Raw genomic sequence first — 72089 nt, 5'->3', positions numbered from 1 at the left:
AAAGTAAAACCTGGATAAAAATGATGGTTTAAATGTTAGTCTGTAATTTTTTAAAGAAAGTTTAAAGTTTGGTGCAACAGTAGCCGATAATTAGATAAACCTTGATTAAAGCAACATATCCTTAATATTTAATTTGTATTAAAATGATCTGATTTAGAAGAAAATCAATTTATAAAGTTAAATAATTTATTGAAAAAAAATGCTAATAATTACTGTAGATTGAAATTATAGATTTATTGTGCTGGATATTTTCAATACATTATTTTAAATAAATGACACCCGCACATTTTGACTAATTTTGATGAACTTTATGACTTTAGATGTTTATGATCACTACAGAAGTATTTAAAAAAAAAAATTTTAGAGAAAAAATAGAGACATTTACATTCGCTGTAGAAATGTCCATTATTATTATGACCGTCCCAGACCTGGGAATTTAAATTAAAAATTCTGAACAGAGCCCTGAATTCGCAGTCAGTAGATTTCACAATATTCAATATTCATCTCACACATAACGGCATATGAAAATCATTTCATTTGAACAGATACTGTCAGACAAAAAGGTACAAAAGCTGTGACTGGAGCGAGACCCTTTCACTTATTAATCTCTAAAGGATGCATATTAGTATCTTAAAAGTATATATTAGTTCCTAAATTATGATAGTACCTTTTGAAAGTGTGTCACCTCAGTGACAGCTTTTGTACCTTTTTTTCTGAGTGTGCAGATACTGTATTACTCTGAAATGGGGAAAAAAATGTAACCATAAAAATGTGTTTCTAACTTACCAATCATACGGCACCAGCACAGACAGAACAAAACGCATGTGAAAAACACGTGAAACATTTTCTCCAGTAGTTCAGTGTCTGATGAAACTATCCACTGGAAACACTCAGTCTATATGTGAGAATCCTCCCACGACACAGTTTGGCCCTCCTAGTTTCACTCGCTGCGTTTGCATATCATATAATGTTCTTCAAGCTCTTATTAAGACTTTAACTGTTCTCAATGTTTGAAAATATTCTTTATTTTTGTCATTTAACATACATTTTTGAAAAGTAGTTGTAACTGTGTTAAATGGCTAAAAGCATAACTCTAATGATTTTAAGATGGTTGTGTATATTTAATCATATCTCATCTCATATTACCAGTCAAACTGAAACCTGCTGCGGGGTCGGGGGTTTTATTCGTTATTTGGTGTAAACTGGGTGGACAGACAACTTGTAGGTGAGAATTCACAGCGGCTCGATGGTGTTTTAAGCCCCCAGTGGCTCCTTAGAGGCAGCTAACCCTACCCTCAACCTTAAACCTACCCATCCCCTCGCTGCCTGGAAGGCGCCATTGGGGGCTTAAAACACCAAACACCTTCACAGCGTGTGTTTTTGTGTGTGTGTGTGTGTGTGTGTGTGTGTGTGTGTGTGTGTGTGTGTGTGTGTGTGTGTGTGTGTGTGTGTGCGTGTGTGTGTGTGTGTGTGCGTGTTAGTTTGTAGGTGAAGAGTTTCTTCCTGTCCTGCTTCTATATGAACAGCTTTAAACTTGAATCTACAGAAACAGAAAAACAATAGGAACACAATGATCATATTTAACACTGCCATTCACAAGTTTAGTCTGTAAAAGTAATTTATTCTTTTGTTTGAAAAATGTATCATTTTATATCAATTTGGTAAAGAAAAAACACAGTCTTTCACATTCTAGAGATTGATGCTTAAAAATCAGGATGTGTGTCGAATGATAATTAAGTTGTTCAAGATCATGAGACGTATGTATGTTTATCTGAGAATGAAAGTGTGAATAAATGATGTTCTTCAGCTGTTTGTTTGCATGTGTTACATTTACAGACTGAAGCTGGATCATCAGACTGGATCTCTTACCATCACAAACACCAGAAACACAGACTCTGGACTCTATAAACTACAGATCAACAGCAGAATCATAAAGAGCTTCAGTGTTTCTGTTGTTAGTAAGTGTAATTTAGTCATTCACTGCATTTTTCTTTAAGGAATGTTAAAATACACTTTAGTATTTTGATAGCAATCCAATAATCAATCAGATTAATGTTGCCTTTGCCGAAACTGTCTTTGAAACAAAATTTCACTCAGAAATTGCTAGTAAATGCCACAAATAATAACTAATAATCAGCATATAACTTAGATAAATATAAATTAGAAAAGACTGAATTAGTATTTCCTTGTAAAAATGTACTCGGAATTGGACTTCAAAGTGTAAAGCTCAAGCCCTAACTATAGTGTTGGACGCACATCCTGATTGGTCACACATATCATCAGTATAATAGTGTTTCGTGATGAGCTCACAGTGATGATGCTGTTCCTCAAAAACACACCAGATGGAGCCATTTATCAGTTTAATCGATATCATACAACTGGTGATCAATGTAGAAGCCAACTAGCTGTTAATCTCAGTCCAAACTCAACCCAGTGTGTTGAGCGTTTAGAACTTGATAGTACAATCCTTTTGATATCACTTTTGTAATCACTTCATTAGGGTCATCAGGTGGGAACCCTCATTCCTTGGTGTTTTCGCTGATAGGTCCACGACACCTCTAAAGGGCTCAAAAGCAACACTGGCGTCCCAGGTGCACTACCTTCGATTTTTACCTCTTGGTCATTTTGTATGATCCTCGTGATCCTTCCGATTTATCCACAGCCGGTTTCTGCTTTGCTGATCATGACTGCTTTGCTCTGACAGTGACCCAACAGCTTGTCGGAAGGCCTGTCCTCTGACTGAACCCCTTCAGTACCCTGTGGCTACAAAACCTCTGCAACCAACCTCTACTGGGAGCAACTGGGTTTTGCAGCCCCGTTGTCCTGCTTCGGCTGCTAGGTCTGAGTACTTATGCCTCGTTCATTCGCTTCACTAACTGTAGCCTCCCATGGCACAGTTAATTCCCCAATGAACAGGGACTTTTGCGAGGTTGACCACAGGATCAGGTCCGGCCTGAGGTTAGTTGTGATTAACTGAGCTTCCAGTCTAGGTCAACTTTCATTTTCCAGTCCCGGACAGCGTCCAGCAGGGTCAAAAGACATTTTTGTTGCTGGTTTCCATAGACTGTAAAAAAAGATGGACGACGCCCCTTCATTCTCTTTCATTGGTGAAAAGTGAAGCCGCCAAAGTCTTAATCTAAGCTGACATCTTGCACTGATTTGGGACCTGATTCTGCTCAGTAGTGAACGTGAAGTTTAGCCGTGATATCAAGGTCCCACTCTCACTCCTACAGAAAAAGTTTATTGCAGAGCAACTCATTGTGTCAATGTCAAATAAACAGTTATGGAGATGTAGAAATTAAAGTTGAAGCTCCAATCTCCTCCCGAAAATCCCCCAAAAACTCTGTTGGACTACTTCATTTAGAGAAGCTGTCAATCACAGCTGTCAATCATGACGTCACATTCCCGTTTTTATAGCATCAAATAAATAACTAAGACCAAACTTATTTAAAAAAAATTAACACTTAAACTTACATCAGCATGATAAATACTACTTAAAATGACAGAAAATATATTTGGAAAAAATGTATTTGATGTGTAATTAATTTGATTGTTTAGTTTCCATTGCGTCCATTAGACTTCATGGGGAGGGCAGGGTTTATGACCTATACTGGGACCAGCCACCTGGGGGCGTTCGAGACACTTTGGCTTCACTTTTCAGGACTTGTGCGGCACGCTTGTTGGCTTCACTGGAAGTTGTCCTGCTCTTATGAAGGCAGTGGATTTTGAGAATCCATGCTTTGGAGGAGGAAGGGCATTGGTGGTGGTTCTCCTTCCTTCCAGAATAATCACCTGTTGTCCCAGGACCTGATTGTGCCTCCAGGTGTAAGGCTGGGAAAGATCTGTCTCAGCTCGTCTCAGCTGACGAGGATCTGCCTTAGCATTGCTGGGGTTTTACAGAGAGGACATAATGGATCTTCTCCAGTCCACTGGTTTATGTTCTTGGGTGTGGGAAGAACATCGTAGGTGTCTCTGATGATGAAGCTCAGTCTGTTCCCTTCCCTTCCCTTCCCTTCCCTTCCCTTCCCTTCCCTTCCCTTCCCTCCATCCCAAAGATCCTTCCAGGTGAGCTTACGTTTCTCCAGGTTTTCCCAGTTATTCCACTGTCCCTGTTTGGGCTGTGAGACTGCCTTTGTGCATCTCTGCCTCCTCTTGCTGCCGGACCTCGGCTACTACCAGCTTTCTTCTCTGGGCTGATGTTGCCTTGTACTGTATGGGTCGGCTTGTCCCGAGTCCAAAAACACCTCCACCTGTCCTACAAAATACCCCCAACAGATTTTGCTTGCTGTATGGCCTCAGTCGATGTCCACTTTCTCCCAGTTGCCAGTCTGAGAGCAGCAGCTTGTATTATAACTGTCACTTTAAAAGCTTTTTAACATACTTATATTAGATGGTGGAGCTGATTCCTGGTTATGATTCTAGATCATGCTGTATGCATATGGCTTGTAGTATGCATAATATATATTATTTATCATCCATTGTGTGTACTTCTCACCATTTTCACTTACTGGATGATAAACAGGTGAAAAAAATCCCCCAGACTTGCATTAAAGGAGGGACCTGAGCTATATAGAGACAGAAGATCACAGAGACTCGAGGTCGGCTCTTTTGACCGATAAACAAACACAGAAAGAACCCTAGTATTATTGTTCCAGATGTGAAGTCTTATTTTAAACTCTAGATGGCGATCTATACAGAGGCTGTTAGATTTAACTACACCACTATGTATAGGAAAAGGCCTATTTCTACATTTAAAACTATTTATTTATAGTATTATAGCAGATGTTTCATCAGTGACTCACCTGCAATTAAAAACACATAATTTGTAACGTATATTAAACAAACATATTCAACAACATATTTAACAAACCCAAAAACATGAGGAAAATTCATCAGATCTTAAAATTCGAAATGACTGATAGAACATAAATTTGATGGCATTTGAACTCTACAACATTAAAATGATAATCAAAATAAAATCACAACGCATATAATAACAAATAGGCAAAAAAAAAAAAAAAAAAACTTAATGACCAGTGAATTTATTTAATGCATTTGAGTATAATTACTGAAGGTTAAAGGTCGCCAACTTTACCTGAATCCCACTTTATCAAACACATTCAGCCAAAGTGGGCCAGCAATATTAAAACACCTTACAATTTTTAACATTTTTAAACATTTTATTCTTTGCAGTTTCTTTCTATTTACAGTGTGTACAGTGATGTTCATAGTGTGTACAGTTTGCATTTAGTGTTTAAGTTAGGAATTAAAATATTTTTCTATATTTCACCTTGAGTGAGTTTTGCTTTGACGTGTGGCCACACCCACCAGTGTCATATTACATCTATTTCATTTAAGTTTTGACCTTATTTGTTTATCTGTGGACAGGAGAACTGTAATGCTACTAAAAAACATTTCTTAGCAGTGATAGTTTTAACTATTAAACATAAATTGTAAATCATACATTGCATTTATTCTTAAAATAATGACCAAAACATTGGCAGTAAAAAACAGGATGACCTTTATACGAAACAAAGGTATCAAGAATAGTTCTTCTTAGAAGGAAGTGTCACAGCTGAAAAAAAACTATGAAACTGGCACTGCTGAACTGCACGATCACTGCATGAGTATATAAGATCATGATGCATATGCACACAAGGTATATATTTTCATATTTCAATATCTCTGTTTAATTTGAGACTTTTTGTCAAACATCAGCATTGATGGGTTCAGTATCACCGGTGTGTTGTAAAGTGGTTTCTCTGTTGAGCAGAAGTCAAATGGTTTCATGTAAGCAGGAATGGAAAAAAAACACCTTCAACCGCATGTTATTCACAGACACGCACTTCACACCTCAGAGAGAGAGACGATCACAAACTGACACTGAAACTTTGTTGCAAGGAGATTCAGAACCAAATTGTCACATGCCTGTCCTGTCTTGTGCTGCACATGGGTGTTTTGTTATTTTGGGCCATGTGCTCATGTCATTGTCTGATCCCTCCCACTTGTTATCTGATTATTGTTTGAGTTCTTCCACCTGTTCCCTCCTGATTAGTTTCCCTTTATAAGTCCCCTCTTGTTTGCAGTCTGTGTTGGTTCGTTGTCTACGTTTCCCTTGTGTGTGTTCCTGATTTATGCCTGCCTCGTTTTCCATCACAGGGAGTTTTTGGTTGTAGTTTTATTTTGTTTATTATTTAATAAATTCCTTACCTGCGCTTGGATCCTCGCTTCACTTTTTGACCTACCGTGACACAAATATGTATTGTGCACAAGTTTATTAACTAAATCATGAATACAGCTAATCTAAACATTAACACATACACACAATCACACAATCACACATACACGGGTAAAATGAGTATTTGGCCACATGGTCTGAATTAAGAGTCAAACATGAAAATGCTCCTTTGGGACAGAACATTTACATCATTTGTTAAAAGATTTTGTGTTACAATGCAAAGTCTCCTGAAGTTTTAGGAGATCATTTCATCAATCTCTGAATATCTCACTTCAAACCTGTCAGAATGATCCGGCTGTTTGTCTGCTGGGATTTTCTGATTATTCTCAAAGGAAAACTAGAGGGAAAGACTCAATCCTGCTGAAAATGAATCATCTTCTCACGCTGACAGACACATACTCCACAATACTCTCCTCTTCTGCTCTCTGTAAAACACATCACACAAGATATAATAAGATATTTTAAATGATAATAATAATAAAAGATCAAATATCGTAGAACAATTGCCACCAATGTTCTCTATAAAACTGTATAAAACACAGCCCAGGCCTATCATAACCATAACACAAGATGAATGAGAAAATTGACAATTTTGTAATGCCTAAATAGTAGGGGTGTGACGAGACGCTTACTCCACGAGACGAGACGAGACACGAGATTGGGTTCACGAGAACGAGACAAGACGAGATTTTTACACAATTTTTAAGAAATCCTCAATGATGAAATATATGAATGGAAAATAGTGTTTTATTCAACTGAAAATCACAAAATGCAAAACAATTTAGGTGCATTTTGAAATCAACTTGTAATGAATGTTATTTTACTTCTATTTTAATGAATTCTATGCAGTAAAGGACATGCAAACACTGCTAAATGTTTTGCTATAAACTCTACCGTCTGGCATCCCCTGTACGATTTCATATGAGAAATCTAACTCCTTTCCACAAATCGAACATAAAAAAAAATAAAACAGTATGAATAAAATAAATATAAATAACTGAAATAACACTTTAAATGCAAACAGTAAGTGTGTATCCATAATCAAAGTAGGCTACTGCTCTCTCAAAACTACAAGTTCAAACAGAAACACATTTTTTCTTCAAGCATGAAAAAGAGATAAATTAACTACACAGATCAGTAGATAAGCATGTCTACGATTTCTGGCAGCAGTTGAGACCTTTTTGAGGGCTGCACGATATGAGGAAAAGCTGCGATGTGCGATAACATTGTTTAATATTGCGATGTCGATATGACTTGTGATATATGAATGTTAGCTATACTGTTCCCATGTCTTAGTGCTTTAATAGGTTCTTTGCGTGATAGGTCAAATGTTTATTACCTGCCTGGTTCAGATTACACTATTTTAGCGCGATTTTGGCACGATCCGTTTCGTGGAGATTCGTAAAGGACAACGGGCGTCGGGACGCAAGATTCGATCGTTTCGTTTCGTAGGCTATAGTGTGTGATAGTGGGCGACAACCTACGCGTCTGCGATGCTTCAGGACATCATGACAGAAAGACTAGCATGTTTAATTTTGCTAAATTTTTTTAATTTTGCGGTCCTCCACGACGGGTTGAGTGTGTGCGAGAGTGAGTGAGAGTGCGAGCAAGTGAGTGTGCGTGTGCGCGCGGGAGTGAGCGTGCGTGTGTGTGTGTGTGTGTGCGCGCGCGAGTGAGTGAGTGAGCGAGGGACAGTGATTGTGTGTGTGCGCGCGGAGTGTGTGTGTGATTGGCCCGGCACACAAATGATTTAAAAGTGGCAGGGGCATATTCAATACTAATTTCACCCTCATGCTCCATCACGCTGACATCACAACAACTCACGAGACAAAAGGCTTGTTTGAGATGAGCAAAATCTGCGCAGAATCGATCACCGGTGATCACCGCGAGATGCATGCCGGTTAGAAATGTGTCCGAGTGCGGTCCGCCTTGCTCTGATGTCATGCTGACGTATGTCAAAAATCTCTCGCGAGCGCAAGGCGCACGTGTCGGATTCTGCAGTCGAGCGCAGTTGCTCTTCACCGACTGCGCTTATAATAAAGCATGATGGGAAACGACTTGCTGACGACACAGCTTAATGCTCATTGGTTTAAACAACTGTGATGTATTGTTGTCTTTTAAAATGTTTGATTTTAAAACTCTAATATCATGTTTTATGTGTATAGCCTATGTTATGTGTGAATATTCCCAAACTATCTGACAGTGCGATCTCTTTGGGTTATGCAATTTAATTTTTTATAAAAAAAATAAAAAAATAAAAACACATATGTCTGTATTAAAGAAAAAAATATTGAAAAACATGTATTTGGAATGGAATTAAATAACAAGTACTTTGGGTGTCTTGTTCATTTTATTTATTTTCATATAGAAGCAACAGAACTTAAATTCCATCCAGTTTATTGGCAACACGAGCGTGAATCCCGTGAATCCCGCGATATCCATCTTTGATCTCACAGGTGTCAGATCCACTGCGTGAAGAGAGAACTGTCCGGCTTGCCTGCTCTTTTTTCACTCCTCCTCTCACTGCAGCCGCCTACTCTCGTCTACATTTCAGGCGAGGCAAGGCGCATCTCAAACAAGCCTATTGTTTCACCTCGACGAGAAATCTCGTCGCGTTTTAATCTCGCGAGATCTCGTAACACGAGATCTCGTCACACCCCTACTAAATAGCAAACACAAGTGTGACCAATATTATATTAATATTAGCCTGAGGTGAAGAGTTTCATGAATGAATTTGTGTCTGAATACAGAAGAGTTTGAGTTTCTTCCTCCCTTTAAAAGTTAATGTGTTTTTTTTATTGTTCTTTCTTTTGCACAATTATAAGTTGTATTTTTTTTTTTTCTGCAACACTTTTAGAACATTTTATTTATTTATTATATTAAAATATCCTCCAATCTCTTAGTGTTTCTCAGTTGCTTTGAAATGTGTATATATATATATATATATATATATATATATCCCTCAGAGAGTCTTCGTTTAGCAGTCACACTCAGTGCCTTCCCGGTCAGAAGTGACCGGACACCTAAAAATGAAACTTCCTCCATCCCAGTAAAAACCAATGCAATTTATTTTTGTTCTATAATATTTATTCTTTTTAATTTAGTATTTTGAGACAATTTGATTGAACTTATTAATATTTATGCATTATTTATATTCCATTTTTTGCCATTGAAAATAATGATATATATATATATATATATATTTAATTTTATACAGTATTTTCAGTTAAAATAGAGACTAGGCTTTCAGAAAAAATAAATAAAATAAATAAAAAAATAAATCAATTTATTAAACATAAAATGAAATAAATCATGTTATTGCATGGGTTTACCACTAGATGCCTGTATAGCTCTAAATGGAGATGCTTGTGAATTCTAGTTGTTTTTGGACCAAATTACTTACTTTTAAGATGTGGATTGAATGTATTTTTTTTAGAAATTCTCAAATAATACTTTTTGCCAAGGTTTATAACATTTTATTAATTATTATTTTAATAATTTTAATAATTATTATATTAATTATATATATATATATATTAATTATAATTATTAATTATGTTATGTTTTTCACTTTTGATGTTTTAGAGTTTCACCCCTTCATTGCTGAGCACTTTTTTTCTGCATCGTGGCCAATTTGTAGAGAATTTTTGTGTTTTTGTCAATTTCCCATTCATTTTCTATGGGGGTCATTTTTGACCAAAGACCACGAGTGTGACTATTTTTTTTATGACCACTTAGCATGCTCGGATCATGAACTCAAATTTTTTTTGTGCTCACATACCTAATGCCAGAAAAGTCACCAAGTTTCGTAACATTCCGATGAAGCTGTGATTTTTATAAATTCTAAACAGATTTTTTGTAATCTGAATTTATTGGTGTGTATGTGTATAAAAGTGTGTTTGTATGTGTGTGTGTGTGTGGGTGGGTGTGAATTTTTTGCACTCTTGATGTTGTAGAGTGTCACCCCTTTACTGCGGTGTACTTTTTTTTAGAATCGTGGCCGATTTGTAGATTGTACAGACAAAAATTCAGAGAATTTTTGTGTTTTTGTAAATTTCCCATTCATTTCCTATGGGTCGGTCATTTTTGACCGAAGACCACGAGTGTGACTATTTTTTTTACGTCCACTTAGCATGCTCGGATCATGACCTCAATTTTTTTTTTGTATTCACATACCTAATGCCATAAAAGTCACCAAGTATCATAACCTTCCGATGAAGCTGTGATTTTTAAAAATTCAAAACAGAACATTTTTCAGTCAGAAGTGACCGAGGACTCTCTGAGGGATATATATATTAATTTCTTACATCAAAGCCACAAGACACTAAATCAACTATAGATGACTTTTATTCAAATATTTTACATAATAGGGTTAACAGTAAAATAGCTTCTTTTGGAAATACATAAAAATATCTGATGCGTGATGATGATTATAGAAACACAATCACACACTGATCTCCATCTGACTCACTGCTGAAATGATACAAACACACACAACAGAAACTAATGATAAATGATCTTACCGATGTTTGTGTGTTTCTTTCATAGAACGATGGATGAAGTAACATAACAACAGAAGTTTTCTCATCTTCACGAATCTGAACTGTTTGAACAACAGGAAGAGAATAAAAATACAAATCTAGATCTGTTTTTTTTTTTTTTTTTTTTTTTACAACGTATGTGTGATTATTAGGCTGTGAAAGCTATTGCACACAATTAATTGAATATATTTAATACTGAATTTTTTAAATGGCAATATGGAATTTGACATTATTACTTTTCACACACAAAACATCACTATTACCAGAGTAAAAGTGCATACAGAATCAGTGTTTGTGTGTGAGACGAGTAAAGAGCTGCTCAGATCAATGCAACAACCAATAACCAACATTATTTAAGAACTAAATTACATCATCTTCATAAATACATATTTAAAGTGGACTATTAATTGAAAAAAATGCATTTGGAGTAGATTTTATTATTTATTATTATTTGTTAACACTTGTTAAAAGCAGTTATTCTTGCCTTCTCGATCAGTTTTTCTGTGTTTCCTGCAGATCCAAAATCCAGCAACAATCATCAGAGATCCAGCAGAGATCAACACTATCAGAGACACTGAGACTGGAGGAACTGAAGGAGAGAGACATTAGTGTGAGTGAATGTGTCCGATCTAGAACAGAAGCCAGAGATCAGGTCAGTAAACACACACATATATCATCAGTGCTGTGGTACCTGCACATGTGTGACAGAGTGTGTTGATGTCCAGATGTGTGGTCTGGTTGCTGATGGGATTGTTCAGCACACAGCTGTAGGTGTTTTTATCCTGATATTCCACCTCCAGAGGTAGAGAGAGACTGATGCTGAGATCACACACACTGATGCTGGACAATACACTGATTCCTGCGTACCAGGAGAGAGTCGCATCACACACATTCAACACTGATGAACACACCAATGAACATGATGATGATGATGATGAACATTGTGAAGAGTTTCTGCTGATGACAGGAACAGGCAGACGAGCTGAGAAAGATGAGATTAATAAACAGAAATATGGATAAATCAACAGTGTTATTTTTGATTCATTGTGTTGATGAGCAGTGATTGTCTAATCTTAAACTATAACATAATTAAACATTTCAATATGTAAATATCTAATAAAACAACAAGCACAGGAGGAATTACATCTCGACTCACCATAGACAGAAACACTGAATGTTTTTGATGTCAGTTCAGCTGTAGTTATCAGTAGTTGATAAACTCCAGCATGTTCAGTTGTGGTGTTTGTGATGGTCAGAGATCCAGTTTGATCGTCCAGCTTCAGTCTGTCTCTGAATCTCCCATCAGTAACATTATTAATGTTAATATATGTATGATATAAGATCCCATATTTTCTACTGTTTTCAGCTATAATGTACTTTTCAGCTCCATATTTCCACAGTATGTGTTCGTCTTCATGTATTTCAGTAACATTAGAGTTCAGCGTGACAGAATCTCCCTCCATCACTGACACTGACTGTATTTCATTTGTTTCGGCAGCAAACACTCCTGATGAACATGAACAGGTTTTCAGATTAATGCTCATGTTGGTTTAGAAAGTCTGAGATCAGTTTGAAACCTTTAACATCAGCAGAGAACTAAATGAAAAGTCACATAAATGAACAGGCAGACTCGAGAGAATCAATAATTTGATATTTAATGTGTTTTAAAATGTGTTTCAAAATTGTCATTATATATATATATATATATATATATATATATATATATATATATATATATATATATATGATAAATTAAATACAGATTGATTAAATTAAAGTACAAGTTTAAATATTCTGGATATAATATTCAACACATATTTTATTACTGAGTTTCCATGACTTTTGTAGTTGTTTATGATTACTGCAGAAGTATTTCTTCAGTATTTAAAATTAAGTCATTTCTTGGTAGGATTTACATTTGTAATCATTGAAACTAAAATACCGAAAACATCAGAGATTTGATCGCAGTGGATGAAAATAATCTAATTTAAACCGCCGCAGGAGTTTATTACTCTGAGATGTAAATAAACAACACAAATATGTTCATAACTTACCGATCAGACGGCAGAAGCACAAACAGAACAAAACAAACATGTGAAACATTTTCTGATGTAATAACACTAGCACAACTGATCTAAACAAACACAACAGAAGTAATGTGAGCAAGACCTCCCTCGACAGAGTCTGACCCTCCTAATAGACACACACACACACACACACACACACACACACACACACACACACACACACACACTCACTCTCTCTCTGTCTCTGTCTCTCTCTCTCAAACACACACACACACACACACACACACACACACACACACACACACACACACACACACACACACACATATTTACACACCAATTTACATTTATTGTAGTTACTCAACTTTAATTGAATAATTGTTTTAATATATTTTAAATTATGCATTCAGATTGCACACAATTACTTGCCTGACTGTGTTAAATGTAAAAATAGAAGAATATCGTCTGAATATTGGATGAATTACTTTTCATGGTAAAATAAAGACTAAGTCTAGGGATTTTAAAATTGTTTTTTATTTATTCATTTCTCAATTTTATTATATAGGTAGAGTTAAAAGCGTGTCTGATCTCACAGTTTTACTGACGTTCATCTTCTGAGTCAAACTGAAACTGCTGCGGTCGGGTTTCTTCAGAAATGTGCTTTGATCTGTTAGTGGACAAACATCTTAGGTGAGAAAATGGCCGTTTAGAGCTGGTGTGTTTAGTTTGAAGGTGAAGAGCTTCTTCCTGTCATGCTTTTAAATCACACAAACATGTTGAACATGCTGAGAAACTGAGGGAGAAACGCAATAAATACACAATGATCATATAACACTGCCATTCAATAGTTTAGCTTGTTAAAGTTATTCTTTTTTTGTTTTAAAAAAATGTATACTTTTATGTCACATTAGTAAAAAAAAAAAAACACTGCATAAAAACACATTTTTACATTCTCAGACTGGATCTCTGATCATCACAAACACCAGAAACACAGACTCTATAAACTACAGATCAACAGCAGAATCATAAAGAGCTTCAGTGTTTCTGTCGTTAGTAAGTGTAATTTAGTCATTCACTGCATTTTTCTTTAAGGAATGTTAAAATACACTTTAGTATTTTGATAATCAGATTCATGTTGATTAATGCTGTCTTTGCCGAAACTGTCTTTGAAACTAATTTCACTCAGAAATTGCTAGTAAATGCCACAAATAATAACTAATAATCAGCATATAACTTAGATAAATATAAATTAGAAATGACATAATTAGTATTTCCTTGTAAAAATTTACTCAAAATCGTACTTCAAAGTGTAAAGTTCAAGCCCTAACTCATGTAAATATATTGTTGGACACACATCCTGATTGGTCACACATATCATCAGTATAATAGTGTTTCCTGATGAGCTCACAGTGATGATGCTGTTCTTCAAAAACATCAGCATTGATGGGTTCAGTATCACCGGTGTGTTGTAAAGTGGTTTCTCTGTTGAGCAGATATCAAATGGTTTCATGTAAGCAGGAATGGAAAAAAAAACACCTTCAACCGCATGTTATTCACAGACACGCACTTCACACCTCAGAGAGAGAGACGATCACAAACTGACACTGAAACTTTGTTGCAAGCAGAGATTCAGAACCAAATATGTATTGTGCACAAGTTTATTAACTAAATCACGAACACAGCTAATCTAAACATAAACACATACACACAATCACACATACACGGGTGAAATGCAAAGTGACAGAATGAAACCGTAAACAAGGAATGAAGCTCTGAAGAAATTACAGCCTGACTCTGTTGGGTGAGTGAAGATATAGCAGGCTGTGCTCAAGGCCTGCCGTTGCCCATCGGCCCTGGTGAGGGTCCCCACAGACATCAGCCCGAAGAAGCCGCAGTAGAAGCCAGAAGAGAGGGGGGTCACTGTGAATTTGGCTCTAATAAAGCCTGAGAAAAGTCCCACCTCTCTGGGTTTGCTTGACCAATGGCCAATGATTGGTTGCTGAGGAAGAAACTATTAAAGATTTTTGTAATACTAATATGTTGCGCAGCCATCGACATATCATATACACGACCATTTCGATCTTCAAAGTACCAATTTATAGAGGCCAAACATGGTATAGGTGAGGTTAAATCATAAAATACATAGTATCAAAAAATAATAGTATCAAAAGACATTACACAAGACAGTAATTATCATTTGTACAATGTCCTGGGGTGCATGCTCATTTACAGATCAGTTCATCCATCCAATGATCACAATCTGGGTCTTGTACTCGGAAAAAGACTGAAGTTTGATCATCTTCTCATTGCGATTGGTGCATAATCTACACATTCCTCTTCTTCAACTTTCTGTAAAAAAATGCATAGGACAATATATAATATTAAATGCTATATATATTTTTTTCTAAGTAACAAGACTTTTAAACATCTGATGGCGCTGTTGTGTTTCGTGATTTATGTGATAGATCATTATAATATGGAAGCCCATTTCCGCCACATAAGAAAAAAAATGCTCTGGTAGATCATTGTTAAGACATAAGTCAAAATGGTGACATAGAAAGTGTTTCGTCCTTAGGGACGTTTAGAGTGTTTTTGGGTGTGTTTCGTGTTCGTTTCTCTTTTCGGTTCATTGTGTGTCTCTATAATTTCACTTTAACAGGCAACGTGCTGATTGGCTGTTTTTCCTGTCAATCATCCGTGACGAGTGGAGTGGCTGTGCCCTGTGAGGGTGGGATAATCCAATTTTGCGTCATCGGAGGATATTTTGGCCAGAGGCTAAAGACTACAGCCAGTAGTAGGGGCTGTCCCGCATGTTTTCAACCCGCCCATAGGAGGTGGGATCTCACTCACAGAATGTACACATAGTATCAGCCGTCTTTCTTTGGAAGCTAAGCTAACATGCTCTTGTTCTGTGGAGAAAGCTGAGTAGTGGTAGCGCTGAGTAGTAGATCGTCCAAAATGTTCAGGATTCGGCTCCAGCCGCCATTCATTGTTCACATGCACACCTTTTGTTTCAATCTAACTGAATTCATTCCGAATGGTGAATCTGAATGTAGTGTTTACATGAACGCTAAACAAGTGATCGGTTGATGTGCATTTTAACATTGCTAAGAAAATTCCCGCTCCTCCGTGAGAGATACAAGACCGGTGTGTCTCAGTAATCACGCCACCGGCCTCGCGTCGTTCTCCCGCGGCCCTCCAGTCTCGTCCTGCTCGCCACAGTAAACATATTGAATGGCGACTGTAGAACGCAAAAGCCGAATCCCGAACATTTTGGGGCGATCTCGAAATCCCGGGCAAACTCGGCACGGAGACTCACTAGTAGCCTAGCCTTGTTGTTTTCAACTGCGCTCTCTTACCGGTAGGCGCGGCTTGGGAGTGGCCTCCTGCAGCGAAGCAAGTGCATTCTGGGAGTTGTTGTCTTTCATCCACATAAGCCAAAAATACATTTTCTGGCTTTTCTCAGTCTAGAAAGCTCCAAATTTAAAAATAATTTCACATTTCTTCTACATAAATGACCTATTTTAAATACACATTCATCTTTCCAGAGGTGAAGTATCCCTTTAAGGAACATGTGTCACTGGTCTGTTGTCTGCGTTGTGTTTTGGTTGATATGAGAAGGACAAGACAGCATTCGCAGTTTCACCGATCTTTTATTCCTGATATACAAACACATGTAATCAGCCTCTTAGTGAAATTCGCTCTCTTTAGCTCTCTTCAGTGCGTCACCAATGCAAAGAGGAATAAATCACAGAACAATAAACATACCTGATATACAAACACATGTAATCAGCCTCTTAGTGAAATTCGCTCTCTTTAGCTCTCTTCAGTGCGTCACCAATGCAAAGAGGAAGAGGAGGGGACAGAACAGGAAGATATACTGACTCATGACGTCATCACAATTAATTAAAGGGAAAGGTACTCATTTCACTTAGGCAGACATATCAGGTACATGTAAACGAACAATTTTGTGAGAATTCTAAGAAACTATACATACATTTAACAGTACACTTTCTGTACCTGTTACACTCACCCCTCAGAATTTACACAAAATTTCCAGAGTATAACAAAAAAACACTGGTCACCAGAATTACATGGTCCACACTTAAACAGTGAAGACACAGCGTAAAAAGCTACCCAAATGAAAGGGATACAAATATGAAGAAAGTTGGCCAAACTTCTACACATTTTGTAGGCATACACAAAGTGCCCATTACACTTTGAAAAATCTCAGACCAAGTACTTAAACAGAACCAATCGGCATTAGAAAATACAAGACTTGACTCTTAGCATTACCAGAGACAGCGGCAAGAAGAAGAAAGAAGAAAAAAAAACAAACAGATCTAAACATGAATAACAGGAGATACAGACTCCATACCAAGTAAGGTTTCGAGTTGAACCATTGACTCAATCAGCCTACGAACAGGCCTAATTACTCTACCAAGCCTGGTAGTGTAACGATCACCAGTATTAAAATCAGCTACAGGATCTTGCCTAAAGGATTCACTGGCAGAGACAGGAGTTTGGGGAGAGTGGATAGAACCAGCCACAGCCACAGTATTATCATCAGTCACTGACACATCAACTTGTGCATTTGGCTCCTCTTGATTTGACAACTGAGAATGCACCCATGAAGAAGTGCGGACATCACCACAAGTAGCAACAATGGAGATGTTCGACATAGAGTCTGCATGTGAGAGTTCCTCAGCCTCATTCTGCCCATCATCTGCGTGCCCAGCAGACTCAATCTCGGCAACATATAAGGACTCACCACTGCGTGGCTGCTCGGTTTGACCACCACAGCGTGCTGCATCAGATGTCTGTGAAGGTACACTACCGGCAAGTACTTCAGCAACCTCACGATCAGTACCAACCCTTTCTGGTTCAAGCAGAGGGAGGAAGTTCACTTGAAGAAGAAGATTCCGATGCACTATTCTCTCATTACCAGCTCTGTCACGGATCTTATAGACATGTATGGAAGGTTTTGAGGCAACAACAGTGTACATGACTGGCTCCCATTTGTCAGCGAGTTTTCGTTTTCCTCTACAGCCTTTGTTAGCCACAAGCACTTGATCACCAACGGCTAGAGGTAGGCCTTTTGCTCTTTTGTTGTACTGGCTCGACTGGTGTTTTTGTTCCACAACAGCATTCTTCTGTGCTAACGCCATGGCAGACTGGAGGTCACGGATAAGAGATTGGACATACTTGTCATAATCGCAGATTGACTTATCCTGCAGGACACTTTGGAACATGAGGTCAACTGGCAACCTTGGTACTCTACCAAACATTAGATAAAAAGGGGCTAAACCCGTTGTTTCGTGTGCTGTGCAGTTGTACACAAATGTCATGGTCTGTACCAACTGCGGCCACTTCTGCTTAGGCCTAGGTGGAAGAGACCTCAGCATATTACCTAATGTCCTGTTAAAACGTTCAGTACCCCCATTCCCCATTGGGTGGTATGGAGTGGTTCTCGACTTGTCAACTCCAGCCAGTTCAAGTAGCTCAGCAATCAACTCACTCTCAAAGGTAGCTCCCTGATCAGAATGGATGCGTTGGGGAAATCCATAGACGCAGAAGAAGCTGTCCCAGAGTTTCTTCGCAACTCTTTTTGCTGTCTGGTCTTGACACGGGAATGCATGCGCCAGCTTTGTGAAGTGATCCGTGACCACTAAAACATCCACAGATTTGTTGTTCCGATCTTCAGCAGACCAGAAGTCGATGCAAACGAGCTCCAGTGGGGCTATGGTCTTAATACTCTCCAAAGTGGCTCTCGCTGCAGGCTCTGGAGTTTTGCTGAGAACACACCTGGGACATTTTTTCACATAATCTCGCACATCACGCTCCATGTCAAGCCAGAAAAACCTCTGACGGGTCAAAGACAGAGTGCGGGGCTGCCCTTGATGACCAGCCAGGTCGTGTACACCAGAAAGTGCCTCAGACTTCAAGGAGTCAGGTAAAACGAGTTGGAACTTTTTGTGCTTGGTGAGCGGGTCTTTAATAGCTCTGTACAGGATTCCATTAAGCAAACAAAGTTTGTCCCACTGCTTCAGAATTCTCAGCACACACTGGTTGTCATTGGCACGTTCACGTCTTGATGGTCTGCGTTTCCTGCCGACGTAATAAGACACTCTAGCAATGACAGGGTCTTTGTGCTGGTGATCTTGTATGTCTATCAGTGAAAGAGAATGAAACACTTCCTCGTCTCCACTTATCAAAGAGTTCAGATGTTCAGCAAATGATGTTGCTCTACATTCAGTTCCTGTTTCCCATTCATCACAGGAGAACAAAATGGAAGACACGTCATCAGCGGACATTGATGTATCCAGACCAGCATCAAGTGATCCTGTCCCTAATGTTTGCGGTTGGCAGGTAAGACGGAACACCTCTTGCACATTTCCATCCTCTACACAGTGTACTTGTCGCAACAGTTCAGAATAAGGCTCGGACAAAAGCCGCTGACTCACTGGCCTGACAAATGGATTCCTACTGAGCGCATCCGCCACAACGTTGAGTTTTCCAGGAACGTATTTGATCTCAAAAGAATATGGAGCAAGTTTCCAGACCCAGCGCTGCTCACATGCATCCAACTTCGGCTTGGTCATAATGTATGTCAGCGGATTATTATCCGTCCACGCAGTAAACTCATGGCCCTTAAGCCAGTGACTGAACTTGTCGCACACCGCCCACTTCAGAGCTAAGAATTCCAGTCTATGTGCAGGATATTTTGTTTGACTGCGGCTCAAAGCCTTGCTAGCAAACGCTATTGGTCTTGCCTTGTCCTCACCAGCAGGGATCTGAGAGAGTACTGCACCTATGCCATCCAGTGAGGCGTCAGTACAGAGAAGAAAAGGAAGCTCAAAATCAGGATGAGCCAGCACCACACTGTCAACAAGAGCCCTTTTTAGCTCTTCAAATGCCACATCACAGTCAGGGGTCCAGTCCTGAGGTGTCAACTCCCGAAAAGTTCCTGCTTTCTTGTGACTACCAGCAGCTTTCCCTGAGCGTTTCTGGCCAGCTGTTAAGTTGAATAAGGGTCTGGCAATGCGTGAGCAACTTGGAATGAAGGATTGGTAGTACAGGACCATGCCGAGAAACGATCTGATCTTTTTTTGTGAAGGTGTGATTTTGTTTTCCTTCATTAAGTCCTCCTTCTGAAAAGCAGAGATGACTTTAACTTTCTCCTCATCAACTGAAACACCAGTACCATCTATCACATGGCCCAGGAACTTTACGGATTTTCTCAGAAAGTGACACTTTTTAGGTGCTAGCTTCAGGTTGCTGGTTCTCAATCGAGAAAACACGATCTCCAGCCGCTTCAATGCCTCCTCTTCAGAAGGAGCAAAGACCAACAAGTCATCCAGATAACAGAGCAGACTGGAAAAGTTAAGGTCTCCAAAAATGCTGAGCATCATGCGCATGAAGGAAGCTGGGCTATTGCAAAGACCTTGAGGGAGACGATTATACTCATACAAGCCCATTGGTGTTGTGAAGGCAGTGTATCTTCGATCAGATTCATGGAGTGGTATGTTGTAAAATCCTGAAGTTAAGTCCATGGTGCTGAAAAGGGCATTACCACCCAAGGCTGCGAGACAGTCAGCTTGATGGGGCAGAGGATGGGCGTCCTTGAAGGTTTTAGCATTCAGCCAACGAAAATCAGTGCAGACCCTCAGATTACCGTCTTTTTTCCAGACCATCACCAAGGGTGACGCATATTCACTGACAGACTTGCTGATTATGTTTTTCTCCTCCATCTCTGACAACACTTCTCTCAATTTTTGATAGTGGGCAGGTGGGATGCGGCGATAGGGCAGACGGAATGGGCGCTCATCATAAAGATGGATCCTGTGCACAAAATCCTTTGTTTCTCCACAATCCAGCTTATCCTTCGAGAAAACATCCTGGTATGCCACAAGAAGATCCGTCAATTTCCTCTTCCAGACCTCAGAAACCTCACATCCATCAATGTCAATATCTTTCAGACCACAGTCTCCCAGCAATCGTGCAAGATCAGAGGATGAAGCAGTTTTAACGGGTAATGACTCAGAAATGTGACAATGGGTTCTACTTAAGCCCTGAATGACTGTGAGATCCTCCACAGCTAGACAAGAGGAAACATCGGCCAGTTTAGTGTTGCGGCGAAGCGTCACTGATGTTGGATTAGGGTTAAGGATCTTCATTGGCACCCATCGATCGCCCCACATCGGTGTTATTACTCGTCCGACAAGAATGTTTTTAGGAGCTGAACGTGCAGTGGTCGGCTCAACAATTACAGCACTTCCTGGGGAAACAGGCACATTAGCTGGCAATTTGCCCCAAACAAGATACTCGCATTTGGGAAGCAGAGTGATTGCCTGACAGAGTTTCACAGTTCCAAGTTTATCAGGCTGTTGAGGTCCAGACCATCGGGAAATACAACTCAGAAGCTCAAGGAATTGCTCACACTCAGGATTATTGTTATTGCAAGAAAGAAGCTCCCAGTACTTGTCATGCGATTTCATCTTCTGCACAACACATTTGATCACATTACTTCCAATTATGAACTCATCTCTTTGTCCTGGCACCACAAGAGTAGGAACAACAAACTTGAATCCATAGACTTCAATCTCCAAGTCGTATGTACACTTTGGCTGAATCGTTAGGCCGCCACAGCCGACCAGGACCACATTACTTGCAATCACTTGAGGTGGTGGAAGAAGACCATCAACTTGCAGCTTGGACTCACCCTCTTCACTAAGCGTGCAGGCCATACTACCAGAATCCAGTAACCCCTTTAATGTGTAACGTCCACTAACCGTCACAGGAGCATAAAACAACTCACTTGCCCCATCAACTCTTTGAGACCCCACATATAACACGGTTTTGTCTTCTGGCAATAGTTTGCAGCTGTTAACAAAAACATTTTGCACATCTTCTGTGAGGGAGGTTTTATGAAAACTGCCCATGCAACCCCTCTCGTCGCATGGGCTCTTTAGTTTAACTGAGCAGTATCTGAGGGAGCCGCAGGGCATGCAGCCTTAGGACAGTCATTCTTAAAGTGGCCGGGCCTGAGACAGTGGCGACATAGCCTTTGACGTCTACAATGCTCATACGTCGTGTGTTCCTTGGATCTACAAACCCTACATGCAGCACTTAAGTTGGCTTTGAAATCTGGAGTTTTAATTGGGTGAGCCTGACTGGAAGTTAAAGAGGCAGTGCACAATGACAGGACTCTATCCATCATGCCAACGATGTGCTGAAGGCTGGTATCTGGAGAGAACGGAACAGCATATGGATTAAGATGGCTTACAGGGGTAAGTGACTGGGCTGGCATGGAAACAGGCTGCTGAGGAGAACTGGGCATGGAAACTGGCTGCTGAGGAGAACTCAACATGGAAACTGGCTGCTGAGGAAAACTGGGCATGGAAACTGGCTGCTGAGGAGAACTGGGCATGGAAACTGGCTGCTGAGGAGAACTGGGCATGGAAGTGGGGCCTGCCATAACAGTGCACTGGTTGCTTGCTGACAAGGACATTGTGTGCTGCATCCTTGAAGAGACTCTCTTTAGTTCCCTCTGATGACTATCCAAGCGCTCCTGGACCTCAGCGGCGCTCCATTTCTCAGCTGGCTTAAACTGAAAAGACATAGCAAGACTTGGGTCTGGGCAATGTGAAATAAACATCATGACTGCTTCAACAGCGGGATCCTCGACACTCTTATTACGTCTACGCAAGCACTCATTAGCAACATCTATGGACTTGTTAAGCCGTATCCAGTAATCCATGGGGCTTTCATCCGCTCTAGGGACAGTGTTATAGAAGTCAGCCATAGGCATGTTAGAGTAAGACAACTCACTGAAGTTTCGTTTGAGTATGTCAAACACTGCATTTGGTAGCTCACTGGCACTCAGTTCAGGTCGGCTTCGCAGGGACACTTTAACTATATCTCTCGCTTTGCCAGCCAGTCTGCTCAGGATGAGATCAGAGACATCAGTTTGCGTTCTGCATTTTGTTCTGTTCAAATAGCTGTACATCATATCTTCCCACTCGTGCACAGTAAATGAATCACTCTTATCTCCCCTAAAGAATGGCGGAGGTGGTGCATCTTGCTGTACCATCACCTTGAGGCTAGATTTATCAATATCCTCATTGGAGTGCTGAGACTGGCACGGTGGATTTGGCTGTACTGGGCTGGCATGGTGCACAAGGTTAAGGCTGGCTGAAATACTCTCTCCTATTTTCTGAGCCAGATCTGAAATGATGCCCCCTAATGACTCAGGAGTAACGACAGGTTCAATATCAGGGCGTATGATTGGGGTGGAGCTAGCTGCTGGACCTACAGAAACACCAATCGCTGAATCAGCTGTGCGCACATGGTCAAGTCCCAAATTAGCTAATGCTCTCCCTCTCCCATAACAACGTGTAAATTCAGAAACCCCCTCATTTCGATACATTTCAGGTCCACTGCCTCTGCCCAAAGGAAAAGTGACATTAGATTGTTTCACAGGACTGAAATCGTCTTTGCTACTATCCTCAAACATGCTTCAATTTGTAAAGTGAAACAGATAAAACATGTAAAAATGAAAGCAAATTATGTTACAAACAGTGTAACCTTAAATGATGAAAAGTTCAAGCATACTTCAAATAATTCAAGGAAATATATGAAATCAAACAACTCAAAATAAAACACTTCAATATCAAAATTCTGATTGAAAACAAAATTTCTCTTCTCAAAAACAATTATTTAATTTTCCTTGTTCAAAATGCATCAAGTGTCATTGATTATATACTGTACAGATAAAGGATACGATGCTTGAAGGACAATGAAGCGTCCCGCGGTGCTTATCAGTCTCTGTTGTTCAGTTCAGAATGCACCAACGACCAACGGAAGTGCTCCGGAGAGAGAGAAAAAAAGTTTATCAGAAAGTCAATAACTCTTTACCGTCCCTTTAAGACACAACAGTCCGGACCGCGATATCACACGCAGTTCATCACACACGCGCCCTCCTTGTGCGCGAGCGATGGCGATGGGGAAGATCGTCGAGGAAGAAGAGCGGCGAAGCGTGCGAGCCGTCACGCAACCACGGCGATCGGCGAAGCGCTGATCTGATGATCCGAAATGATCACGGCACCAAGTGTCACTGGTCTGTTGTCTGCGTTGTGTTTTGGTTGATATGAGAAGGACAAGACAGCATTCGCAGTTTCACCGATCTTTTATTCCTGATATACAAACACATGTAATCAGCCTCTTAGTGAAATTCGCTCTCTTAAGCTCTCTTCAGTGCGTCACCAATGCAAAGAGGAATAAATCACAGAACAATAAACATACCTGATATACAAACACATGTAATCAGCCTCTTAGTGAAATTCGCTCTCTTTAGCTCTCTTCAGTGCGTCACCAATGCAAAGAGGAAGAGGAGGGGACAGAACAGGAAGATATACTGACTCATGACGTCATCACAATTAATTAAAGGGAAAGGTACTCATTTCACTTAGGCAGACATATCAGGTACATGTAAACGAACAATTTTGTGAGAATTCTAAGAAACTATACATACATTTAACAGTACACTTTCTGTACCTGTTACACATGCTACTGCCAGAACAAGAGAGACATTTTGTATTGAATTTGATTTGTGATGTGTTTTGTTTCTCTTGGTTTGATTTAGTTGTGTTAAGTGCTTTGACCATCATGTTAATCTTTCCTATTTTGACTGCCCTAAAAACTAATCATTTGTGTGCTCTAAGCGATGTCACGCGTTTTTAAGCCAAAACATTTTTTTGTCACATCCAGCAAACATCTCCTCACTATCCGCTAGCTGCCTGTCCCCTGAACACACTGTAAAAAAATACGGTCTCTGTAGACAGCCCAGGCTCCACAAACGGCAAGAAAAACAAACTGGCCCAGCCTGGACCACGAAACATAACCAGCCAATAACCGACAAGAATGATTTGGGGGTGGGGGTTGGGGGGTTGGGGGGTTAGTGCGCGTGCACATGAAGGGGGGTGTGGGGAGTGGAGGAGAGAGAAGCATGAAGAGGGAAGTTAGCTAGAGGAGAGATGTCCTGGACAACGACTAACATTAAAAATTTATATTCTTGAGAATTTTGATATGGCCGACACACGACCAAAGAGACGACGTTCCGATGAACAAATAACAAAGAATAGGGAAAAGGAGAAGGAACGCGTGAAGTCCCAAATTTACATCGGAAAAGCGTTCAAAAGGTGGCGCCGCCGGCAGAAGGGCTTCCAATCCGGCATTCAGGTGGCTCTGTTTTTCTGGACAGGTGGGTAAATCCAGTTTGGTTTTTCTAAATGGTTCATGACTGTTTCAGGAAGCACAGAAGGGAGGGGGAGGGGACGGGATGAGGAGGATGGAGGGTCGAGCAAGCCTCCATTTTGTTTGACAATACTTTGAACGTCAACAAGAAGTGACGTCACCCAACATCACTTAGAGCACCTCTAAACAGCTCTTCAAAGCTGGGTTAAGCTGGATGGAGGAGAGGGGTTAGGTAAGCGTGTCACATGACATGCATGGCAAACATTTAGCTTGAATTTTGTCTATACACACAAGGTTAGGGATTTGTGCTACTCTATTTTTGTTTGGTTAGAGTAAAGTTACAACGTCGTGGTCGTTGAAGACTTTTTCTTTGATATTTTCTTTCTAGTTTATAGTTAGATTGAAATGGTTTAGTAAGTTCCTTTTTGATTGTCTTTTATTTGGCACAAATTTGCTGGTGTGTTTAGTTTTCTTTTCGTGGTTGGTTTATTTATCTTTGTGTAAATATAGATTTTATTTATTCATATGTAAAATAGTTATCCCTTTACGTTTATTAAATTAAGTTCATTCGACTTTTTGTCTTGTGTCTCTCGTTATTCTCAACCCATTCACAGTGATTATTGGTGACAGGGGACCGAACTGGTTTAATGTTCCCCTTCTTAAGAGCCAAAGGAGGGTCGTAACAAAATTATGGCATACTAGGTCTATTAGTATGTCATACTGTTATTTCGACAAAAAGTCACAATTTCAAAACTTTGTATGTGATATTTTCAACTTTTAAGTCATAATTTAATTTTTATTATCAGCATTTTGACTGTCATAATTATTATTTTTTATTATTATTATAAATGAACAGACCATCATTGTTTATCTTTTGTGGTGGAAATGGGCTTCCAAATTATACAGAAGAAACAAACGCACACTTATCTACATCTGAAATGATAAAAATACTCAATAACAATGTATTGTCTCACCGATTCCTGTGCATTTCTTTTGTTGAATGTTGTCTCAGCATAAATGATCTCTTCTGAACAAGACGTCTCAGTTGTTTGAACAATAATAGATCCATTAAAACCTGCAAAATTCAATCTTACAAAGATGGTTCTTCACAATATTTGTTATTATTAGGGCTTTCAAACGTAAAGAAATAAACTTAACACTGCCGATTTTAAAAATAGCATTAACTTTCACCACACACAAAGTTCTTAAACAAATAATGTGTTTGTCATATTTAGAGAGACATTTACACATAGATCAAACCAATTGGGTTGTTTATTTGTATTAACAAAAGTCATCATTCATTTAGATTTTAATTTGAGCACCAGCTGTATTTTTTTTTTTTTTTTTCTGTTTATGAATTTTCAATGTGTATGCTGTGTGCGAGTGAGACGAGTAAAGAGTGATGTTGGGGACCATTATAAAGACACAAATTCCAAAATCACTGTATTCTACAGAAAATAACTACACATATTAGTTTGGTTTCATATAAAGGTTAACTACAAAAATGAGAATCATTTTCATTAAATGATAAAATAGGGCTATCAGTTGACTTGTTTAAAGCATATTTTCAAAGTATTATTTTTTTTATAATACTTGTTTAAAAGCTGTAGGTAACACTTGCCTTTGTCAATTTTTCTACATTTCCTGCAGATCCAGAAGATCCCGAATCCAGCAACAATCATCAGAGATCCAGCAGAGATCAACACTATCAGAGACACTAAGACTGGAGGAACTGAAGGAGAGGAAAAGAGAGTCATTAGTGTGAGTGAATCTGTAAATACACACATCTATCATCAGTGCTGTGGTACCTGCACATGTGTGACAGAGTGTGTTGATGTCCAGATGTGTGGTCTGGTTGCTGATGGGATTGTTCAGCACACAGCTGTAGGTGTTTTTATCCTGATATTCCACCTCCAGAGGTAGAGAGAGACTGATGCTGAGATCACACACACTGATGCTGGACAATACACTGATTCCTGCGTACCAGGAGAGAGTCGCATCACACACATTCAACACTGAACACACCAATGAACAATTTGATGATGATGAAGAACATTGTGAAGAGTTACTGATGATGACAGGAACAGGCAGACGAGCTGGAAAACATCGGAGAATGAGCAGAAATATGAACACAACAATCAACAATTAAGTGAATAGTAATACATTTTGTGTTGAGTGAGTGTTTAGTGTGTTCATGGTCACTAAATGTGTCTGTAATCTCAAACTATAAAATGATTAAATGTTTGAATATGTAAATAGAATATATGAACGTTTGGACAAATTATCTTAACTCACCATAGACAGAAACACTGAATGTTTTTAATGCATTTCCAGCTCTAATTATCAGAAGTTTATAAACTCCAGTATGTTCAGTTCTGGTGTTTGTGATGGTCAGAGATCCAGTTTGATCGTCCAGCTTCAGTCTGTCTCTGAATCTCTCATCAGTACTGTTATATGTAGAGACGATTTGCTTCTTTTTTTTAATTTTAGCTAAAATATAGTTTTCATCTCCAAATGTCCACCATATATCTTCATCTTCACGTATTTCAGTAAGATCAGTGTTTAGAGTGACAGAATCTCCCTCCATCACTGACACTGAATCACCAAACAGACCTGATGAACAAACAAATGGCAACACTTTATTTCAATAATCCACTTAGAAGTGATCTAGAAGTGAACTAACTGTCATTAGAGTATTAGTAGACTGTCTACTCCATATCTGCTAACACTTTTTGACAGAATATCAACAGATATTCTACTGACTATAAGTAATTTGGCAACTAACCATAACCTAACAGTCTACTGAGAGTTAGTTGACATGTAGTTGCAAAGTTACTTATAGTTAGTAGAATTTCTGGAGTGGACTATCAAAATAAAGTGGAACCAAACAAATGTACAGATTAAGGTTTCTGATGGTTTACAAAGCCTGAAATATCAACTGTCTTTACATGTGCTATACTGTAAACTTCTAACCGCTACCGTTAAAAAGAGATTGTCTGAATCAAGCAGTGAGAGAAAACATCGCAGCAGCGCTTACAGGTTGCTAGGAAATATATTTACAGTATCAATTAATGGACTAATACGGCAGCATCATTTGTGAAAAAAGGAGAGATAATAGCTTAATGCTACTAATCTTATGCAAGAATTATTTTTTTATTTTTATTTTTATTAATACTTTTAAAAATGTACATTTTTAACAAGCAAATTATTCAACAAGCCGTAATACTTTAGATTGTCGTACTAAATATTACAGGCTATTTAATATAGTAAAAAAACATAAATGCATTAATTCCAGATATGAACTCAAAGCGGACAGGTTTACAAAAACAACAACAACTTTTCCCATCATAAATGAGTTTACTTTTAAGATTAACTTTGACCCTGTTCTTTAATGTAAAGGAACGCAATTCAGGCTCAAAATTATGGTTTAAATGTAAATCTGATTATTTTACAGTTTAAAGTTTGGCACAAGAGATTTATTAGTTAAACCTTAATTTAATATGGTGCAACGCATCCTCAAACTTTAAATTTTTATAAAATGATCTGCTGTTGAGGAATATCAATGTATAAAGTTACATATTTATTAAAAACAAATACATGATAATTATTGCAGATTGAACATGCAAGTTAATTGTGCAAATATATGACCCTGCACCACTAAACCAGTCATAAGTCGCACGGGTATATTTGTGGCAATGGCCAACAGTAGGTTGTGTGGATCAAAATTATTATTTTATTTTTTTATGCCAAAAATCATTAGGATATTAAGTAAAGATCATGTTCCATGAAGATATTTAGTAAATTTCCTACCGTAAATATATAAAAAATATTCTTGTGAGTGAATGCAGCACAATCGCAAACATAAATGGACAACTTTAAAGGCAATTTCTCAATGTTACGATTTTTTGCACCCTCACATTAAAGATGTTCAAATAGTTGTATCACTGCCAAATATTGTCCTATCCTAACAAACCATACATCAGTGCAAAGATTATTTATTCAGCTTTCAGTTGATGTATGAATCTCAATTTTTAAAAAGTGACCCATGTGACTGGTTTTGTGGTCCAGGGTCACATATACACTTCTGATGTGAAACCATTAAAAATGTATTCGAAGATTAAGAAAACAGATTTACAGAAAATATCTGAAATGTACATTTTCTCTAGAGATTTCCATTAATTTCCATGCCTTTCAACATTGTATTTCAGTTTAAAATTCTGAACAGAGACTGAATTCAAAGTTAGTAGATTTCCTAATATTCGTGATTTGTCTGGTACATAACAGCAGATGAAAATAATTTCATTTGAACAGTAGAGCAGCTTTATTACTCTAATATGAGAAAAAATTGTTTTTATAACTTACCGATTAGACTCAAGCAGCACAAACAGAACAAAACAAACATGTGAAACATTTCCTTCAGTTGTTCAGTGTGTGATCTAATAAAACTTCCTGCTAAACACAGCAGAAGTGTTGATGTGATGTGTGAATCCTCCCACAACACAGTTTGGCCCTCCTAGTTTCACAACCCTGCATTTGCATGATCTCAACTTAAACTGTTCTTATAGTCAATATATTCCTTATTTTTGTCATTTAACTTGCTTTTTGTAAGGTACAAAAGCTTTCAAATGGTACCTTATTTAGGGGGTGCAAATTAGTATTGTAAATGTATGTACATAAAGTGTACATGTAATTAATTAAAATCACATTATTTAGTTGTGTACCTCAGTAACCCCTCAACCCCGTTACACAAATCATTCCCCCCCATAAAAATAATGACCGTATCCTTGTGTGACATCAATAACAGGAATTAACATAATTTAAGTCTTCTGAACAACATTGTGTGCAGACAGGCAAGTTACCACCTTCTTTTGTAACTATAACTTATTTAGAATTGTGATATTGTGGTTGTCAAGCTCAACGACTCAAACCCTGTTACATCAAATAAAGATATAAATCTATTATTTGTGAAAATTATCTTTATTTCAACAATATACATGATTTCTTAATATCATGCATGCCATGTGCTCTCCTGTTATTCACTACATGTAGAGCAGTGGCCATTTTTGAGCAAAAAGTCACAACCCCGTCACACTCAACCCCATTACTTCTATGCCACGAAGCGTGCGTATGTAAAAAAAAAAAAAAAAAATACACACACACATAAAAAGCACACGTTATGTTTTATTTTGAGGTCCTATTCAGTCATTTTATAATGTTCTAATGTTTTTCCTGCAGTCGGCTCAATAAAACTCAGTTGCAATTGCAATTTATATCCGTTGTCTTTCTTGGTTACATAATGAAATACAGTGCTTATAGAAAATCTTACAGTGAATTTGAGTAAAAAAAAAAAAAAAAAAAAAAAATATATGTTAAGCTGTATTTGTCTCTTCAACCCTGTTACCCTCAACCCTGTCACAAATTTCCCTTTCACGAAGTTTTTAAAATGCAGTGCAGCTGCACAGCAGATACCTAGCTGAGCACCTAGAGCGGTCATTGGCTGTGCTGCGGCAACTGCACGAACCTATGACAAGGCGGCTCATGCATGCAAACCAATCAGTCTGTACTGCTGTGTCTCAGTCAGAAACCTGGGGCACGTTCAAGTTCAAAACGTTGCGCAACGTTTTGCTACGGTTTCCGGGTTGAACGTCATGTTTCCTGGAAACGGCGTGCACCGGTGTGCAACGGGGTTTGAGATACGTTTTCTCTTGTTTGGTGGGTGTGTCAGAACTGCAGTCCAATCAGCAGCAACATGTATATAAAGCACGCGGTATTAAAGTGAACTCGCACAATGGGTTCAAGGAAAGTAATTTACAAATGTGTTCGATGCAGCTCGGTATACGCAACAACTGAGGATATTAGAAGACATGTTTGTCGTAAGTTTTATAGTAAAAATATGGGATATCAACATAATGATGTAGTTGTTTATATTTTTAGCTTCATTGCAAGTGAATGACATTTGGTATAGAAATAAACAATGGTAATTAAGTGCTTTTCCTAAAAATGAGAAAGAAAATACAGGGTATTAAAACAGTATGAACTACAAATAAAGTCAGTATGTGAGGCTAAATAGATGTGTTTTAGTCTGAATTAGGTAAGATGTGTGCTTCCATTTCAGTTTCCACAAATCCCTTCACTCGATTGGGATGTTCTCTTTTGTTCTGGGCGGCAAGTGCAGTAACTGTAACATCGGGCATATTTTGTAGTATTAAACACATATTTATACCAACTTCATAAGGCTCCGAAAATTCTAAACAAAGAACACAAAGAATGCCTTCTCAGCTGCCATAGTTGCAACTCTTGCGTCATCAGAACAGTGTGTTCAACGCATCACCGTTTCTGTTTAAAAAACGTTGTGCAACGTTTTGTCGGGGCTGAACGCAGCCCTGAAGTTCGACCATTGCAAGTCAGATGAACAGCTGCATCTCACTTTGTTGCTTGGTACACAGCTCGGAACTTGCCCCCCTTATTATGTGGAGTACAGACAATTCTCTCCTTTTTACAAGAGCTCTTTAAACGCGGGGCGTTCCCCGTCCACGCTCAAAGTAGCCTATATATAGCGGCAATAGCAGCATTTCACGCTCATGTGGCTGGGCAATCACTGGGAAGAAGGGACCTGGTCGTGTGCTTCCTCAAAGGGGCCAGAAGGCTAAACCCACCTCGACTCCCCTCCGTGCCTGTCTGGGACCTCTCCATGGTCCTGGAGGCCATGAAAGGAGCCTCATTTGAGCCACTTCAGTAGGTGATTTGCAAGCGCTTTCAGTAAGTGCTTCCTGCCTTGAATTCGGGCCTAACGAAAATTGCTAGACAGCCTAACTCTAGTGATTTTAAAATGATGTGTATTGTGTCTAAATTTTAGTGAATGGAAAAACCCAAAGTACATAGATCAAATTGTCTGCCACTTCACAGTGCTAGTTTTACTGAAGTTCATTTTCTGAGTCAGACTGAAACTGCTGCGGTCGGTTTTCTACAGAAATGTGGTTTTGTCTGTTGGTGGACAAACATCTTGCAGGTGAGAGTGTGTTTTCAGTGCATGAGTGTTTAGCTTGTAGGTGAAGAGCTTCTTCCTGTCCCGATACTGTCAGATTTGTTAAAACTCTTTAATCAAAACAAACAAGATGAGCAACTGTTTGACACAGAGGGAGAGAAACGGTAACACAATTATCATATTTAAACTGTTCAAAAGTTTAGAATGTGTTTCTTTTTCTTTTCTTTTCTTTTTTTTTTTTCAAATTGGTTGGTTGGGAGGAGAAAGTTGATACATTATGATTCCAGTCATTTTTCTTACCCACAATCTTTATGTAAAAAAAAAAAAAAAAAAAAAAAAAGAAACCTTTAACATTTTTAAGTGCTTCAATGTTTCTGTCATTAGGGAGTATAATTTAGTAATTCACCACATTTTCCTTTGAAGATGTTAAAATACAGTTTAATATTTAGTTAAATCGACCCAATAAATTACACCGTGAGCTCTGACTCAGTATTAAAACATAACTGACATCATCTCTATCACCTTCACATGCACATCAAGTGACAGTTTTCACATATGTCACATGACTCTTGGTCTTATAAAGTAACCTGTTGTATTGTGCTGTAATGCTGTTTTAGCTGCTGTTATTCAAAACCCACCAGATGGCGCCACTCGATATGGAGAATGAAGTTGAGATGACGTGACAGTAAATACAGTCAATAATAATTGTATCCATTTATCATTACAGCTTCAGTTCTGTCTTCAGTTCCTATAGCAGGAATTATGATGTTGTTCTGCTGACTGCTGGTGTGATTTACTATAAAAGTAGTAACTCTATGTGAAACGTGAGACGTTTTTATTGAATGCGTAATCTATTAAAGGCAATTAACAAATTATATAATAACATTAAATAAAAAGTGTCTTTAATATGTTTTATTTTAATATAATAGCATTAAATAAAAAGTGAATTTAATATGTTTTATTTTGTTAAATTGTAGGACTTTTGGTTAATCAGACCAATAAGTGACTTTTAACTACAGCTCTTCCTTTGTATTGTACAAATGTGTCATAAAATGTCTAGAAATTTATGAAATTGATCCGAGATCAGGTAAAAATCATGTGGACAACCACTGGTTCATGGGTTCACAGATATCATCGCCCCCTAGCGGCAAACCATCGACATTTCCGAACAGTTATGACGTAACGGATCCTCTTTTACTGAAATATGTGACTTTGGCTTTCTGATTGTTTCGAAACAAATTATAAAAAAAAAATTCGAAAGTGCCCATCATTATTTCATATTTGTTCTTAAGCTCATCCTCTGTGAGACCAGCAGCTGTATTTATAGCGCACTGTATCGGGTAAAAGTAGAGAGATGTTATTTTCTGCTTTAGAGAATTTTCTATTTATTTAAACAGGTGTAGACCAAGTGATGGAGAACAGTGATTTTATAAATTACTTCTTACTTTATTTATTACTTTTATAAAGTTTCCATGTGTTAATGTTAAGCAAAATATAAAACATTTAGTTAAGCTTCTGGATGCTGTGTTATTTGTGCACCATTAAATTAAACTAATACACAGCAACACAACTGCAGACTAAACAATAGTACTTATTATATTGCATGTGTAAAAGAAAAAAAAAAGAAAGAAAGAAAGAAAGAAAGAAAGAAAGAAAGAAAGAAAGAAAGAAAGAAAGAAAGAAAGATTAGATGAGTCAGAAGAAAAATATCCTGGCAGAGATGCTGTATTTGATCACTGTTTTGATCAATTTTCATACACGCCCTCCTCTGATTTCTGCAAGAAAAAATATACAATCAATCAATATACAGTCATTTTAATTGATTGTAGCCTATGACCTAACCTGTGGGTCCTAAATGACCTAACCTAGCTTGTTATGACCTAACCTGGGTATCGCCCATCATTTGCATAAGTTTGATCTCTTGTTGATCAGTCACTGTCCCGTATCGGCAGAAGTCATCAACCTATCCAAGTGAATGATGTTCGATCGCTTTGTCACTGATAATCACACACTTGTAACTAGTAGGCTTATTCAGAGCTTTGCATCTATGAGAATCTTATTTACTAATAAATCTGCAACACTTATGTGTGGTGAAAGGATACTTTGCGATTTTGTGCTAAATAAATAAAAAAGTGAAACCAGACTTAATTTGACCCAATTGCACCGTGTGTGCCATTCACCATGTAGAAAATAATACTTGTGTGAATACGTGACTGATTTCAGCCCAGTTACTAATGTTGGGGGCGGGACTTCAGATTCTAGAGAGCATTTGATAGGACAGTAAATCTGATGTGAAGCTGAAGTGCAGTGATGTCTTCAAAAATCATTGATTAATATTGGCAGAAGTGAGAGATGGTAAGTTTTGAACTTATATCATCTAAATGTTAATCTTGTCATTGTTTTGGAGCACACTAGCTTTAAAGAGTTAGATCACCCCACAAATGACAATTCTGTCGTTTAACTGAACACCTTCAAATTGTTCTAAACCTGTATGAGCTACTGTCTTCTGTTGAATACAAAAGAAGATATTTTAAAATATGTTGATAACCAGACAGTTGATGGACCCCATTATAGACTACCATTAGAATTTTTTTTATAATAATAAATAATAATAATAATAATAATAATAACAATATATATACAGGTATAGAATAATCCATGCAATGGCACCTGTAAGACTTTTTTGTTGGATGAACTAATCATTGAATCTAATCATATTTTATTGTTATTGTGGAAAAATACAATACATCTGTTTACTGAATGTCTGATGCATATTGATTACAAAAATTCAAACAGACAACACGTTCTTGCAACAAAGGCATGAATGGTCTTACCCTTTTTCGTCTTTTTGGTTTATACCATGCAGAATCATTAGTGTCTTTCTCCTGGGTCCGAACTGCATAAACAATAACATAATGCATACAAGTTAAAAACAACATTCAATCTATTGAAATTGGCCTTATAAAAGATAAATATTTCAACATATACATTAATTGTTTGATCTTGTTACCTAATTTTTTCCTGCAGATACAGAAGATCCCAATGACTGCAGCTACAATCATCAGAGATCCAGCAGCAGCAGCAGAGATCAACACTATCAGAGACACTGACTCTGGAGGAACTGAAGGAGAGAGAGTCATTATAGTGTGAGTGAATTTGTACATAATCACATATATCATCAGTGCTGTGGTACCTGCACATGTGTGACAGAGTGTGTTGATGTCCAGATGTGTGGTCTGGTTGCTGATGGGATTGTTCAGCACACAGCTGTAGGTGTTTTTATCCTGATATTCCACCTCCAGAGGTAGAGAGAGACTGATGCTGAGATCACACACACTGATGCTGGACAATACACTGATTCCTGCGTACCAGGAGAGAGTCGCATCACACACATTCAACACTGATGAACACACCAATGAACAATTTGATGATGAAGAACAGTGTGAAGAGTTACTGATGATGACAGGAACAGGCAGACGAGCTGGAAAACATGAGAGAATAGAAAGAAATATTAACAATCAATCAGTCTATTTTAGTTATTGTGAATTTTGTGTTGAGTTGGTGTTTAGTGTGTTAACGGTCACTTAATGTGTCTTTTATTTCTCACTATAAAATTAGCATGTGAACGTTTGGACAAATTATCTCTGCTCACCATAGACAGAAACGATGATGATTGTTTTTGATGATTTTTCCACTCTAATTATATCTAGTTGATAAACTCCAGTATGTTCAGTTGTGGTGTTTGTGATGGTCAGAGATCCAGTTTGATCATCCAGCTTCAGTCTGTCTCTGAATATCTCAGTGCCATTTTTTGTGTAGAAGATTTGCTTCTTTTTTTTAATTTTAGCTAAAATATAGTTTTCAGCTCCAAATGTCCACAGTATATCATCATCTTCACGTATTTCAGTAACATCAGTGTTTAGAGTGAAAGAATCTCCCTCCATCACTGACACTGAATCACCAAACACACCTGGAGAACAAACAGATTTACACAGATTAATGTTTCTGATGGTTTACAAAGCCTGAAATATCAACCGTTTGATATGTGCTACTGTAAACTTCTAACCGCTACCGTTAAAGAGAGATTGTCTGAATCAAGCAGTGAGAGAAAACATTGCAGTAGTGCTTATGAATTGCTTATAAATTAATATAAACATGTTAAAAAATATAAATATTTACAGTATCAATTAATGGACTAATAGAGCAGCATCATTTATGGAAAAAAATGAGAGATAATTAGCCTGGTTCTATCAGACTCTCATACATTGATTACATAAATCATACTGAAGGAAAATTTAAATTGAGCGGAAGTACATAGGAGAGCGGAGCCAGTCTAGAGATAATGGCTTAATGCTACTATTCTTATGCAAGACTTATTATTATTATTAGGGGTTCAAGCATGAAATGCTGAAACCCTATTGTAATTGTAAGGATTCGTAAAACGCATCGTGCAGGACAAACCGTAAGGCCTAGAGACTTGAAACCTGGCCAGATGGTAGGCCTCAATTTGGGACAACCTAACAGAGTATGACCCCGATTGGCCCATAGGTGGCGCTACAGCAACCAAAAGTTCAAAATCGCTCATAACTCTTAGACCGCTTGTCCCAGGATCAAGTGTCTTATATCGTTGGAATCCTTGGGTCGAGGCGGATAAAATGGCTATCTCCGATTTGCTCGCCCTTCAGGCGCCAATTTCGAGTAAATTGCTTTTTTTTTGAAAAACCTATTTTTGCGAACTTCTCCTTGGTTTTTCGCCCGATCGGAACCAAACCACTGCAAGAATATTCTCTGGAGTCTGACAATCAATAATCATCCAAAAAATTCAAAATTTCAATTAACGGTTGATTAGGGGAACCAAAATCTTTGATGGCACCAGGGCCACTTTTACTAAAACGGTTATGAATTGTGAACGGAAAGAGATTTTTTTGCTAAACTTGGGACACATCTTCCTGAGCTCAATCTGAGATCACTTGAAAAAAATCTCAACAATTGGCCACTAGGTGGCACTATAAAACGGTTATAACTTGTGAACGGAAAGAGATATTTTCGCAAAACTTGGGACACATGTTCATGAGCTCATTCTGAGGTCACGTGAAAAAAAATCATGACAATTGGCCACTTGATGGCGCTGTAAAATGGTTATAACTTGTGAACGGAATGAGATATTTTCACTAAACTTGGGACACATGTTCATAAGCTCAATCTGAGTTGACATGAAAAAAATCATGACAATTGGCCACTTGGTGGTGCTATAACAGTGAAAAAAAGCATGCAGTGTCTTTGTCCAAGGTGCCATGATAGTCTATGAGAACATTGGTGTATCTCAAAAAACTCGTTTACGTATACGTCATTGGCACAAAGCCTTGAAGGAGCCTTAGAAGTTTCAAGGAAGCCCGTGTTTTTTTCACAGGAGTGACCTCCTAAGAATCCTTGCCGAGTCCAACAATACCAAACATGCCAGGTTTCGCCTTATGGTTTTTGTAAGTGTCATTTAGAGCTTTAAAAAATTGTGGTTATCTTCAAAGCCGTTAGTCTGATCTAGACAACAACAAAAAAACAAAGGAAATTTGAAAACATAGTTAAATAGCTAAACAATAACGCCAAAATGTTAAAATTATGATAGGAACTGACAAAAAAATTAATTAAATCCAATCAATTTCACCCATGGATCATTTTGATGCTCTCACATGTTTGAAACGAAAAATGATGGATTGTGATGAAATTTGTTTTGAATTGGGACTGGCGAATCCCCGTCCATACTGTCAATGACCGGTCGCAAAGACCCGCCCACTTTAGTTACTGTTGCTATGTCTGACAAGCGACGCCACTCTCACACCACACCAAGTTCTCACGCAGTGAAAAATACATTGCGGATCAGAAAAAAGACTGTGCACTGACAGACAAGTACTTTTGATATGAAACAAGTCTCACCTTTCAAATGTAGTCATTTTTTAGAGACATTTAAACAATAAATACTGTTTTGTGACTCTTTAATGTGTCTGACAGATAGCTGTAGACTCGAGGCTCAGTTAAAGCTGCTTGTGAGCCGATCATCTCTTCCTTCTAGTTAATTTATAGCATTAAAATAAACATGAATGAACATAAAAGGAATGTTGTTTTAAAGTGCTAAGACGTCAGTACACTTTGTTTTTCAAATTTAAATCCTCCTATGTTAATCTACTAACTCTCCTGACTGCTTTGTTGGACAAAATGGAGGATTATGATTAGTCAGATCGCCTGTCAATCAAACTCCCTGCGAAGGGTCAATTGAGAATGCCTGTGCGCACAATCCTGATCTAATCGACAACTTTGCAGTTGCACATTAGCCTGGCTAACGTCAGACCTCTTTCTCTTTGAGACGTGGTCTGGGAACCACATGTTCATTTTCTCGTATTTGAGGCGTGGTTTACGAATGCCCAGAGCCGTTTATTGGGCGCTACAAATGTTTATCAAATGCGCCTGTACGTAGCTTATAGCCAATCGTTTCAATTATACCAGATGATGTATGTAGAGCAACAGATATTCAACGAAGAAGACGACGATGGGTCAGAGATTTATGTGTACACCAGAGTCCTGCACGGGTCCGATTTTGTAAATCCGCACCCGCCCGTACCCGCAGTGCTTAAAACAGCACCCGACCCGTTTCCCAACAGCAGCTCTAATTAAAATTTGCACCCGACCCGCTTAAAATAGAACCGACACCCGACCCGCACCCGAAATAAAATCAGTTTAGACAGACACACTTACAAAAATGTTTATTGCCAGGTCATACAGAAGTTATTACACGACAATTAACACAAGGCCAACTTCAGCCGAAGCTGTCAAAAGGCCGATACATGAAGAACAAGGCTAACGTTACCACAAAACTGAGTAGCCTTATAACATTTTACCAATCGAACAGACGCGGCTACAACACTATATGCCACGCAATTTCGTCTAGCCTACATCTGACCATTTTGGCCTCAAACACGCCCTGCACACCACACATACTTGACAGTGTTAAATATGAAAAATACCGTTCGATAGAACTGCTTTGTTACCACAGTTTCTGCGTGCTTCCTCAGGGATGAAGTTCCACATTTGCGGCTATCCAACACGAAAATGTTTGCAGCAAAGCCTTTCACAATATTTTCTTCATATAACTCCAAATTTCTCCCACACACTGGACTTGATTTTTGATGACGTATTGTCGACAACTTTACAATCTCCACTAGCTATTATTTTCTTCAACTCCACAGCATCCATCTCGACGACTGCAAGCAGATCGCGCGTGCGGTTATGTCGTCATCGTCTTGCTGCTCCCTCCCCGTTCTGTGATTGGTTCCCTAGCTGAGGCGAAAATCTGGTCCATGGTATCCAGGCTGCCTAGCAGCTGCGCTCAAGGCAGCATGGGGAAACCCAGGCTAGTTGCACATAAGAGAGCCCGGAAAATCCCGCTATAATGTAAGAGAGCATCTTTTTCATGTATTTGGACTTAAAGGGACACTAAGTGGGAATTTCTCCCATCTAGTGGTGAAACTGTATTTTGCATTCAAACGAATAATGCTCTCCAGCGCCTCACTTTTCCAAATGCGCGTTGCACCTACGGTTGCCGTTATGTACCAAAAAGCTATGACAGGAAGTCTTATAATAGCACTTCGAGTTTTTTTTCGGGTGAACAGGTTTGTTATTTAAAACAAACTGAAACTTGAATCAACGAAAAAAAGAATATTACAGTATAAATTACTGACTGTGAAAAACATTAACTATGGTAGTTAGCAGTAATGCCGCCTTTATTCGTTATATTTTTTTAAGTACGTGCATTGTTAGATATCATCATCATCTGTGCCTTCTCTAACGTTACTTTACTCAATAGCTGATATTCATCAAAGAGCCTGTTTAACTTACTATGAATAGAATAGATAAATAGATATAACTATAAATGTTCTACTGTCTATATAATAAAGTTCACAGCAAAGCAATGAAAAAAAAAAGCTTGTAATTAAGACCGTAACATTGACTTACCTGTCGAGAAGAAAGCAGGCAACTTCAGCATCTCTTTTGAAAGCTTTCTCCTGCATTAGCTATCCCGACATTAACCCTTGTTTTTGTAATCTCCGGTCACATTTCCTTTTACGGTCTATTTTGGACTTTTTCGATGACGAGGACTCCTTATCCTGTGACTCATATGTATGTATGAATGAACGGTGTATAAATAACCGTACAGTGCAGCCTTTTAAACTTGCCGCGGCAGTGACAAGCGCCTCTCAACTGCTCTGCTCCTCCGCTTCTGCTGGCTTCAGTCATGTGACGCTGGCTCTGAACGAAACGCGTTGTGGAAACGCGTTGGCCTAGTACTTTTTGTCCCTCTCTGCTATTATAGTTTTTCAAGATGGCGGAACTACATGGAAGCCTCCGTGGACCTACCCGTCCCATGTATATAAAGATAATAAATTCTTCGTTTACGAGGATTAGTCTGATCATTGGCATAGGTATTTGTACACCATTGAGGGCATATTTATGAATAAAAATATTGATTTTAGATAATAAAATAGGCCTACCTAAAAAGCTACTTATTGTCCCTTTAAGCCTAACAATGTTTTATAGTGCGCTGTCCCCATTGTTTTTTTGTTTTGTTTTTGGTGAGCGTAGGCTACTCCTGATTTTGTTAGTCATCTCATCTCTTATATGCTGTGTATGATCATATCCTGCCCTATTCATGGTAGCCTACTCGCGGACATTGCGTCATCAATGTTATCAATTGCGTCATCAAGGGGCCCGCCTTGATAATCCTACTTAAGGGCCCGGTGTTGGCTCGTTACGCCACTGGATATAATTGTCTAAACTCCTTATCAAAATTAAATATTTACAACAAATCTGACACATATATATGGGCACACTTTGAGTACTACTAATAAAAGTGGTGGAGATCAGGCAAGACTATAAGAAGACTAGGCAAAAGGTGCTATAACTGTAAAAACGCTTTAAAGAGCATCTTGCAGGTTAGAAGACACAACAAGTCAATGTATAGAAAAATAATGTAGGAACTAGATTTTCTTAAAATTTTTTTTATAAATACGCTAGTGGCTTCTGGAGTTGTTTTTGTGAGAAAATGTTACTTCCGCATCTGAAAATGGGCGTGACGGGCGAGAGTCGTGACGTAGCGCGAGGGAGAGCGGTCGATTCAAACAACAGGGAAAAATGGATCGCAATGACATTTCGGACGCTGAGGAAATTGTTGATGGACCACAGCCAGGGTTCGAATTACGTGGGAGCCAGTGGGAGCTGAGCTCCCATAGAGAGAGGATGAGCTCCCATGAAAGCAGTAAAATCATACACCTGTGGGGGTCTCTAAAAATCATCAGCACCATTATTTTCAATTACAAATAAAGCACTTTTTCCTTCGGACTCAGATTGTCATCACACTACATCCTTATGCTTAAATCAAGTGATCAAAGTGCTCGTTGCCGCTGCGATCAGTAGCGCGGATACTGTGTTTGTTTGTGGCTCGCGCACAGTCTTCACTCATTTCAATCCGTTGTGGAGACTCCCTATTCGTTCCAGTGAAATTACAAAACAAAATGCACACAAACGTGTCTGTCTCTGCCTGATATACAACCACTGATAAACATAATCGGATTTGATAAAAAGAAAAAAAAATATATATATATGAGTACGGATTCGAACCCAGAACCTCTGACACGCTTGGCAAAAGTTCTACCACTGGACCACTTAAGTATACACTTAAACCTGTCGGATCTATTAATTTACTCACGTGAAAATTCTACAACTCACAACATCTTAGACCTCATCAAACGACAAATTAAACCAAATGTACTATTTAAATTGAATTGTGTTACCAACGCTTTTTTTTTTTTTATTAAATTTGTATTATATTTACAAATTTTTATATTTTTATATTACATTATTAAGCTATAAGTCTGCTCATAGGCTACTTTTTTTTTTTTTTTTTTTTTTTTTTTTTTAAAGAGACCCCCACAAAGATGAAATCATAATTCGAACCCTGACCACAGCCATACAATTATGAGCCTGCTAGGCTGCCAAGAGAGCAGGGACAGGCCAGGATTAATGTTAGACAGAACATATTGGAACTTACAATAACAGAAACTAAGCTTTGATCAGGCGTTTGTCATGCTCATTAATATCCGCCCAGACTAACGTTACGTGATATAACTTAGCGGTTTCTCATCGAGAGACAGAGAGATATTTATTCCTGATAATTTTTTTGGTCCATAGGTGCTTGTGTGGGAAATGCGAGGCAATGTTTACAGCTGAGGAAAGTCAGTGTCGCAGGGAGGTGGATGCATACAGCTGGGCCTTAGTGGAAAATGCCAAACTTCCATGGTTGCAGTTAGTGTTACTACAGTAAAGCCATGGTGAATGTTGCTGATCTGTGGACACTGGATAGTTCGTTCATTCATTGCACAATGTTTATTCCTGGTTTCCACGTCAGCGCTGTTTGATCCGTTAATAACGGAGAAATGTGAATATTTCTCACTAGATCTCGCAGCGATGTTATTACTTCAGTGGCGAATTCAAATGCTTTATTTACTGGATCTCGCAGTTACAGTGTTGCTTGATGAGGCTCGCGCTGCACTGGTCCAAACTGATAAACGGTCCACATAAACACAACAACGAGTAGCTCAGTTTCGTTCCGCTTACATTGCGTTTGCCAGTTGATGTTGTGTTCGCGCCTACATCCGGCAGGAGAACCCGAAGATGCGTGCACTGAAGGAACCGCACCAGCTCTGAGTCTCACCCGGTTCTTACTTCGGTATCCCATGTTGAACTCCATCATATCGCAGGGACGATAATCCTCCGAACTGAAGTGAACGCTACACACGACCGCGTTTTCCGAAGCCGACGCGGAAGAGAAATCCCGTCTCTTCACCTGCACAAACCGCACCCAGGCACGAAAGATAGCACCGTCCTTTTTCTTGTTAGGAAACCGGTGGACTCGATGTCCTGACAGGCTGGAGTTTTTGCAAGCTCCACAAACACAAAAATTTACCATGACGATGATAAATTGAAATACAAAACCTACTGAAAACACACTGACTCACGACCGCTCTTACTGAATACCAGCCTATTCTGCACTGAGCTGCGGCAGAGCACAGCACGTGTCTCCCTCGTGTGACGTAAAATGACGCGATGTTGAAAAAAAGCGATTTGTACGAGCAGGCAAAGAAACGCTCACTTTATCTACTAAATTGGTGTCCTTATGTCGTTTTAAAACATTTTAAATCCTGCATTATCTTTTCATATGGTATTTTCATACATGGTTATATATTCATTTAAAAAAATTTTTTACATGCAAGATGCTCTTTAAAACCATATATTTCCTATGGTAAACTGCCTGTATTGGCTGTAAATTGACTTTTTCATCTATGATGGCAGTTGTTAAATGCTTGCTAAATAAAACTCAATGTCTTTTGATGCTTGTGTGCTTAAAGGCCTTAAAGGCCTTAACTGCTTGAACCCCGATAAATGCTGCTTGCAGCTTTAATTATTATTATTATTATCATTATTATCATTACTATTATTCATACTTGTACATACTTGTATTCATACTTGTACAGATGTACCATAAATATTAAACAAGCAAATGATCCAACAAGCCGTAATACATTGTATTGTCATTCTAAATATTACAGGCTATTTAATATAGTAAAAAACATAAATGCATTAATTACAGATATGAACTCAAAGCGGACAGGTTTCCAAAAACAACATATCATATACGCCTTCATAAAGGAGTTTACTTTTAAAGGAGAACTCCGGTCAATTTTAACATTGAGCTCATTTTTTTGTACATTTGGAGTTCTGTCAATACAGAGAACAATGACAAAAATCGGTGTTGCCTACACCGAGTTATTCTATTTTAAAAATTTGCACCCTGTTGACTTCAATGGGGCAAGTTTTAAACCTGCTTTTAGCCTCTTAACATCCTTGATGTGTCATTACAAGTGCACAGAAAATGTGAGTGATTCCTTCAGAGTGAACATGAGTGAATCTGACTGCAGTAGATGTGAAAGATATGTATTAAATGATGTTATTTAAGCCAGCGCAAATACCTGTGTTTACATCCTGTTTTCGGTTGAAGTCCAAAGTAGTCGATTGCCGAGTTCACGCGCGTGATCATAGCTAACTAAACCTATGCGCGTGAACTCGGCCATCGACTACTTTGGACTTCAACCGAAAACAGGATGTTATGGTGCGTTCAAGTCCTCCTGGGAATTTCGTACGTACGAGGTGGGAAGTCGTGTTGACGACGTGAGGTGCGTTCAAGTCAGTTTCGTCGGAGCAAGATGGTGGTGTACCTTCTTTTAATGAATAACACGAAAATATAGCAAGTTTTGTTAACTCTGCTTATAGAAAATGAAGAACAAAGAATGCGCATCGGGTGTGTTTTTCTTTTTATGTTTTTAATTAACTTATGAGGCCAATGTAAATTAACTGTATCATTATATAATTAGTATATACATATAATTGTTATATTACAAGTAGGCTATATCATATTTTGTGCAGAGAGCTTACTTTGTTATAAATGAAAAAGCCTTACAATGTCACTGCAATACCTGTAAGTATTGTGATATATTTTACTATCACTTTGCTCAACTACAGACGTTGCATTCATTGATTCCGCCATGTTTCTCACTGACACGCCCCCAACTCGTACAGATCGGGGCTTAAAGAAAATCCCGAGCTCCCCACTGGTATTTACGACATTGTGGTGGCGTTCATGTGCATTCAACTCGTAAATACGATCTATACGAGATGACTTGAACGCACCATAAACACAGGTATTTGTGCTCGTGTTCACTCTGAAGGAATCACTCACATATTCTGTGCACTTGTATGACACATCAAGGATGTTAAGAGGCTAAAAGCAGGTTTAGTACTTGCCCCATTGAAGTCAACAGGGTGCCAATTTTAAAAATAGAATAACTCGGTGTAGGCAACACCGATTTTTGTCGTTGTTCTCTGTATTGACAGCACTCCAAATGTACAAAAAAATGAGCTCAATGTTAAAATTGACCGGAGTTCTCCTTTAAGATTAACTTTGACCCTGTTCTTTAATGTGAAGGAACGCAATTCAGAATCAATGTATAAAGTTACATATTTATTAAAAACAAATACCTGATAATTATTGCAGATTGAATGTGCAAGTTTATTTGTGGATACACTTCTGATGTGAATCATTAAAAATGTATTTGTATTTGAAGATTAAGAAAACAGAGATTTACAGAAATATATGTACATTCACTGTAGAGATGCAGAGACATTTCCCAATATTCGTGATTCGTCTGGTACATACAGATTAGACGTTGTTCAGTCTGATCTTATAAAAATACCTGCTAAACACACAGAAGTGTTGATGTGGTGTGTGAATCCTCCCACGACACAGTTTGACCCTCGTAGTTTCACAACCCCGCATTTTCATGATGTACTATTATAGTTCATCTCAACTTTAACTGTTCTTAATAGTCAATATATTCCTTATTTTTGTCATTTAACTTGCTTTTTGTAAGGTACAAAAAGTTTCAAATGGTACCTTATTTAGGGGGTGCATATTAGTACGTATTAGGCGCTCTCACACCAGGTAGTTCTAGAAAATAGTTCCCCGAGTACTAAATGTTCCCAAAGCTATAGGGCAATTGGCACCCAATCCATAAGGGTGGTTCCCTGCGCTTGTTGTTGTGACTTTTATTTTGACAGCGCTGAGAACACCAGAGCCTGATAACACAGCACTCTTATTCTCCGTCTTTAGTTTACAATCTGTTTAAAAGCCATGACTAATACGTTATTATTAGATAGAACTGTTATACAAAGAAAGTAGACAGTATATGAAAAAGTCTTAGCATTTCCTGTGTGGTTGATATCCAGTGTCGCTAACTGATCATGTTTCGTTTGGTCCCCTCAACGTTGCGTTGGATTTCCTCTTATAGTTATAAGGTTGAGAGGTCGATTTATCACTGTTTTCCATGTTCATAGAGTTAGTTAGTGTTGTAAATATATAGGCTACAAACTGTGGCTGCATCTGAAAACCTAGACAGTGACTTGTTGCCTCCCTGCCCTGTCAGACAATGACCTAGCAGACAGCGTTTACACATAAAGATACCTCACCAAACTGATTTCAGAGGCAGCATAACGATTTAATGATTGATGACAAAATAGAGAGAGCTTTGGTGACAACAAATTGAATATTTTGATTACTACAATACTAACTTCTCGCTAGAAATGTCATCAAAAGAGGGAAAAGTTGGTCAAAATGTACACTTTACACACAAACTGACCTCCAACCTCAAATTTCAAACGCCTTCTTTATTTAACTGTCACAGAAAGGAATGCAGAGGATTGTGGGATATCAAAGCCAGTGAAGGATACATCTATGCTGCCTTCAAAAATCAATCGGATGAAGGATGAAGACAGGAAAATGACACGGCCATTGGATTCGGGCCTTGTTACCTTCCTACCTCCCTATCCTGTCTGTGATTTTTCAAATTTCGGATGCAGCCTGTGTGTTTTCACCAAGTGATCTTGGCGACCTTCCTGTCTCTCTCCTGAATCCAACACAGAAGTGACTAAAACAGCAATTCATTGTCTGGCCACTAGGGACAGGCTCCAAAAGAGAGCCATGTTAAAATGTCCAACTTTATGGCAGAAAATTTCAGTTTAAAATTCTGAACAGAGACTGAATACAAGGTTAGTAGATTTCACAATATTCATGATTAATTTCACACATAACAGTAGATGAAAATAATCTCATTTGAACAGATACTGTCAGGAAAAAAGGTACAAAAGCTGTGACTGGAGCGAGACCCTTTCACTTATTAATCCCTAAAGGATGCCTATTAGTATCTTAAGGGTACATATTAGTACTTAAGTTATTATATCACTTTTGAAAGTGTGTCACCTCAGTGACAGCTTTTGTACCTTTTTTTCTGAGTGTGTAGCAGCCACTGTATCACCATCAAAACATAAAAATGTTTTTATAACTTACCAATCAAACGGCACCAGCACAGACAGAACAAAACGCATGTGAAAAACGTGTGAAACATTTTATTAAGTAGTTCAGTGTGTGATGAAACTATCCACTGGAAACACTCAGTCTATATGTGTGAATCCTCCCACGACACAGTTTGGCCCTCCTAGTTTCACTCGCTGCATTTGCACATGAAATAATGTTATAGTTTATCTGGCCTTATCAAGAATTAAACTGTTCTTAATGGGTGAGATATTCTTTATGTTTATCATTTAACATACTTTTTGAAAAGTAGTTGTAACTGTGTTAAATGGCTAAGAGCATAACTTATTTTAAAATGGTTGCGTATATATTTATTCAGTTCTTAAATTTAGTGTATGAATAAAAATAAAGTACAAAGTTAAAAGCGTATCTGATCTCATAGTTTTACTGACATTCAGCTTCTGACTCAAACTGAAACCTGTTGTGGGTTATTTCTGTCTTCTTTTGTGGTTTGATCATTTGGTTGGACGGACATTGTGTGTGTTTGTGTTTGTGTTTGTAGGTGAGGAGTTTCTTCCTGTCCTGCTTATACGAACAGCTTTAAACTTTAATCTACAGAAACACGATGAGAAACTGTTTCACACAGAGACAGGAAAACACAATGATATTTAACACTGCCATTCACAAGTTTAATCTGTAAAAGTTATTTATTCTTTTGTTTAAAAAAAAAAACAATTTTATTTCAATTTGGTAAAGAATAAAACATTTACATTCTAGAGATTGTACTGTGATGCTTAGAAATCAGGATGTGAGTTGAATGTGCATTAAGTTGTTCAAGATCATGAGACATGTTTGTCTGAGAGTGAAAGTATGAATCGATGATGATCTTCTGCTGTTTGTTTGCATATGTTACATTTACAGACTGAAGCTGGATCATCAGACTGGATCTCTGACCATCACAAACACCAGAAACACAGACTAACAAGAAAGCAAGAAAAGACAATAAAAAATAAAATAAAAAGTCTAACTAAAAGTATTGTTTCGTTATTTATGTTACGATCCCTGGTCTAGGTCAGGGATGTAACAAACAACGAAACAATACTTTTAGTTAGACTTTTTTTATTGTCTTTTCTTGCTCTCTTGTTTGTCTTCAGAGCGGTGTACTTCAAATTTTTACAAAACAATCTCTTGAAAAGAAAGAATCAAACAAACAAACAAAGAAAAGATTTGAAGCAAAAATCTTCAGGGGTGAGCTAATGCCAAAACAATAAACAAACAGAAATTTACTCTCCCACAAAAAAACTAACTTCCCTATGAATCATAAAATGAAAGAAACAAAACACACAATAACGTACCCTATCTCCTTATTTAACCAAAACGGGAGAAAAAGTAACGGCCTTTTGGCCTACAAAGAAAAACAAGGCACTCACCCCCTACTGCTTCACACAACAAGTACACTTTTACAGGTGGGATCGTTAAGGCCTTGATGTTTTTAGGAACAGATTACAAGTGGCTAACAGCACTCTGTTAACATACAAAGGAGCACAGCAATCACAATCTATTATGCTACATGTTCACCAGCTAACACACAGTACAACAACAAGTGCAGTCAAAGAGGAAGAGAGCTCCATTCAGAGGAATTCTTGGGAATTTATAGTCCAGGCCTCTTCTCTGGTCCAACCAGCAGTAGCTTCTCATTATGTCCAGGACCAATCCTAAAGGAGGAGAAGGGAGGAGAAGACAGCAGAAACCACAACAGACAAAACATAGCTGCATTACGTCACAAACGTAACACTATACTCTGTGTTCCCAGAATGTGTCTTTGACATTTCAGCTCAAAATACCCCACAGATCAGGTATTGCAGCTGATTAAATTTGCCCTTTTTTGGGTGTGAGCAAAAACGTGCCATTTTCGCGTGTGTCCCTTTAAATGTAAATGAGCTGCTGCTCCTCGCCTCCGTTCAGAAGTGTGTTGATCCTTTACACAAGCTTCGGATTCTCCAGCAATGACAAAACACACAAATAATCTCACTTATCCAAAATCTCAGAGATAACCAGTAGCGAGTGCAGCCTTACAGAGAGACTCAGGAAGAGGTTTAACTTTTAGACGCACCTGGACATTTCTGAATGGTTAGTGGATACATTTATGTAGTTGTTGTGGAGTTACATTGATTCATCTCATCGACTTGCATGTACCGTCATTTTTTACTTTTACACAAGTCAATTTTCACGTTTTCTGGGTTGGTAGATGCCCCCGGGGACCAGATTATAGCACTTAAATGATATTTACCCTTTAAGGAATGTTAAAATCCAACAATACAGTGTTGGACGCACATCCTGATGGGTCACACATATCATCACTATAATAGTGTTTCCTGTTGAGTTCACAGTGATGATGCTGTTCTTCAAAAACACACCAGTTGGAGCCATTAATCAGTTCAATATCATATAAATATCATACAACTAATGATTAATGCATAAAAATATCAAGTATCAAACATATCAAAGGACCTCAACTTTTGACCTTTACTCAAATTAACTAGCCATTCAACTGTGTGTTGAGCGTATAGGACTTGATACTTTAGTGCAATCCCTTAAAATAATCAGCACTTTCTTAACATCTTGAGTGGGGGGTAATCACTTCATTTGGGTCATCAGGTTGGCACCCTTCTTCTTTAGTGTTCTCTTTCGTAAGGGAACTCCCGCTGCATCGATACTCGATGCTTTGGGGAATGCCCTCGGCATGACGCGTCTGAAGTCTGTAATGGAACTATTCCAATCTTGATTGGTGCTGTGTCTTTCGTCACTCGTGACGTTGCATGTGACGGTGATCCGGAAGCTATAAAATGACCCTGGCATATAATACTGAGACGGTTGCGACCCTTTCTCAGTGTTTATTAACCAGCTCCACTGGTCTCACGCACGGTTTGGAAGCCCGCGGTGCGGCTTCTTCCGACTGTGTTAAAGACACAACGTTTGATTTATCTGGCTCCGAGGAGTTAGATATTATCAACACTGAATCACGTGGATATGGGGATTCGCCACTCCATATTCCCGTTATTGAGGAGTTGCTGGAGGTTTTAACCAGGGCAGTGGTTAAATAAAATGTTGAATGGCCATATAATAAGCAGGAAGCGACTAAGAAAAATAAAATGGATGAGCGCTTCCTGCAGACCCAGTCACAATCTTCGTGTCAGAGCCTTCCCTTTTTCACTGATCTCCATACTGAGGTATCAAGATCGTGGAAAAATCCATGTTCATCTCAATTATTGGACAATGTATATATTTACTCATCCATTAGGGAATCTAATGAGAATGGTTATGAGGTGATGCCTTGGGTTGAGGAATATTTAGCTAAATATTTTCTCCCCGACATTGCGTCATATGCGACATAGCTCAGACACTTCCCTCCAAATCTTGTACATCGAATTTGTTAGGGAAAGCATATATAGCGGTGGGTCGAGCCGGTGCATGCCTACACACGATGGGGTTATTACAGGCATACCAGGCTGACCTCCTCAAAGAGGTGGATGATAACTGGGAGGTCTCACTCAACGGTATTACTGAATTTCATAGAGTAGCTGACTTATCTCTCCGTATTATTAAAGAGACGGCCCGTGCAATTGGCCGTTCTATGGCAGCACTAGTCATCTCAGAGAGACATTTATGGATTAATCGCTTGGGGATCGGGGAGAAAGACAGGGCTTTCCTTCTTGATGCCCCCCTTTCGCCTTCTGGCCTCTTTGGCGACGCGGCAAGAACCGTTGTCGAGAGGCTTCAGGAGGCAGAGCGACAATCAGCTATCCCCAGTTGTCAGTCCAGGTCTCATGGGGTTGCTGCCAGGGGCAGACTCATGGGACAGCCGCCAGCTCCTTATATTTTGAGAAGGTTTCCTCTCGTGCCCCCCCGTATAAGGCTTGGGGCCAGAATAAACATTTTCGCATGAAGCCCTCTATACCGAAGACAGGTCTGAGGACTGTCTCTCGGGCTAAGATGGCTTCAACTAAGAGGTCTTGTCGTAACACGCGGACCCTTATGGGCGTTCCCCCAGGAGAGCGAGTACAGGAGTCTCGACCCCTTATGCAGCCCTTAGGAAATCGATGTTTGCTTCCCGCCGCCGATGGCGCTTCGGGACACATCGGCTTCCAGCGAACACAAATCGCAGTATCTGCCCGAAAACGTTGCAGCCCTGTCGAGTTCGCCGCCTCTCAGGAGGTCTGTAGAGAGCATATTTTGGTTAGTTCCTGCCAGTTAGCTGCTTCAGGTGACCGAAGCCATTCGGAAATTTATAGCCGAGGCCAGTCTCGAGGGACTGATCCCCATAATGGCATATTTAGACACCCCGAGGGGTCTTCAAAATATAGCCTAGGGGGTCCTGCTTACAGTGGAGCTAATATACAAATATTCTCTACTAAGGGTGGTTCACATGTCGGCCAGCCCCGAGCAGGGTCGGTTCTTGGAACAGGAAGTCTAGTCCCTCTTAACACAGGAAACCTCAAAGTGGGCTCTTCCTTGGTTACGGGAGCCCGGGTTCTACAGCCGGTACTTCATAGTTCCTGTGAGGGGAGGGGAGTTAGGCCTTGTTTCGGATCTCATGGTAGTGGATCAACCTCCGAGGGGGTTCAGATTCAAGATACCGACTGTCAGTCAGACCAGCTCCGAGGACTGGTCTGTCGTGATAGATCCACAAGCTCCTTAACTCCTCATTCCCTTCTAACCCCATCACAGGAAGTTTCCGAGATCCGCTTTTGGGGGAAAAGCACATCAGTTCTGGATTCTTCCATTCGGCCTAGTATTGTATCCCCTATGCTGTCCTAGCTCCATGGAGTCTTCAGGGCATCCTCATTCCCGTCCATTGACTACTAGAGCAGACGGTTCAACACCGAGGTCTTGTTCTGAGTCTCGTGAGGAGCTCGGGAATATGGCTCAGAGTGGCCAACAGACGGATATTCTGCCCCGGTTCCATCAGCATGTCTCCATAGCAACCCGGGGAAACAACATGCTGGACCGTGTGTATACTAACAGACGGGAAGCATACAGAGCGGTGCCCTGCCCCCACCTGGGCTTCTCTGACCACATTTCCATCCTGCTGAATCCTGCTCATCGTCCTTTGCTGAAAGACACCAAGCCATCACGGTGTTGCCAAGTGGAGCTGACTTCATGCTCCAGGACTGCTTTGAGCGCACCAACTGTCAGATCTTCAGAGAAGCGGCAACCAGCGTTGGTGGGGTGGACCTGGAGGAATATGCATCATCTGTTTGTGGCTACATCAGTAAATGTATTGATAATGTAACTACTACCAGGAAGATCACCATCTGTCCAAATCAGAAACCCTGGCTGAATGGAGAGGTGCAGTGTCTTCTGAAGGCACGGGACTTAGCCTTTAGGACAGGAGACGCACTTTCACTGAGAACGGCGAAGAGGGAATTAGAGGTCAGGATCAAGAGGGCAAAGGTTAAGTATGCACACAAAATACAGGGTCACTTTTGCACCAATGACCCCCGTAGCAGGTGGAAGGGCATCAAGAGCATCCGTGAGTACAGCAAAAGAGATGCTGTTTGCCCTCAGGATCCATCTCTTCTCGATGCCCTGAATACATTTTAGGCCTCAACAGCCTTCCCTCTGTTGAGGACATTTACACCAGCAGGTGCAGAAGCAGAGCATCCTGTATTATGAAGGATCCCACTCACCCGGCAAACAAACTCTTCGATCCCCTCCCCTCAGGAAGCGTTAAAGCCAGAACTAAAAGACTCAAATGCAGCTTATTTCCAGAGGCTCTGAGACTCATGGATTCCCTGCCTTAGGGGTTGATCTCTCCTTATAATTTATACCTCATAAAGGGATAGTTCGCCCAAAAATGATATTTAATCCATGATTTACTCACCCTCAAGCCGTTCGAGATGCATATGTCAATCTTTTTTCAGACGAAAATATTTTCAGTTATTTTAGAAAATGTCTTAGATCTTTCAGTGGTTCTGCTCTGTACAGAGGCTGTTAGATTTAACTACACCATTATGTATAGGAAAAGGCCTATTTCTACATTTAAAACTATTTGTTTATAGTATTATAGCAGATGTTTCACCAGTGATTCTCCTCCAATTCAAAACACATAATTTGTAACATATATTAAACAAACATATTCAACAGCATATTTAGCAAACCCAAAAACATGAGTAAAATTCACCAGATTACTCAATTCATGTGTAAAATTCTGATAGAACATAGAACATATCGACTGATAGAACATAAATAAACACAACATTAACATGTGACTACAACGCATATAACAACACATAGGCTAAAAAAACCTGAATGACCAGTGAATCTCAATTTATTTAATGAATTTGAGTATAATTACTGAAGGTTAAAGGTCACCAACTTTATCTAAATCCCACTTTATCAAACACATTCAGCCAAAGTTGGCCAGCAATATTTAAACGCCTTACAAAAAAACGGACACATTTTTAAACATTTTATTCTTTGCAGTTTCAGTGTGTACAGTGATGTTCATAGTGTGTACAGTTTACATTTAGTGTTTAAGTTAGGAATTAAAATATTTTTCTATATTTCACCTTGAGTGAGTTTTGCTTTGACGTGTGGCCACACCCACCAGTGTCATAATGCACCAAACAGAACTATTTCATTTAAGTTTTGACATTATTTGTTTTATCTGTGGACAGGAGCACTAATGCTACTAAAAAAAAGTTTCTTAGCAGTGTTACTTAGTTTTTCCTCAAAACTGATGAAAACAAAGTAAATTATTAACAACTATCAAACTTAAATTGTAAATCATACATTGCATTTATTCTTAAAGGGGTGGTTGATTATGATTTCACTTTTCTAACTTTAGTTAGTGTGTAATGTTGCTGTTTGAGCATAAACAACATCTGCGAAGTTACAACGCTCAAAGTTCAAAGCAAAGGAAGATATTTGCTTTTAAAGAAAAGGACTACAACAAACGGCTGGTAGGGACTACACGACATTCCTCCCGGGTTAGTGAAATCACTAACCCTAGAATTTACATAAACCCCGCCCCCGGGAACACGGGGTTGAGAAGAGGAAAAGTTGTTGTATAAGAGTACATTTGTGAGTCAGCTCAAACTTTAGCATCCATCTTTTCACGTGCAATAGAAAGTCCCTCTGTGTGCATCTCACAACAGTTCCTATATGAGCGATTTATAGATTTATCATGACAGAATATCTTAATTGAAGATAGTTAACTCCACATCAGCAACATAAATTAATCAACTAACCATTCAGAGACGTCCTGTTGCATGCTACATGTTTTCACTTCTTCTTTAGTCTCTCCATCTTTGTCTGACTCTGTTTTAACATTAAAGGCAGAACAGTTTTTGTCATTTTAGTGTGTCTGCATGAGGTAATAGCAGCTGCTAACACACGAGCTCTTGAAACCCCGCCCTCTGCAGCAGCTCATTTGCATTTAAAGGGCCAGGCACAAAACGGTGCGTTTTTGCAAACCCTCAAAAAGTGACAACTTTAACTTGCTATATAAAAATATATGTGGGGTATTTTGCGCTAAAACTTCACACACACACACTGGGGACATCATAGATATATTTTACATCTTGTGAAAAGGGCATTTTACCACCCCTTTAAAATAATCTCCAAAACATTGGCAGAAAAAAACAGGATGACCTTTATATGAAACAAAGGTATCAAGAATAGTGTCACAGCTGGAAAAAACTACTGAAAGTAGCACTGCTGAACTGCACGATCACTGCATGAGTATATACTGTAAGATCATGATGCATATGCACACAAGGTATATATTTTCATATTTCAATATCTGTTATTTGAGACCTTTTTGTCAAACATCAGCATTGATGGGTTCAGTATCACCGGTGTGTTGTAAAGTGGTTTCTCTGTTGAGCAGAAGTCAAATGGTTTCATGTAAGTAGGAATGGAAAAAACACCTTCAACCGCATGTTATTCACAGACACACACTTCACACCTCAGAGAGAGAGACAATCACAAACTGACACTGAAACTTTATTGCAAGCAGAGATTCAGAACCAAATATGTATTGTGCACAAGTTTATTAATAATACACGAACACAACTAATCTAAACATAAACACATACACACAATCACACATACACGGGTGAAATGCAAAGTGACAGAATGAAACCGTAAACAGGGAATGAAGCTCTGAAGAAATTACAGCCTGACTCTGTTGGGTGAGTGAAGATATAGCAGGCTGTGCTCAAGGCCTGCCGTTGCCCCGGTGAGGTTCCCCACAGACATCAGCCTGAAGAAGCCGCAGTAGAAGCCAGAAGAGAGGGGGTCACTGTGAATTTGGCTCTAATAACCCAGCTAACAATTTTTGGTTCCCATAACGTTAGTTTTTGGTACCCAGAACATTCTCAGAATGTTAGTTTATGGTTCCCAGAACGTTATTTTTTATGGTAACCACCCAGCAACGTTCTGGGAACGTTATTTTATTGTTACATAAAAATAAAACCAAAAAAGAACGTTCCCCTAACGTAAGTATTTGGTTCCCAAAAAAATAACCAAAAAATAACATTAGGGGAACGTTCTGTGTTAACTGGGAAAGACTGCAGTCCAGGTTTGCTTGACCAATGGCCAATGATTGGTTGCTGAAGAAGAAACTATTAAAGATTATTGTAATACTACACTGTAAAAAATTTCTAACCTCTCTAACTCAAAATTTTCTAGTGACTGGTAACATCTAAATTTTTCAATTGGCCCAAGTTTTACATGTTTTACATGTAATATGTTGCGCAGCCATCAACATATCATATACACGACCATTTCGATCTTCAAAGTACCAATTTATAGAGGCCAAACATGGTATAGGTGAGGTTAAATCATAAAATACATAGTATCAAAAGACATTACACAAGACAGTAATAATCATTTGTACAATGTCCTGGGGTGCATGCTCATTTACAGATCAGTTTGTCCATAAATGAATGCAGGAAAGTCTGTTTTAAGGGCTGTGGGTCTTTTCTATGGCCTCTGCTTTTCCACATGACCACATGTCATGTGTCATGTCGTTACACTGCTGTGATTTCCTGATGAAACGTGGTGATTCTCACAATCTCAAAACTCAGCCATTGACTCGGAGTCTGAGGACGTTGGAGGTGAAATGATCACAATCTGGGTCTTGTACTCGGAAAAAGACTGAAGTTTGATCATCTTCTCATTGCGATTGGTGCATAATTTACACATTCCTCCTCTTCAACTTTCTGTAAAAAAAATGCATAGGATAAGATATAATATAAAATGTTATATATAGTTTTTTCTAAGTAACAATACTTTAATAAATATCTGATGGTGCTGTTGTGTGTCGTGATTTATGTGATAGATCATTATAATATGGAAGCCCATTTCAGCCACATAAGAAAAATATGCTCTGGTAGATCATTGTTAAGACATAACAAGTCAAAATTGTGACATAGAAAGTGTTTCTTCCTTAGGGATGTTTAGAGTGTTTCGTGTGTGTTTCTCTTTTCGGTTCCTTGTGTCTCTCTATAATTACACTTTAACAGGTAACGTGCTGATTGGCTGTTTTGCCTGTCAATCATCCGTGACGAGTGGAGTGGATGTGCCCTGTGAGGGCAGGATAATCCAATCATCCCGATGCTCGACACCAGGGGCGTGTCTAGAGCATTTTCAGTGGGGGGGCCATGCTGGGGCACTGCCTCCAAACGGGGTGGCCGCCAGTGACAAAAAAAAAGAAGCTAAATTCTACAGTAGCCTATATTACGTAAATCCTACTGATTTTATTTTTTTAACTTGAATAAAGTTACTTGTAAACAAATGTAGTAATAAAGCACATTTTTGATTAATTTAGTTTTTTGTCATCCCTGCATCCATTAAGTTAAATTTGAGAGCCAGTGTTTATTATTTTTTGTGTTTTCATAAAACTAACAAGTTTATCAAATAAAAGCAATTTTAATAATGAGCCATTTTAAAAACCCAGAAGCAGAAACGATGTCAACTATTTTCTTTTAATTAGTTTGGCCATTACAATATACAGTAGTTTTATTCACAATCTCTTTCAAATAATAATAATAAAAAAATAAAAACAAATTCCCCCCACTGTAATAATTCAAATGGTTTGGCCAAAACATCAGTGTTTCATTCAGCATTTCTTTCAGACTCATTTACAAAAAAGCTGAGTAACTCAGAGTTAAAGGGATGGTTCACTTTGAAATAAAATTTTGGTATGTTTTAGCTTACGTATGTTTAAGGGCATTCAAGATGTAGGTGTCTTTTTTTTCCGCAGTAGTTTCAATTTTGATATTTTTAGGTCAAACCGTTCTTGTCTGTCAGTCATATAATGCAGGTCTATGATCACTATCTCAAAGAGCATGCACAATGAAGTCCAAATTAAACAATTCCCCATCGTAAGTACACATTGATGGCCTAAGACACGAAACGAGCGGTTTGTGTGAGAAAAAGAGCAGTATTTATATAGTTTTTACCTCTACACAACCACGTCCAAGTGATCTGAGGGCGCACGCGCTTCCTGGTGTGTGACGTGTGCGCGCGTTCTGGCTTAGCTCCGGAAAGAGCCGGACGTGATCTCGGATGTGTACAAGAGGTAAAAAACTATATAAATACTGTTCGTTTTCTCACACAAACCGCTCGTTTCGTGTCTTAGGCCATCATTGTGTACTTAAGATGGGTTACTTACTCACAACTTGCGACCGTTGTTTCTCTGGCGCTGCACTTCTTTGAATCGCGAACTTCAGTAGAGTCTATAAACTGATTGGCTGTAAAATGAACCAATCACAAGACATCTTATAGGGGGGGCACCTGGGGTGGCCAATCGAATTTCAGGGGCCGGTGCCCCCCCTGAAGAAATACATTTTTAAAGAAAAACATTGTCTTTTTTCACCATTACTCACTGTGGAACCATTTAAGCCCACCTGATGTGTTTCAATGAGGAATCCCTCTAATTGCAAACTGATTCATTTTCTGAAAGTGTTTAATGATAACGTGTCTTTGTGTGCTTTTATCTTACTAACCTTTTACCCTTACCTTACTTACACACAAATTACACACATTCAAATGAGATAGAGCCCGTTTTGTCCTAAAGTCCTTTATGTATAACTGGGCATAATTCGGGAGCCAAGCTGAGTTAAGGCTTGATATTCCGGGCATGGAGAGCTCCCAGAGGGACCCTATATTCCCCACAGTCCTCGGAGTCAAGCCGACCTAAGGCTGCATACTCCCGGTGTGGGGGGCCCACTAGGAGACCCTCTGAAACCCCAGAGTCTGGAGCCCCAACTCAGCTTCCTTCCCGAGATACACCCAGTTTATCTTCCACCTTTGACCAGGCATAACTCGGGAGCCAAGCCGGCTTAAGGCTCCAGACTCCCTGTGTGGGGTGCCCACTAGGAGGCCCCCCTAAGCCCAGAGTATGGAGCCCTAACTCGGCTTGGCTCCCGAGATACACCCGGTCAAACTTCCAGCTTGACTCCAGCTACAAATCCAGTCAAGCCGACTTAAAGCTCCAGACCACCGACCACTAACACCAACCCATCATACCCAGGGCTCTAATCAAACATTAGCAAAAAACATTTTTTTTTTAATACTTCCCTGTCACTAAATAAATATATTGATGTTTTACTTCTTTAAAATCATTTAATTTTTTTATATTTTGTGAATCAGTGATGATGTGGGCTTATTTGGAACACATGCGGGCTTAAATGGTGCCAAAAGTACCAATTAAGCCCATGCCAGACTTCTGACTTTATTCCTAAATTATCTTAATTTTATATTCTAAAATGTTCATCAACTAATTAATACAATTTCAAATGAGAGATTAATCTTGCATTTTAACAAATAATTTTTCTTATAAACTATGTCAATATCTATGAAAAAAAACTAGACTTAGATTTTGGTGGGCTTAATGGGTACACTTACCCTAACACTTGCCTTTGTCAATTTTTCTACATTTCCTGCAGATCCAGAAGATCCCGAATCCAGCAACAATCATCAGAGATCCAGCAGAGATCAACACTATCAGAGACACTGGAGAGTGTGAAGAAGACTGTGTTTCCAGCTCTGTAATGATAAAGAAAGAAGTGAATGCATCAGTCTGATCTACAACAGAAGACAGAGATCAGGTCAGTAAATACACACATATATCATCAGTGCTGTGGTACCTGCACATGTGTGACAGAGTGTGTTGATGTCCAGATGTGTGGTCTGGTTGCTGATGGGATTGTTCAGCACACAGCTGTAGGTGTTTTTATCCTGATATTCCACCTCCAGAGGTAGAGAGAGACTGATGCTGAGATCACACACACTGATGCTGGACAATACACTGATTCCTGCGTACCAGGAGAGAGTCGCATCACACACATTCAACACTGATGAACACACCAATGAACAATTCTGGTGTGATGATGATGATGAAGAACAGTTTCTGATGATGACAGGAACAGGCAGACGAGCTGGAAAACATCGGAGAATGAGCAGAAATATGAACACAACAATCAGATTATTTTAGGTGTTGTGAATTGTAGTGAATAGTAATACATTTTGTGTTGAGTGAGTGTTTAGTGTGTTCATGGTCACTGAATGTGTCTGTAATCTCAAACTATAAAATGATATACATATTTGAATATGTAAATAGAATATATGCACGTTTGGACAAATGATCTCTACTCACCATAGACAGAAACACTGAATGTTTTTAATGCATTTCCAGCTCTAATTATCAGAAGTTTATAAACTCCAGCATGTTCAGTTGTGGTGTTTGTGATGGTCAGAGATCCAGTTTGATCGTCCAGCTTCAGTCTGTCTCTGAATCTCCCATCAGTACTGTTATATGTAGAGACGATTTGCTTCTTTTTTTTAATTTTAGCTAAAAGATAGTTTTCATCTCCAAATGTCCACCATATATCTTCATCTTCACGTATTTCAGTATCATCAGTGTTTAGAGTGACAGAATCTCCCTCCATCACTGACACTGAATCACCAAACACACCTGGAGAACAAACAAATGGCAACACTTTATTTCGACAATCCGCTTTAGACATTCTACTAACTATAAGTAACTTTGCAACTACATGTCAAACTCTCGTCTCTCATTAGAGTGTTAGTAGACTGTCTGCTCTATATCTGCTAACTCTTATTTTATTGGTCCCCTACTGACTATAAGTAACTTGGCAACAACAAGTCAACTATTCTCCAAACCCTAACCTAACAGTCTACTGACATTCTACTACAGCCTACTAATACTCTAATCTCTAAATACTCTAAATACTCTAGTTAGTTGACATGTAGTTGCAAAGTTACTTATAGTTAGTAGAATGTCTAAAGTGGACTATTGAAATAAAGTGTAACCAAACAAATTTACAGATTAAGGTTTCTGATGGTTTACAAAGCCTGAAATATCAACTGTCTTTACATGTGCTACTGTAAACTTCTCACCGCTACCGTTAAAGAGAGATTGTCTGAATCAAGCAGACAGAGAAAACATTGCAGTAGTGCTTACAGGTTGCTAGGAAATATATTTACAGTATTTATATATTATATATTTAATGCAACTATTCTTATGCAATAATAATTATTATTATTATTAAAGCAGCACTAGGTAACTTTTCAACCTTCATAATATATTTCCAAGACTCTTGTGATGGTAAACCGACATACAATAGGTTAAATGACACGTCTGCCATAGCCTGACGGGGTCTGTATCGTTTTTAATCGTACTTTTAAACTTCGGGGTTCGGGTAGTAACCCCCGCACAAAAAGAACTACAAAATTCGACTGCTTTACGGCATACCTCACTTCCCCCAACACGTCCTCACATGCTGTTGGACTTGTAAGTATATTGCTTATATTGTATATCACTCGGACAAGCTTTCACTCGTTGGTGTGAGCTAAAAAGCACCTGGCGTTCTTGTTGATGGATTAGTAACTTAGACATCTTCGGAGGCTAGCTGTGCTTGTTCGATGTCCGACGATTTGTAACGCGTTGTGTTTATTCCCCAATCGAACTCGTGTAACTGTCTGTCACACGTTCTACCGTCCACAGCATTACTTGATAGACAAAAATAGGACAAGAATGAGCAACAAACAGAAACAACCCGCTTACGGGGTGATCGAGGCGCACATACAATACAGACGGCCGACAGTTAAACAGGGCGCGCGCACTCGCAGCTCTTAAAGGGGCTACACCTTATTTCCACTCGTTACAGCTTCCATCCCACCAGCGCCCGTCTACGGAGAGCCTGCCCACTCCCTATTAAAGCTAGGGTAGAGGTGATCCTGTTCAGAAACACTTTTTTTATACTGGGTGAAATGGTCCTTCCATCCTGAGAGTAGTCAATACATTATGTGTTCAGAAAAAGGAATGAAAACAATCAGACCTCTGTAGCAGCTGCAGGACAGTAAAAACTCTGACCAATCACTGCCACTCGGTCCGAGTGTAAAGAACCAATCAGATGCCTTCATGTCTCGTGCCCGCGCCCCACTGCGTGCACTCATCACATGTCACCATTCCCAGAAATATTCAGCTCAAAGCACCTGCATATGCAGTCAGCGAAGGCAAACAAGGCAAAAACTACTTCCTCGGACCCTGCCCGCACTCTTAAACAACCTCCTCTGCTTCGCCCTCAACCCCGGACCTGTCCTCGAACCGACGATGCGGTAGGCTACTTGTCTCCGGACTCGGAGTGTACGTTAGTCTTCATTAGAGTGAACAATGTTTTCATCATGGAAACTCTTACATGCAAAACACTGTATATGTTATGAATCTTACACGAAATTCACCATCACAGTGTAACTGATGGTAATGGAAAAACGTGTATCAATGCAACCTGTTTTTAGTTTTGCCTTATAAATATAGCTCGTTACCTATAAATATAGCTCGTTACCGAATCAAACTTTACCAGTATCGATATGCTTGCTTGATAGTGAGTACTAAAAGAAATCTTATTTGTTTATATTCATAGTGATAAAGTTAGGTATTTTATTACATGTGATTCTGACATGATGTCACTGTATGTACTGCGCTCCTTCCTCTCCACTCGTCTCAGGTAATAAATGCGTCTTGTTCCAGCTGAGCCTGAGCGTTTGGCGTCGCGCGCTCATGTGTTTTGGGGGCGTGGCTTTGGAAGGAGCTCAGAAGGGAGGGGGTGGGAGTGAATGGAAATAATGAGCTGTGTTTATTGCAGATTAAAATGTCTACAGTCACTCGATTTTTATATTCTCTTTTTCAGAGTACTTACATTTTAATTATGTATTGGTATATAAAGACAGTTTAAACAAATTTGGAATGTTTTTTTTTTTTAGAAAAATCCTACCTACCCTGCCTTTAAGCTCTATTGTACCGAATTTTGGTTGTAGTACCACCAGAGTTCCACTGGGGGCGATCGCCATGAGTGCAAAATGAATGGGAGTCAATGGGGCTAGACAGCTAAATTTGTCTCTTTCACCCGACTGCCATTGAGAAATCTCAGATCTGATTGTAGATTTTGCAAGTTCAACATGGGTTATAGGTCTAAAGTTGAATGCACGAGTACTTATGTCCTTTCGATATCTTACAGGTTGAGTTGTTGTTGCCCATAACACGCTAGCATTCTGCTAATGAACGCTGATTGGTCAGTGAAGGACTGATTACGACCAGAGATACCGCTTGATGGCATCGTGTCATCCGCAGCGGGACCAGAAACAAACAAAACAAAATCTCTTCTAGCACGTGTGTTTACCTGTGTCAGCTGTGTTGTCGATGCCTCGAGAGAAAAGAAAGTGCAGAGCACGAACGCACCAGAGTGAGTGAAGGATTGCCGTTAAGCAGTATCTCTGGTCGTACATGTGTATGACGTCATTGACACTTTAAAAGACTTTTTAAAGCAAATAAGTGACTCAAAAAAATCTAACACCCAGCAATGTGTAATTTATTTGCATCTCCTTTCGAATACAACATTCAAATTACTAGACAAAAAATTATATCCTGAGAAAAGTGGATTTTTATTGGTATAGCGCCATAGACCTCCATTCATTCTGCACTCGTCCTGTGAGCGCCCTCATATGGAATCAGAGAGGAACTGCAACCAGTTCAGAAGCCGGAAGTGTACTGAGAGTGAAACTTCTCGCCATATTAGACATTCTCTGATCCCACTGAACAGGGACCAGTGCTGCGTTCCAGTCCACTTTTAGACACGCACTTGCGAACTTCCCTAAGCACTTCCCCTCGGGGGAATCCCTGCCGCCATTTTTAAGTGCGTTCCACTTCGTGAAGTGGACGTGGGAAGTTTATATGGACAGACCCTCGTTCCCTCGATTTTGACCGAGGGAGCGAGTCTACTTCAAATGTACACTTCAGGCACCTATATGTCCCACAATGCAGTACGATTGTGACGTCACCACAGATCTCGTCTAATCACCACCACAACAGACAACTCTATGATATATTAATTCGATTTTTTTATTTTTATTTAAAACAACCCATACACACATATAAACATTTGGGTGCTGCATTAAACAAATTCTTAAAGGAAAAAAAAATGTAAATAATAAATCAACTCCATAGCTGATTCCAAGTGATCAAGGGCTTAGGACGTTCCAGTTCAGCCCATTGCAGTTTCCGTCAGTAGTGGGCACTCGTGCAACGTAAGCAATGACGTACATCCGAGTGAACGAGACGGAGGGAAGTTAGCGAGTGAAGGGCATGACAACTTTGGACTGGAACGCAGCACGGTATACAGGGGGGAGGGGATCAGGCCGTGAGTGAAGAGACTGCTCTGCGTGAGTGGTATTTACGACAGTAACGTTAAATACCAGTTAGTCCACAGCGACTCTAGGGGTCGTTGTTTGACCAAAACGGAATTCCTACCTAGTGGGGCTTTAATATGCACTGTTAAGGACTTTAATATCCTTGCCACTGTTGCCTTTGGCTTGCTCAGTTGGGGATACTTAAATTGATTAATCGATTCAACAGTGCTATTAATCTGCATTATCAAACGTGGATGTTTTACACCAGAAACAAACACTGATGTACTATTTTATTTAATACTGTGAAGCTGCTTTGATACAATCTGTATTGTGAAAGGCGCTATATAAATAATGTTGACTTGACTTGACTTGACTTAATAATACTTTTTAAAATGTACATTTTTAACAAGCAAATGTTCCAACAAGCAGTGATACATTGGATTTTCATACTAAATATTACAGGCTATTTAATATAATAAAAAAACATAAATGCATTAATTCCAGATATGAACTAAAAGCAGACAGGTTTCCAAAAAACAAAACAAAACCAAAAAAAACAAAAAAACATTTTAAATCATATAGCCTACGACTTCCTTAAGGAGTTTATAAGATTAGCTTTGACCCTGTTAATTTAATGTAAAGAAGCGCACTTCAGGATCAAAATGATGGTTTAAATGTAAATCTGATTATTTCACAGTTTAAAGTTTGGCACAACAGATGTATTAGTTAAACCTTGATTTAAGATGAAACCGTATGGTGCAACACATCCACATCCACCAGAACGGATTCCAAATCATCATCCTCGCTAGACTGGATCCTAGTCACACATCCAGATAGGATTATTTCATCTGGAGTTTTGTCAGACTCATTTAGTCTGGAAAATAAACCACTGTGTCTGGAAAATAAACATACCTCGACTACCTCCAAAATTAATTAGGGTCAGACAATCAAAAAATATGAATTCTGAACACTTTATCCAAGACATAACTAATATTAACTGGGATAGATTTCAGTTAATCCCATTTGTTGAAGATGCATGGAACTATTTTTATTTAGAAGTTACCAAAATTATCGATAAACATGCACCTTGGAAAATAATCAAAGTTAAGGGAAGACACTTGCCTTGGATAAATGGTGATTTAATCAATCTTTTCAAAGATAGAGAGAGCTTGGAGAAAATACCGATCAACAAGGGATTCTACAGAATGGGATACTTATAAGAAGTTGAGGATGTACAACAAAAACTTGAAATGCAAAAGCAAATTATTTTAAGGACTGCCTAGCAACAGATTATAACAATCCCAAAGTATTCTAGGACAGAATTAATAATTTAACAAATTTTTAATCTATTTTCATACGAATAAATAATGAAATTGTTAATGATTCCTTTGAAATTGCCGATGCATTTAATCAATACTTTACCAAAGGTAGTCCTATACCCTCTGATTTTTCTGATCTCAATTTTAATTTTAATACTCCTAATCATATTTGTGAAAACTCCTTCTCCTTTAGACTCATCAGTCCTATAGAAGTTCGGCAAGTTATCGACAGTTTAGATTCGGATAGCAGTGCAGGCCCAGATGGGTTGGAAATCAAATTCCTTAAAATGGCCTCATATGTCCTGGCTTACCCTTTGTATGATTTATTTAATTTATCATTGACAACATGCACTACCCCATTATCTTGGAAACGTACTAGAGTTACTCCATTGTATAAAAACGGTGATCAACATGGCATTAATAATTATAGACCAATCTCAATAATTAATAGCGTGGTGAAAATATTTGAAAAAAATAATTTTCAATCAATTATCAAAATATTTGAATGATTCCAATATTATATCTCCTTTTCAGTCCGGCTTCCGACCAAATTTTTCTACAACAAGTGCTCTTATAAAAATTACCAATGATATTACATCTTCTTTTGATTCTAATAAATTACCTGGTGCCATATTTATTGATTTAACCAAAGCTTTTGATTTAGTTGACCATTATCTTCTTTTAGATAAACTGTATGATATTGGCCTTTCAAGATCTTCTTTACTTTGGTTTAATTCATACTTACACCATAGACAACAATGTGTTTTATATCAGGGAAGTTGCTCGGATTTTAAAACTATTGATAGAGGAGTACCTCAGGGCTCATCTCTTGGACCGTTATTGTTTTCTATTTTTATAAATAATCTTCCACAGGTTTGTTCTAATTGTCAAATTCAGTTATATGCGGATGATACTGTTATTTATTTTTCTAGCTCTGATATTTCTTATATTCAGCGATCACTACAGTCTGACTTTGACGTAGTTCAAAACTGGTTTACTTATAAAAAACTTTTGCTAAACAAAAAAAAGTCTTATGTTGTTTAATACAAAACAAATCTCACTACCAACTGACTACTCAATTAATTTTATAGATGGAACTCCAGTGTTAAAAGTTTATGAGTTTAAATATTTAGGTCTTCTGCTTGATTCCCAATTGTCATTTAGATTACATATTGACTTAGTTATTAAGAAAAGATCATATCGACTTAGAATACTTTATTCCTCTATTAATTGTTTTACCCTTCAGGTTAGAAAAATAATTATTACTCAGTTAATACTTCCAATCCTTGACTATGCCGATATAATCTACCAAAACTCCTCTGATACAAATCTTCGTCCTCTCAATGTTGTTTATGATAATCTTTGCAGATTTGTACTGAGGTGTCCATACAAAACGCATCACTGACAAATATATGAATTATTAAATTGGCTATCATTAAATTCAAGGAGGCATTTTCACTGGCTCCAGTTTATTTTTTAAATGCTATCACTTAAATTATCCTCTGTATCTAAAACAATATTTAATTCCATTTCGCTCTTCATATAATTTAAGGCACACCGATCAATTATTTTTTTACGTTCCCAAAATTAATAAAGACGTAGGTCGTCGGGCATTCAAATTTAAAGCTCCATCAGATTGGAATAATTTACCAAGTGCAATCAGATCCATTACCTCGGTTAATCTCTTTAGGCCATTACTACATGATCATTTGCAGAATACATGCTCTTGCTTTTGATTATACGCACTTTCAATTATCACGTGAACTTCATTATACTGAACGGCACCGAACCTGCATGTTATGTGTGATAACTGTATACTTATTGTATCAATGTACTTAGAGGACGGGTATGTGAGGAGATAGTTATGAAGAGCTAAAGGTTGGTATGAATGTGAAGTATTATGTGTTATACAATATAACCTGTTGTCTGTATTCGGGCTTGTTCTAAGGACCCCCTCGAAAACGAGATGGTACATCTCAAGGGGTTATCCTTCAAATAAATTTCAAAGTTCAATCCTCAAACTTTAAATTGTTTTAAAATGATCTGCTATTGAGGAAAATCAATGTATAAAGTTACATATTTATTAAAAACAAATACATGATAATTATTACAGATTGAACATACAAGTTAGTTGTGCATATATACACTTCTGTTGTGAATCCATTAAAAAAAATGTATTAGAAGATTAAGAAAACAGAGTTACAGAAAAATATTTCCATTAATTTCCATGCCTTTCAACATTATAATTTAGTTTAAAATTCTGAAAAGAGTCTGAATTCAAAGTTAGTAGATTTCCCAATATTCGTGATTCGTCTGGTACATAACAGCAGATGAAAATAACTTCATTTAAACAGTAGAGCAGAGTTTTTATAACTTACCGATTAGACTCAAGCAGCACAAACAGAACAAAACAAACATGTGAAACATTTCCTTCAGTTGTTCAGTGTCTGATCTATTAAAAATACTTGCTAAACACACAGAAGTGTTGATGTGGTGTGTGAATCCTCCCACGACACAGTTTGACCCTCTTAGTTTCACAACACCGCATTTGCATGATGTACTAGTAGATCTCAACTTTAACTGTTCTTAATGTGCAACATATTAATTAGTTTTGTTATGTAACTTGCTTTTTGTAAGGTACAAAAGCTTTTAAATGGTACCTTATTTAGGGGGAGCATATTAGTATCGTAAATGTACGTACATAAAGTGTATGTTACTGCCGAAATGGCACATATTAGGCGCTTTCGCACCGGGTAAATCTAGAAACTAGTCACCACGGTGGTTCCCCGAGAACTAAATGTTTCCAAAGCTAGGGCCATTTTCCTGGTTGCAGTGCCATTAGGAACTCTGAAGTGACGTAAGCCGCGCTTGTTGTTGTGACTTTTATTTTGACAGCGCTGAGAACACCAGAGCCTGATAACACAGCACTCTTATTCTCCGTCTTTAGTTTACAATCTGTTTAAAAGCCATGTCTAATACATTATTAGATAGAACTTTTATACAAAGAAAGTAGACAGTATATGAAAAAGTCTTAGCATTTGCATTTGGGATTGGAACGCACAGGATTGTGGGATTTGTCGAGGGAACCAGTGTGATGCTAACTGCCGATTGGCCTACAAGGACATCATACCTTCACCACTCTGTAGCACTGATTTAGACCCTAATCTGAAGCAGGAGCTAAATTAGTTCCTCCAAAAGGAGTTCCTAGAACTAAAGTCTTTACCAGTTCTTGGGGTGTGAACACACCAAAAACTGGGTTCTTCCGCCAATAGTTCTAGGAGCTATGAAAAGGTTTCTGGTGCAAAAGTCCCTATTAGTACCTTTTGAAAAGGTACCACCTCAGTGACCCCATTTCCAGAAAAGATGGGACATTTTGTAAAATGCAGTAAAAACAAAATATGTGATTTTATTAATTCTATTTAACTGCCAAAAAGAAAGGATTTCCTATGTTTCGACTGACCAACTTAACTGTATTTTGTAAATATAAACACATTTTGATTTTGATGGCTGTAACACATTCCAAAAAAGTTGGGACAGAGGCAAAATAAAAGTGAAAAGATTACTGTCATGGCTAAATTGCAAAGATGTTTCGGAAAAAAAAACGACATTGAGTTCTCAGTCCCAAACCGACGAAAGGGACCATCCAGACTTTCATCAGAGACAGATGCAAAAGCAAACATCTGTAATGGTACGGTGGTGCATCAGTGCAAACAGCATATTCGTGAAGGTGACGTGGAGGAGAGGTGTTGGTATTGCACAGAGACACATACAGCCATCAAGATGACATTGTTCCTGGGAAGTCTATTGTCAGACAATCATTCTGCACGTGTTACAACAGAGTGGTTTCTTAGACACTCTACACCTGCAGTCCAGATCTGTCTGTTGCTGATAATATAATCTGATAATATAATCTGTCTAATGCTGATTTGAGTCCAGTGAAGCTCAGATAGACTCTCTGTTACCCCCATCTGGGTCTGGTTGGTCTCCGTCAGTTGAGGAAATTTGGGGTTAGCCAGAAAGGCATGACTCATTTCTACCGAGCCGTCATAGAAGGCGTGCTGATCTTCTCTATCCTGTCCTGGTACTGTAATGCGACCAGTCAGGGTAAGCAACAGCTAGAGAAAGTAGTGAGCAGAGCCTCCAAGATCATTGGCTGTAGTCTGCCTACCATAGCCTCACACTATGACTCCAGAATTATTAAAGGGTTACTTCAGGATTTAGCATTAAGCTTTGTATTAGTAGAAAACCTGTAGTATTTTAGAATTACCGTGCTTTCCACCCTCATATCCCCCTGAGACAAGAGATTTATGTATTTTTTGTCTGGAAAAAATCCTCCGATGACGCAAAAATCGTCATTTTGCGTCATCGGAGGATTTTCTGGCCAGAGGCTAAAGACTACAGCCAGTAGATGGCGTTGTTCCGCATGTTTTCAGCCCGCCCATACAGGGTAGGATCTCACTCACAGAATGTACACAGTGTCAGCCGTCTTTCTTTGGAAGCTAAGCTAGCAGGCTCTTGTTCTGTGGAGAAAGCTGAATAGTAGGAGAAAGCTGAGTAAGTAACCATCCTCCTTTTCCTTTTTTGGTCAGCCTCGTCCTGCTCGCCACAGTAAACATGATGAATGAATGGCGACTGTAGAACGCAAAAGCCGAATCCCGGACATTTTGGGCTATCTCTAAATCCCTCGCAAACTTCTTCTTCTTCTTCTTTGGTGTTTATTGGCGGTTGGCAACCTAGCTTCCCTCGCAAACTCATCACGTAGGCTAGCTTTGTTGTTTTAAACTGCGCACTCTTACCGGTAGGCGTGGCCTCCTAAGACAGCGAAGCAAGTGCATTCTGGGAGTTGTTGTCTTTCATCCACATAAGCCAAAAATACATTTTCTGGCTTTTCTCAGTCTAGAAAGCTCCAAATTAAAAAATTTCTTCTACTTAAATGACCTATTTTAAATACACATTCATCTTCCCAGAGGTGAAGTATCCCTTTAAGAATAATCGAGAAACATCACCACTGACCCCTATCACCCAGCACATTACTTGTTCACTCTACTGCCCTCAGGGAAGAGGTACAGAAGCATCATCAGCAGAACATCACGCTTCAGAGATAGTACCTATCCCCAAGTCATGCGTTATTTAAACATTGTCTGAAGCTAGAACATTGAAGGCTTATATTAAATTAAGTTCATGAACTAGTTAGATGTTTTCCACCCCGCCACTCACCCTTACTTACCCCAGTCTTAACTTCTTATGCTTTATGAGTATTTGCCTTGTGCCTTTTGCACCAAGCACTTATGGACTGGTTCATAACCCGCTGACACACTTAATGTGCAATATGTGTTGTTCATGTCTGTGTATTTGATGTTATTGGGGGGTATATGTGAGGTATATGTGTGGAATGTGTTGTTGTGTCAGTGTATTGTTGTTAATTAAGTTGTATATGTGAGCATACCAAGACAAATTCCTATCAACTGTAATGTTGAAATGGCTAAATACATTTTGAACTTGAACTTGAATTTGAATATATGGCCTATCATGAAAAGGAGAATCAGACAATGATGACCACAGACTGTTGAGTGGCTGTCTCATAGAAGATAGCTAGAAAGCCTAAAATGATGTGTATTTTGTCTAAATTTTAGTGAATGGAAAAACCCAAAGTACATAGATAAAATCGTCTGCTACTTCACAGTGCTAGTTTTACTGAAGTTCATCTTCCGAGTCAGACTGAAACTGCTGCGGCCGGTTTTCTACAGAAATGTGGTTTTGTCTGTTGGTGGACAAACATCTTGCAGGTGAGAGTGTGTTTTCAGTGCATGAGTGTTTAGTTTGTAGGTGAAGAGCTTCTTCCTGTCCTGATACTGTCAGATTTGTTAAAACTCTTTAATCAAAACAAACAAGATGAGCAACTGTTTGACACAGAGGGAGAGAAACGGTAACACAATTATCATATTTAAGTCAAGTCAAGTAAAGTATATTTGTATAGCGCTTTTCACAATACAGATTGTATCAAAGCAGCTTCACAGTATTAAATTAAAATTATACAACAAGGTTTGTTTCTAGTGGAATTTATTGATTGATAAAATCAAATTAAATATCCCCAAAATATCCCCAACTGGTTTTAGAACATATTTAACTGTTCAAAAGTTTAGAATGTGTTTCTTTCTTTTCTTTTTTTCAAATTGGTTGGTTGGAAGGAGAAAGTTGATACATTATGATTCCAGTAATTTTTCTTACCCCTTACCCACAATCTTTATGTAGAAATTTCACAGTTTTAAGTGCTTCAATGTTTCTGTCATTAAGTATAATTTAGTAATTCACAACATTTTCCTTTGAGGATGTTAAAATACAGTTGAATATTTAGTTAAATCGACCCAATAAATGAAAACATCAGCTTTAATTAGCTTTAATCTTCAATCTTTAAGCTTTAATTTTTCATTTAAGCTTTAATCAGTTTTATTAAAACATAACTGACATGATCTCTATCACCTTCACATGCACGTCAAGTGACACAATTTTCACATTATGTCACATGACTCTCAGTCTTAAAATAACCTGTTGCATTGTGCTGTAATGCTGTTTTAGCTGCTGTAATTCAAAACCCACCAGATAGCGCCACTCAAAATCGAGAATAAATTTGATGACAATAGATGATGTGACAGTAAATACAGTCAACAATAGTTGTATCCATTTATCATTACAGCTTCAAGGTCTCTCTTCAGTTCCTATAGCAGGAATATATGTTGTTGTTCTGCTGACTGCTGGTGTTATTTATAAAAGTAGTAACTCTGTGTGAAAATATGTATTTTTATTCTAATAGACCAAAGTAATTTGAGTTTGTTATTATTATTATTATTATTATTGTGAACAGGCATCATGAGGCAGCGCAGTGATCAGTTACTGTGACGATGCAGGGTTGAATCAACGGAGGAAGCAGGATCCAAAAGCAACAGATTTAATAAATAAACTTGAAACAAGACAGACTTAGATAAGGGAACAAGACACAGGAACAGAACAACCAAACTAAAACAACATCACAAATG

At 38.6% G+C, this 72089-nt stretch overlaps 2 protein-coding genes across 2 annotated transcripts; both read right to left on the bottom strand.

The window, feature by feature from the left end:
• Positions 1 to 5164: 5164 nt before the first annotated feature.
• On the bottom strand, positions 5165 to 12933 carry LOC308701413 (CD48 antigen-like). Its single transcript, XM_081383692.1, has 6 exons — positions 12834 to 12933; positions 11936 to 12286; positions 11471 to 11761; positions 11264 to 11368; positions 10762 to 10841; positions 5165 to 6663 (listed from the first exon to the last, which is right to left on the bottom strand). The coding sequence occupies exons 1-6, from the start codon at positions 12880 to 12882 to the stop codon at positions 6610 to 6612; spliced, it is 930 nt and encodes a 309-aa protein (XP_081239818.1). The 5' UTR covers positions 12883 to 12933; the 3' UTR covers positions 5165 to 6609.
• Positions 12934 to 14449: 1516 nt separating this feature from the next.
• On the bottom strand, positions 14450 to 52118 carry LOC308702127 (uncharacterized protein; the record flags this gene model as incomplete). Its single annotated transcript, XM_081384795.1, has 11 exons — positions 14450 to 15155; positions 26036 to 26136; positions 26683 to 26793; positions 26870 to 27157; positions 27357 to 27674; positions 29424 to 29510; positions 35057 to 35167; positions 35998 to 36016; positions 38999 to 39019; positions 42806 to 42937; positions 52074 to 52118. 11 exons carry the CDS (start codon positions 52116 to 52118, stop codon positions 15102 to 15104), a joined length of 1287 nt encoding a protein of 428 aa, XP_081240921.1. The 3' UTR covers positions 14450 to 15101.
• Between the last annotated feature and the right edge of the window lie 19971 nt (positions 52119 to 72089).

This window comes from Scardinius erythrophthalmus (genome assembly GCF_964197995.2).
Source record: "Scardinius erythrophthalmus genome assembly, chromosome: 14".
In the NCBI taxonomy this organism is placed as follows: Eukaryota; Metazoa; Chordata; class Actinopteri; order Cypriniformes; family Leuciscidae; genus Scardinius; species Scardinius erythrophthalmus.
The sequence above is the reverse complement of the archived record's forward strand: the minus strand, read 5'-3'. Positions and strand labels throughout refer to the sequence as shown.

Coding starts and splice junctions, on each gene's coding strand:
- LOC308701413 (XM_081383692.1), bottom strand. CDS start 12,882: ATGTTTCACATGTTTGTTTTGTTCTGTTTGTGCTTCTGCCGTCTGATC. Junction 12,287..12,833: donor GTGCTTCTGCCGTCTGATCG/GTAAGTTATGAA, acceptor CATGTTCATCAG/GAGTGTTTGCTGCCGAAACA. Junction 6,664..10,761: donor AAAGAAACACACAAACATCG/GTAAGATCATTT, acceptor TGTGTTTTACAG/AGAGCAGAAGAGGAGAGTAT.